The following is a 72089-nucleotide window of genomic DNA, read 5'->3' on the forward strand; positions in this document are numbered from 1 at the left end:
TACCATATGCTTCGAGTTGTTATAGCATTATATCCATCATTTAATTTTACTTTTAGGGTTTGTTTTCTTTGCAACTTAAGCCAAAATTCTCCCTGCTCAAGTCGAATCAATGGATTCTGAGCATGGAGGAAGCATCAATGATCCAAGCCAAGTGCAATGAACATTTGTTTTCACGTTGAAGCTTAGACATGCTCAGTTTCGACTTTCACTTGGCTGGAGGTTGAAGGTGAAGTCCTTGTGACTCATCTCCCTTCAATTTCTATTTATTTTAAATGCCCCAATATCGATTTTCCACTTGTCCCGTTTTGGTTGGCTATTGGATGTGACTTGGTAGACTGGACCTTATGTCGTTCGTTTGACTTGGTTCACGTGCTCCCTCAAATCTGAGCCATCTGATGCTTTTACATTTTTTAGTATGCTGATCTGAGGGTCATGATGAGTCACATGGTCAGTACATTTGAACATCTGGATTAGATCCAATGGACTTGTTCCATTGATGGTCTACCATTGACCATTGACCAGACTTCATTCAGCTTGGGCTTAGTGCGTGTGGGCCAAGGTTGGATTTACTCCTTGGACCTGCCACTTTATTTTGCACCCCTTGTTTTAGTTATTTTATTTTCTTTTTCTTTTTGTTTCCTTCATTTTATTTTTAATTTTCTTTTATTTATGATTTTATTTTTATTTTTATTTTTAACTTTAGTTTTGATTTATAATCAATTATAATTTTGCAAAATAATAATTAGCATTATTTTTGTAAGTTTAATTGACTTTCTTTTACATTTTAATTGATTTTAATTTTACAATTTATTCCATATTATTTTTGAAAATTAATTTTGATTTTCATGTATATTTTATTTGATTTCCTTTAACACTTTATTTTGCAATTTAACTTCCATGTTATTTTGTACTTTGAATGTGATTTTATTTTACATTTTAATTTTGATTTCAATTTGATATTAAAATTCCAAATTAATTTCTATTTGGCCTTGTGTTTTAATTCAATTTCATTTTTGTATCCTATCTTATTGTTTTCAATGTTAACTTCATCTAAACATATAACTTCTAATTCAGTTTATCCAATTGTTATTCATTTTTTTTTGTTTGAGCTTGAGCAATTGCTTGGTTGATCTTGTCTTCCATATTTCAAATCATTGATAGATGGTCCTTTGGTTGATTCAATCTTCTTCAATTCAAACATGCTGATAAATGATCATTTGATCATTTTTCACCTTTTGAATTGATGATAGGTTATCCCTTTGTGTGTCATATTTTGAGTCTTTTGACTTGTGGATAGATGATCCCTATGTGATTGCTTTAGCTCTCTTCTTCACTTTTCCCATCTTCATCTTTTTTTTTTCTTTTGCTTTGAGTCATTGTGTTACATGTTTAGGAGATTAACTTTGGTGTTAATTCTCTAACATGTTTGACACATAAATTGTTATTGATCAGTCTTAGATAGATATGACTTCTACATAAGCATACTTACGATTGCTTAATATAGCACTATATTGTCCTGATGCAATCAATGGACCATTAACCCTCATTATTAATCATTGCCTTGTTGACTTTATCTTATTTTCATTTAATTCTTGCAATTTACTTTTCTCATTCATCATCATTATCATCTATCTCATGCATTTTTATATGTCAGTTTATGTCCTCTTATTTTGTATTTTTATTTCTTGTTATATTATTAAAGAAAAGAACAAAAACATGATAAAATAAAAAGACCAAAAATATGTGATCCTTCTTTGTGACCTAATAAGTGAGACATAAAGGACTTGTAATGGACCATTGGACATTATGATTAACCTATGCTTGACTTGGAGTTTCATCATGGACTTGTAATCTTTTATTGCAAGAATGGCATTCATGGCATTACCCTAGGGAGCATGTATTGATTCCATTATCCACTTGTTTAGCTAGGCCATTTTTCACACACAAGGTTTACTCTTGGTCTACCTTACAATGAGACCTTTTATTTCTCGCGTTATCTCCCTTGTAACTTTCTTGTATCCCTCTGCCTGTTTTGATGTATTTTCGTTTCTTGCTTCCCTTTGCCTATTGTTGCTTGTTAGCCATTCTTAGGAGCTAGGATCGTTACCATATTTTCTTAAACAATAAACAAACCTTTTATCCAACGTCAAGTGACATTTTCTCAATAAAATTCAAAACACAATAAAATACAATTAGGATTGCGCGCCAAGAGCCTTAAGTTGTGAAGAAGGAGTGAGAATGGAGCTTTCCTATCCTTATTCTAAACATTTTGGACACATGAGACTTGGATTGGTTGTTTGAAATATTCGCCTCTACCCATAGTCTTTAGTGTAATTCTAATAAAAAACAATCTCTTTCCAAAACCCTAAAAAACAACATCAACTCATCAGACTCTTTTTTTATGCCTTAGGGCATCATCCCAAAAACTGTTTTTCAAGTTAAAAACAACCAACAAACAACCATTTTTTACTCCTAACTATAGAGCTCTAATTTCTCATTTCACAATGAGGATACGTAGGCACAAGGGCCCCAAATCTTGGCGAGCACACTAATAAAAAACCTCCTCATTTCCCATTTAGCAAGTAACCCTTAGATAATGACACCCATTCAATCATAGATAACCAAGATGGTTCCTCTCGAGTACGACGAATGTGAGGGGTGCTAATATCTTCCCCTCACATAACCAACTTCCGAACCCAAATTTGGTTGCAATACCATTTCCTTCTCCTTTTAGGGGTTTTAGCGATATTTTCCCTTTCTTATGGAATATATAAAGTTCAGCGGAAACTCTGTGCATTCTTTCGTGTAGCGATAATACTCTTTTCTTGGTCAAGGATTCTTTCGATAATATTTGCTTGATTAAGGTTATCCTTCAGAGCTTTGAGTTGGCTTTGGGTCTCCGTGTTAATTTCTTGAAGAGTAACCTAATTGGGATAAATGTGAATCCTATTTTTTTTTATTATGAAAAAGGATTTCTTTGCTGCAAGATTGAGTCTCTTCCTTTTAAGTGTCTAGGTCTTCATGTGCGGGGGTAACCCACATGCCGAGTCTACGTGTCAACCATTAGTATCCCTGATCTCTAGTCATTTAAAATTGTGTGGGCATCAATATGTGATTAAAGAGTAGTTTTATTGAACTCAATTCTCAATGTTATTCACACTTTCTTCTTTTCTTTCCTCAATACTTCTATTAGTGTGTCGAAGAGGATAATTATGATTCAGAAGAAGTTCCCTTGTGGCGGGGTCAAATGGTGCCCCAAAATTGCTTGGGTTAAATGGTGTGAGGTGTGTAATGTTGGACTTGTGACTTCATATACAAGAAGGGGTGTGAATTTTGTGTTTTAGAAAAATATGGTTTTGAAAAACATTTAGTATTACAATCATATTTGGAAAACATTTTTAGTGTATGCAGTGGAAAAATAAAAAAGAAAAATAAATTGCGGAAATGTAAAGAGTTAAGGGAAGAGAGGAACACCAAAAGTTATATAGGTTTAACAAAAAAAAAAGACTTTTTCATGTCTCAAAGAATTTATATTGAGAGTACCCAATAAACATTAGAGCTTTTAGTAGGTTAAACTCTCGTAACCCCCTTATACAGAGAAAAATAAAGTATATGGCTAACTTCCAACCAAAATGCAAACATGGGAGAGAAGTGGTGAGTCTTCCTTCCAAATGGAGGATCAAAGCGGTTAGTCTCCTTTTGATAAGAGCCAAATTGTGTATATAATCAACAATATTTTTTGGCCCTCTTCACTTGGTTTCATTGGAATTTATGGAAAACCTTAACTTTAGCGTATATAATTGGTTTTTAGTTTTATCGTGTAAATATCGTAGAGTTTGATCATATTCATTTCATTTTGTAGGTTTCCTTGAGTATTTGAACCATTGGGCACTTAATATGCAAAATAAAATTGTCAAGATTCATTTTTGATGGAAATCAAGAATTTCAATTTGGGCTCAATGCGGTCAAAGCGCGCTTAGAGGTGGCCATGCAGGAGGTTGCGCGCTCAGCGCAGTTTATGGCAGTTTGATACTTTTTTGTCATATAGTCACGCTGATGGGGCTTAGCGCGGTATTATTTTTCATTCTAATATTTATACTTTTGTACTTCATAATTTTAGGTCACAATACCCATTTTGAGAGAAAAACACACCAAAATTATCAAAGGAACTCAAAATCAATCCTTTGGAGCATCAATCTTTGATTTTTCGACATAGATGCTCGTGAACCTCTTCATCTCTCTTATGAAGAAAGCTACCATGATGTGTAGATAAACCTCCTTTTGTCAATATTAGATGTAATTAATCTAAATAGTATGTCTTTATTTTGATCCTTTGTATGTGAACTAGTTAATGATCAATATAGATGATTATCTTTGCTTTTATATATATTTGTGGTTTGAATCATTATTGAGAAATATCTTTCAATTCTTGACCTAAGTTTTCATCTATCAAAGACCAAAGTATAACATACATTTGGAGTTTGATATTCACTTGTATCAAGTTTTAATATTATTGTATTTGTTAATAGGCTAAGAGATAGTCGATTAAACAATACGGTAAAAAATCACAACACCGGCTATATGAAATAGGTTAATAAACTATAATCTTGACATGCTTTTTAAATCATTAAAGTCTGAATCTTTTACCGTTGTTACAAATTCTAGTGAATGTTTCTTTTCATAATAAAAAATCCTTTGAAACCTTACTTAAAACATTGTTAACTGTAGAACGACGATGATATCATACTAATCCCTGTGGAGACGATATAAAATACTTACCCATCAAAAGCTATTTCAGCACCTTTCCATAAGAATCTAGGAGTGGTTAGTCTTCAAGCTTCAAATAAAATTTGGAAACTTTTAACACGAGGATGAGCTCTCGAACCTAAACTTTGGTTTTATACTGGGATAACAAATAACTTGTGATATTTTACCACTAGGGTGATCTCGAATCAAAACAAGCTTTAATATCGGGCTAATCTTTAACTTAAACTTGGTTTTATCACGGACTAACTAAGAACCTATGATATTTTACCATGGGTTGATCTTGAACCTAAATAAGAGACTCTATCATACAAATCCCAAACCTAATCTTTTTATGGGTTTAACTTCAAACTCAAACAAATAATCCCAAAATGGATAAAATGTTCAACCAAGGTATAAACAAAAGTTCCTTGGTGAGCTTACAAAATTACCCTTCCAAAGTTACAATTTCCTCACTCGCAAAATGACTTTCTCGAAAAGCACTTCAACTAAATTCTAAGTGATAGAAAGTAAACAAAAGGAATTTTAGAGAGAGAGAGAGAGAGAGAGGCAAAGATAGTGATATATATATATATATATATATATATATATATATATATATATATATATATATATAGAGAGAGAGAGAGAGAGAGAGAGAGAGAGTGAGAAGTGAGAAGTGAAAACATTTTTATAGATGATTTTGAAAGTGGGAAAAAAACTCTATTTATAGAGTAGAGGCTGGCACAAAAAAGGAAAAACTTTTATCGCCTTTTGTGACTTATAAATCAATTGGAAACATCTACCAATCGATTGGTTATCTTCAAATCAATTGATTACTAAGTTAAAAAAGGAAAGGAAATATATTTAGCCGTTATAAATAATTAAGATGTTGTCCTAATCTCTTGGGGTGAATTTTTGAACTGATCCAATCGATTGGGTTAAGCTGCCAATCAATTGGCAAATACAAAAATTTGCCCATAGCTTTTCTAACAACTCCTAACTCATATGGAACGACTTCAAGTTATATTTGAAAATAATTTCTTGAGAAAAATAACTTTGAAAGCAAGTTTATTTGTGTGTGAATTAGCCCTGCAATTTTACGAGAATTCCCTTATACTTTACAATGTAATCACTCAGATTAATCGAGGTAGGCTTTCTTATACTTCAAGACTCGTCAAATGCTTCATCCTTAGAGACAATTGATTTATTTTACTTTTGGTATGAGGCTTGAGTTAAATTACATTTGGTTTCTATCACCATATATTCAAGTCTATCAAACCCTAATATCATGGTTTGCATCTTTAACCGTTTAACCGATTTATGCTTGACTTTAGTAGTTTTCACTATCCAGGGCATGATCATATTTAATAGTTGTCATCATCAAAATCATGTTATATGACCTGCAAAACAAGGTTCCCCGTGTAGGTCTAAGCATAATGGTGGCCTTGGGGTTAGGCTTATCTGCTTGGTTAATCTGGCCCTTTTCGGCTAAATGGAGATGAAGGATTATCTCGTGTACCTCTTGGCTTAGGTGTGATATTTTGTATGCCAGGTACAATGCTCAAATCTTGTCCATCTTCTATTGGAAGTATGACTTTTGGCCTTCTCTTGGCTTTTCCTCCAGGTAGAAAGGACTCTCTCTCTCTCTCTCTCTCTCTCTCTCTCTCTCTCTCTCTCTCTCTCTCTCTCTATCTATCTATCTATCTATCTATCTATCTATCTATCTATTTATCTATCTATCTATCTATCTATCTATCTCTCTATCTCTCTCTCGTTCCAAGCTTACTGACATGTATGATTGATTTGCAGAGAATGTGAGAACGGAAGTAGGTTTCGGGAGCCTATAATCGTTTTGGAAGGACACCTAGATTGGTGGCATTCCTTTGTGTGTTACATTTCCTAGGCTCTTTAGAATTTCATATCAGCAATATGTTTTTATTCGCTAGGTGGGAGTTCTAGTAAATGGTTTTCTCACTTGGGAATTAAAGTTGAAAATACCCCTATTTGATTATCGATATGAGATTATTTTTAGCTTGATGCTTATAACCCAGGCTCTCTCTCTCTCTCTCTCTCTCTCTCTCTCTCTCTATATATATATATATATATATATATATATATATATATATATATATATATATATTATATATATATATATATATATATATATATATATATATATATATATATATATATATATATATATATATATATATATATATCCCCAGAATCAAGATAGGTGGTCACAGTCTCTCACTAAGGGTGATGTTTTTTCTATTACTTCATCTTACCTAGGGCTTTTCTTGAGTGAGTTTCAAGGTGCTTCCTCTAGAAGCCTTGTGAACACGTATCTCCCTCTTATATAGGGTAGTTGGGAACCTTCAAAAGTGGTTGTATTCTCTTGGAAACTTCTTATTAATAGGATTCCCACTAGATATAACCTCTTTATCTGTAGAGTGCTAGTTGGTCCCGATGGTGTTTTTTATCCGATGTGTAAGGGCCTTTTAGATTTCGTGACCTATCTTTTGTGACCTGTGACTATACAGTTTCTGTTTGGTATAAGATTTTTAGATGGTTAAGGGGTGCTTCTTTCTTGCTAAGAACCTTACAAACATCTTCCTGTTTATGACTTCTTTGGGAGGTAACATAGGATAAGGGTGGGTTGTCTATGATCTTACATGTAATGATTTGGTCTCTTTGGAATTCCTGTAATGATATCATTTTTTTCTAGTTCCTCTATCATTGCGTAGGATGTAGTAAACATGTCTTCCTAGATTATAAATGGTGTCTTGGTAGGCTTGCATGTAACATCAATTGTCTTAGGAACCTTATCCTCTATCTGGACCGATAGAGGTGGAGATCCTCCAACCTAATCATGGAGAGTCCTTGGGGAGATTCACAGAGGAGCCTTTTCTGTTGATGGTGGATCTCTCGGCTAAGATCTAACCTCTCATCCTGTTAGAAATTGATTATATTTTAAATGGATGATTGATAGGATCGTGCTTATGAACAATTTCCTATTAGTATTTCAAGTACTCTCTAAATTGTCTCAGAGTTTTCACGTAGGAATACTTAAGATAATTTATCATATTTTGAGTTTGCAAAAGTCACATGAAAACTCGAATGTAGGGAAGAAATAAATTTAGAATTAAGAGGAGAGTTCAAGTTACATTGTTTTTTCTAAATACGAAACAAGATGCCATTATCACCTCTAAGCCCATGGTCCCAGTCCTAGTTCCGGAGCTAGAGCGGGTGTCTCCAGTGGCGACACCAACGAGGGGGAATATGAAGGTGACAAGTGACATAAGACTTGGGACCACCATACTCATCCATTTATAACTCTCTCCTCGTTATCTTTTTGATAAGTTAATAAGTGCAACTCTATATAAGGAGTATTAAAGTGAATTAAACTTTGCGGGACTATTTCCTACGCGTTGAATGCTTACTTACTCTTATGCATGGTGTCATGTTATTATTGGAATGAAATAATGGTTTTGTATTTAAATAATAATTTCATTAATTAATAATTACAAAAATCCCACATTTGATCTAATAATGACAAAATTAATTCTAGAAGTGAAAATAAAGAATGCTAATACAATTAAGTATCTTTCAATTTTAACTTAACCTTAGTAAAGACAACACAAAATATAACCTGAATTTCAGGTAGAAAAGCTTTGAACTTGTTATTCCTTATGGTTATACTGGTTTTACTTTACACACACTTTTTAAGGGTTATTCATCTGTATCTCTCTCCTAGCACTATTTATGGCCATTATCTTTTCCCATCTCGTGAGTTTATAGTGAGAGAAACTCCAAATCTCACTTTGAGATGGTACCATCTTTAAACTCACATAGGTGAAGTTCATACTGTATCTACTAAAAGAAACTCACCCCCTCCAAATGCAATCTTCAACATTGTTAAAAGGAATATAAGGTTAATGTTATCTCAATGTTAGATTGGATTGCTATCATTGTTGGAACTCTTAATCAAGGAGTTTCAATCCATACCTCTCGAGGTAGTCTTTACTAAATTTCTAGCTAGTGATTTAGTAAATGGATCAACTAAGTTATAGGTTGAACGTATATATGTGAGTGAAATTATATTATCCTTAATAAATTTTCTCATGAGGGAGTGTATAAGACCTATGTTCCTATACTTTCCATTTTACACTTCATTGTATGCTCTAGCTAAAGTGGCTTGACTGTAGCAATGTATCAACACCTTTGAAACATTGTCTTTAGCCAATGGAACATCCAACAAAAGGTCCCTATACCATATTTCTTCTTTACCAGTGGAAGCAAGAGCCATGAAATCTAATTCCATAGAGTGATAGATGTTTATTTCTTGCTCTTCCAAGAAATTGCACCCCAACTAGTGTAAATATCCACCTAGTTATAGATTTATTACCTCCAACACTCGATATCCAACTCGCACCGGTATATCCTTCTAATATGGAAGGTAACCTATCATAATGGATGCCAATATTTTTGGTTTTCAAAAGATAACCTAAAATCCTTGTGATGGCCTTCGAATGCTCACCATTTGGATAGCTAGTAAATCTACTCTTTTACTAAGTGTAAATGCCATGTCGGGTCTAGTACATTGGATCAAATACATTAGACAACCAATTTCACTTGCATATTCCAATTGAGCCATTTCTATTCCATCATTCTTTGAAGCTTGACACTAGGATCAAATTGAGTGTTCACTTCCTTGAAACGTAAATGTTTGAACTTATCAAGTACTTTCTCAACATAGTGTATTTCACTAAGTTCATAACCCCCAATGTTTTGCTTTAGTTTGATCCTTAAAATAGTATCAAGTAGTCCAATATCTATCATCTTGAATGTGGAAGTTAGAAATATATTTGTTTCTAAAATTCCATTCATTTTGTCGCTAATGATCAACATGTCATCAACACAGAGACAAAGGAATATGATAGTGTTCTCACGCATCTTTATGTACAAACACTTGTCACATGAATTAGGAACAAATTCATTTGAAAGTATGACAAAGTCAAACTTTTGATGACATTGTTTTGGTACTTGTTTTAATCCATACATGGATTTAACAAGATTGCACATCTTTTGTTCATTACTAGGAAGGACATAACCTTCTGGTTGTTCCATGTAAATCTCCTAATCGAGATCTCCATCTAGGAATTATGTTTTTACATTCATTTGATGAACTATAAGGTCATGCAAACAAGTTAATCAAAAAATCATCTAATTGTATCCGTCCTTGCTACTGGTGCATATGTGTCGAAATAATCAACACATTCCTTTTGTCTAAAACCCTTGATCACTAATCTAGCCTTGTATATGTTTAGCGTACCATCACTATGTTACTTCATTCTAAACACCCACTTGTATCCAATAGGTCTTGATCCTTTTGGTAGATCGACAAGCTCCCAAGTGTGGTTTGACATTAGTTAATCCATTTCGCCTTGGATAACATCCTTCCAAAAGGAGGAGTCCCTCAAAACTACCACTTCCTTATAAGTCTTATGATCATCTCCCACTTGAAGAATAGTAGGAATCTTACAAACAAAATTCTCACTATTTCCTTTTATTAGATAAAAATAAATAAGTCGAGAATCAATTTTGTTTGTTCCTAGATCCATATCCTTTCAGACTCTCTTGCTTATCCTAAGCTCGAGTTGTGTTTCAACAATTCGTGAAGAATTTTTTGGTTGTTTTTCAACAATCCGTGGAGAAACTTCCTCATGATCTTCTTCATTTGTGGAAATCTCATATTCTTTATCTTTCGTGATAAGGTTCTCAAGGAATTATGCATATCAATATTTAATAATTACATTAGACTCCAAACTCAAAAGCCTATATGCTTTAATATTAGGCGCATAGCCTTCAAAGGCACATTTGATCCCTCGAGGACCAAACTTAGTTCTTTTAGGATCCATGTTATAATAATAAGCTACAAAATTCCACACTCAAAAGTAACCTATATTTGGAGCTCTTCCTTTCTATATCTCATATGGAGAAATACTAGTTTTCCTCAAATGAATTATGTTCATTATATGACAATTAGATAGCAAAGCCTCACCCTATAAATTAAATAACAATTTAGAATGCATTATCATGTAACTTATCATTTCTTGATATGTCATATTCTTTCTTTCGGCTAGACCATTTTGTTGTAGTGTACGAGGTGCTGAACATTCATGTATAATACCGTATTATTCACAATATGCATCAAATTCAATAGAAAAATATTTACCGCCCTTATCACTCCTAAGGAATTTAATACTTCTACTTAATTAATTTTCTACTTCCGCTTTAAAAATGTTAAATACATTAAAGGAATCATATTTATGCTTTAAAAGGTACACATATGTGAATCTAGAGCACTCATCAATAAAACTAAGGAAATAACTATTTCCTCCCACAAGTTAACATGCCATTAAATTCACATAAATTTGAATGAACAAGATCAAGCAAGTTGATATTTCTTTCTACACTATGAAAATATTTCCTAATCATTTTCAATTTAACACATATTTCATATTTTTCAAAATTATTAACATCACATGAAGTTAAACCAGATTTAATTGATCTTTTCACAATGTTAATACCAATATGAGCTAATCTACTAGGACTGTTTGTGGTGCAACTTGGGTGTTTTTATGCTAAATGTCATCCGAAACACAAGAGAAAAAATGTGTGATTCAGTTTGATTCGGTTGACTTTTAGAAATAAAATCAAACCAAATCAAACAAATGCGGTTTGAGTTGGTTCGGTTTGTTCAGTTTTTTACAAGATTTTTATTGAGCCATACATACGCGTATAGAGGACAATATAACTTTGTGCTTAGTTATCCATACATTACCAAATAACAATAAAACTCATGATTTTTGAACAATAAATTCCCATTTAATATACAAAAATCATATTAAACACAAGCGGAATAAAAAAACATAAAATAGTAGCATAAAACAATATCAAAATCATTATAATCAAACATAAAAATAGAGGATATGAGAGATTAAAGTAAATGAAAAAAAAGAACAGAAGAGAGGAAAGATAGAGAAGAAGAGTCGTCATAAAAATGAAATTCAAAGAGAGAACAATAGCATAAAAATAATTAGATGGAAAAGAAATAACATAAGAGAGGTGAGATTAGAGAAGACGATGTGAGATGTACCTTGCGAGGAAGATTAGAAGAATGACCGCTACTGCTAGGAGGGATTTTAGAAGGCTGAAACTAAAACCCTAATTGTGAGGAAGAGAAAATTATTTGTGATCATAATGCTAAGTTACAACACGTGTAGGTTTTGGTTGAATGTAGGTTAAGTGAAGTTTGGGTTGTGACATTGTGTAGTTTGGTTTGGTTTGGTTAGGTTTGCAAAATAAAAACTGCAAACTGAATCGAACATTTTTCTATTGGAACGATTCAATTTTGAACACCCTTATAATATATTATACTATAAATAAACAAATCCAATCTTATAATTAGAAATAGAACAAAGCTTAGCCATTCTCTCAACGAAATAACTTTTTCCAAAAATACACCATTATGGGTCAATATTAAATTTCCCGATTCATGCATAGATTTAATACCCGGTTTTCCTAAATGATCCTCATTAAAAGGGTTCTTATTCATGCTGGGAACATAAAATACATTAATAAGAGTAAATTTCTTTCCATAAGTAAAGTTTAGTTCCACGGTCCTTGTTCTAAAGCCCCTCAAACATCCTTCATTTCTCATTTGAACCTCTTGTCAATCGCTGAATTCATAATGGGTTTTGAATGTCATTTTGTCATAGAAAACATAAACAGTAACACAAGTATCATACCACCATCATTTTACCTTTCCTTTGATCATCATATTTTCACTCACAGTAGAAAGTATGTTATCATCGGCTTGAACAACATTTGCCTTGTTTTGGGACATAATATGCTTGTAACCTCTAACATAATGACAGTGTTTGCTACACACATAACTACCACCTTTGGGCCCTTTGATCCTCCATAATTCTTGAACTTATTTTGATCCTTATTAAGACCAAGATAGTTCTTCATGTCGTCTTGTTCTTTCTTTCCTTATACTCTCATTGCATTGTCCTTAGAATATCCAACAACCTCACATTTCTCTCCATCTTTCAGTTCCTCCTAAATTCGAAGATGTTTATGGATTTTCTCCAGTAAGAAGTCCTTGGAATTGTGAAACAACTTCTTCATATAGCTTTTCCAGGAAGATGGCAATTTCGCAATGATTGCACAAACATGGAAAGCTCTAGGAATATTGATTTTCACAGCCCTCTATTTATTTACAAGAACTTGTAACTCGTGCACTTGTGAAAGTATAGGATTTGAATCCAACATTTTAAAATTAAAATACTTTGAAATTATAAAAAATTCCATACCTTCCTTCTTAGCACGGAATTTGAACTCGAATGCCTTACAAATTTCCCTTATCGATTGGTTGTTCGTGTAGAGATCATAGAGATGACCAGATAGCGTGTTCAAAATGTGTCCACGGAACAACAATTAATCCTCCTTTTATTTATTGCGTTTTGTCTTGAGTTTCCTCGGAATCATTGTCTTACATTTCTGGAATTGGCTCCAATGTAGGATCCAAGACATAGAAGATCTTCAAGCACTACTACAGAAAATCCACTTAACAACGGTTGGGAGAGAGATACCACCATGCCTCACAAACCATTTTAAAGTAAGGGGTGGTTATATGTATGATGCTTTACACCACCGTCGTGTGCTCGTGATTATAAGATATGTAGCGGGTTACCTATCACAACGGTTACTTTAAACAACGATTGGTATAAAAAACAATTGTGATATATACAGTGAGTTTATTATAAATTATATAGAATTCTTATTTCGCCAATGCTTACTAAACATATAACCTTTCAATCTGATCTAGAATATTATAATATGACAAATTAAATTATATTAGAAGAAGAAGTTCATGTTCAATGCTAGACAAGAGCTCTTCAACTCCTTATCTGTATTTTGTTCTTTAATGGTTAGAACTTTGTTTAATGTTACTAGTTCTTCAACCTCCTCTTCCTTCACCTCTAGTTAATTTTGAAAAATATTACTTACTTTGTTAACAAAGTTAGAGGTGGAGAAAGAGGCGGTTGATGAACTACAAGCATTAAATAAAGTTCTAACTGTTAAAGAATGAAATGCAGATAACGGGCCGAAGAATTCTTGTCTAGAATTAAACGTGTACTTGTTTTCTAATATAACTTTATCTATAATATTATATTTTCTAATGCAATCTGAAAAGTTATATATTCAGTAAGGGATTGAAAAAACACTCAAACCACATAATATATAATAAACTCATATTTTAAACAAACATTAAGAACAACATTCATCAACAACAAACCTTAAACAACATATAATATAACATTTTATTAATAAGAACAACAATAACATATATATCAACTCATAGAATGTTTCACAAACGTACATGTCTCCCATAATGACATCCATAATAAAAGGAGGATGAAGCTAGAGTGAGAGCTGCAAACTTGTGTTAATTTTGAATGGATGTCATTCTGGGTCTTTTATACAAGTTTGCAGCGCTCACTTTAGCTTCATCCTATTTATTGAAACAAGCATCCCTACCCACAAGCCAAAACAAGCATAAAGTTCAAACATTATGAAACAAACTATTGAAACATAAATAATAATATATCAACATAAGCAGATTTTGAAACAAAACAACATCAACAACAACGTTAACAACAACATCAACAACATACAACAATATTTATGAAATAAGCTATTGAAACATAAGCAAAATTTAAAACAAAACAACATCAACAACATAGAACAACATTTATCAACAACATACAACAACTTACACGAAAATAACATATAACCACAACATACAACATACAATAACAAAATGAAAATCACGTGAAAATCATATGAAACATAACAATAACATACACGGAAATGAGGGAATAAGGAAGAAGAAGAATACCTTTATGTATGAAGAACAAGATTAAGGCAATAATGTAGAATAAAAAAGCTAATGACGAAGAAGAAGAGAGAAAATGTGTGATAGGGTTTCGTTGTGAGAGCTACAACGATATTGTTATGAATCGAGAGTTAATTCAATTATATATGGGTAAACAATTTTACCACGGTCGTATTCAAAAATCGTGATGAAATGTAATGCCTTTCACAACGGTTGACATTACCAACCTTGGTGATAGGTATTTTAATTTTAATATGTATATCATATTATAAGGACAACATTCATTGTAACGAAAAAGTAGAAAATTGTTGGAGTTAGAATTCCAACCATGTCATTCCATGGATGTATAATCATGATTATTTGTTTTAAATGTAATACAATGTCTTTTCGAAAATATACAAAAAAATGCATCCATAAATGAGGTACCACCGCGGTTAACTGTCAAACCGTTGTAAGTTAGTGTTATCAAATGTATATTTTGTAGTAGTGAAGACAATCATGAGGAGGATCATCTCGTCTTGCTAGCGAGTATAGTTTGTCCCGTCAAAACAGTCTAACTTCACAAGGTCTTGGTTCATCACTTTGATGCTTGAAACAAAACCTTTATTGTCATTATTTGAGATATTATTAGACTGTTAGAAATTAGTTCTAAGTTAAATAGATCAAGGCTAGAATTGTGCATATGAGCACTTTCTCAATAGTATTTCAAGCACTCTTTAATTTGTCTTAGAGTCTACACGTGGAAATACTCAAGATAATTCAGTCTATTTTGAGTTTGCACAAGAAAGATGAAAACTCGAATATAGGGAAAGAATGAAATCTGAAATTAAGAGGAGAGTTCAAATTACATTGTTTTTTCTGAATTCGAAATAGTATATTTATAGACTAAATGGTGTGGTTTCACAAGATTGTGACATTTGATAAACACATCATTTCATCAACTATTATAACTTTTCTCACTAAGTGTTGCAATTATTCCAAAAATAATGAACTAGAGTAATGACCATTGCCACGTGTGGTGGCGTGCCGTCAGCCGGTCGTCGAATCGTCGTCGTACACTCCACGAGTAACCCGATTGCTCCAAGATGTCGTGCCTAAGTGCTCAAGTGTCATTTATAATCCGCCATTAGCGTCTCTCCACCCAGCCAACCCCTAGTCCATATTTTCTGTCTAGACTAATAGAAGTGGAATGGCTCAAATCTAACCGGACAGTGTCATTGAAAATATTCAAAGGAAACTTCTATGTTAATGGTGGCTCTCTCGACCAAGATCTAACCTCTCTTTCGTGGGGTAGATACTTTGATTCGTTTTATTATTCTAGATGTTGATCTTTGCCTTTGAATTTTGAGTTGATGGTAGTGTTTTTTTTATTTTGTTTTATTTTTTAATTTTCCGGTTATTTCTTAGAGACAATATTATGATGCTTCTCGCAACATAGCGAATTCCTTGTGTACTTCAGACCTCCGTTGGCCTTTGTTGCATGTTGTTCTCTCTTATGATTTTTTTACAAAACTTTGTATAATATTTTTTTTATAAATCAGAACTAATTTGAACGTGCAAGTGTTCACACCTATATTCCCGTACCAACCCTAATTATTGAACTTGCATTGAACGAACCTCAAAGTTCTTGTACCCTCTTTTTAAAATTGAAACTTCAACTGAACCCAGTCCCACACAATACTAAAACTAAATAGAGAATAAATGATCGTTCATATTATTGCTTGCCTATAACTCTCTCAATATTGACTTAGACTATCCACCATAGTTGACTGCAAATTTCGTTCCCACTTAGATTTTATGGAATAGACTGTGTTGTGTGCCCAACATATTCATAAATCCTAAAGTCAAGTCACAAAGTTGCTTATTTATGATAGTTCTTTTTTTTTAATCTAAAGTTCATAATTGACTCAAATGAGTTCAAACTTATACACATTTTCTTCATTACAAAGCTTGCAAGTTGCAAGTTGCAACGTACACATTTAGAGAAAAATCGAAATTTATATTAGTAAAGGAGATGTCAATTATATAAACCATGGGCCCTGGCATGTCATGCAGTTTAAAGTTGAAAACATTGTTGAGTTTAATATATAAAATTATTATTTAATACAATCAATTATAATTGTCTCTTAGTGTCAAAAAAATTATGATAGATTGTCTCACTCATCTGAACAAATCATAATCTAAATTATATAATAATAATAATATAATAATGAGTTTATTTAATATAATAATATAGTAATGCAAAAAAATTGACACTTGATACTATTTTTTTAAACGATTCAATGAAACTAATTAATATAGTTGTATTCATCCAGGCCCACCAGTCGACACAAAGCAACCTATCATCTTTCAAACCGGCACTTTCACATGTACTTATGCTTCAAATCATTTGTTTGACAAATCTAGCAAATTGATGTAAACTAATTGAAAGTTTGCATGTGTATTATGAACAATTTTTTTGGCATTCTAAGGTAGAGTTAAATAATAAATAAAACTATAATGTTTTTTATTAATATATTTAAACTTTTGTTTTTATTTAAATTCAGAGGAATATTATATACTACTATTAGTATGTTGTTATGTATTTTTTTTACTCTTACATGTACTCAAATATGAGAAAAATGTATTGACTAAAAAATAAGCAAAAATCAAACAAACTTCTGTTGAGTTGAGACTTTCTTTTTAGGTGGAGAAAAATAAAATATGTTAGGTCATTTGAGTTTTACTTATTTAAGTGGAAAGAGTCAATTAGTATTGATCCTTATAAATTCATATAAGTTTGGAGAATTTTATATCCGATACATATTGATTTATTATTATGTGTCAATTTCTCATCAGATTTACATCAGAGCTTGTGGTTTGGGGCAATTTTACTTGTTTGAATAATGGAGTCAAATACAAATACGAAGAATGTATTGTTAAATGATTTTAATTAACATTTGTGGAAGGATAAGATGAAAGACTTATTATATGTGAATAAATTGCATTTATAGGTATTTAGTTCCGGAAAACCGAATTCTATGTCTGATGAAGAATGAGAGTCTGAACATCTACAAGTATGTGGTTTTATTCAAAAATATGTAAGAGATAATGTTTATAACCATATTGCTAATGAGACACGTGCAAAAACTTTGCGGGTGAAGGTGTAGTCCATGTATGTCTTTAAATCAAGCCATAATAAATTGTTCTTGTTGAATAACTTTATAGGTTTGAAGTATAAGGATGTGACTTCTATTTCAGATCACTTCAGTGAATTTCAAGGGCTCATTGATTCGATGTTGGGAGTGAGTATCAAATTTGATGATGAACGTTTGGAACTATTTATATTGCTATATTTATCAGAGTCTTAGGAGACGTTTCGAGTTTCTATCACAAGTTATGCTCCTAGAGGTGTTGTTTCTTTGCAAACGACTAAGTGTGGTATTCTTAATGTGGAGGTGAGAAGGAATGAACATGGTTATTCATCTCAATCTAAGGTACTTGTCACTGAAAATAGGGGGGAAGTCAGAAAAAGGAATCAAATGATGGTAAAGAGAATAACATAAGCTAGTCCAAAACATGACACATACAAAATTATTTTTATTAGTGAAAAATGGACAACAAAGGCAAGAAAGGTAAGTCTAAACAAAGAGATCGTGAAGATCACAATGATGATCGTGTTACCACTGCTACTAGCGATGACCGTGTTATTCTCCATGATCATGAGTCTGATAATCTTGTATTAGACGAAAGCATGTGAATAATTGACAACGGTGTTATATTATAAGTTACACCAAGGAATGAGTTCTTCATATCTTATACTTCTGGTGACTTTGGAGTGTTGAAGATGGGTAATGATGGTGCATCTAAGGCGATTGTTGTTTGTCATGTTTGTTTGCAAACCAACATGGGAATGCAATTATTTCTTAAAGGTGTCAAACATGCTTCATATATCGGCTTTAATTTGATCTTTGTGCATATGCTCGATGATTGTGGTTATGAGAATCACTTTGGTTATGGAAAATGAAAATATAACAAAGGTAACTTGGTTTTGGCTAGATGGGAGAAGCTTTCTAAATTGTATTATACAAAAACTTTGATTGTAATGGACAGTGTGAATGCTATCAACATGGAAGCATCTTTGTGACACTGAAGACTTAGTCATATTAGAAAATGGGAAGAATGTTTTGGTAAAAAAAGATGTTCTTACAGGATTAAAGAATGCATATTTGAAGAAGTGTTCTCATTGCATGTCGGGTAAATAGGCTAGAGTATCTTTCAAGAGACACCCTCTCTCAAGGAAGTCAAAGTTTCTTCAATTAGTATATTTTGATGTTTGTGGTCCATTAAAGGTAAGATTTTTTACTGGTGTACTTTATTTTGTTACCTTTATTGATGAATGTTCCAGAAAATTATGGGTTTATGCCTTGAATACAAAAGACTAAGTGTTGGACAAGTTCAAAGAATTCTATGCTTTATTTGAGAGGCGGACATGCATGAAGCTCAAATGTGTTTGTCCTAACATTGGTGGTGAGTATTGTGGATAATTTACTTCCTACTGCAAGCAGTATGGTATTGCACATGAAAAAAATCCTTCTAAAACTTCTCAATTGAATGGTTTGGTAGAGAAGATGAATCGAATGTTAATTGAGAAAGTTAGATGTATGCTCTCTGAAGCTAAGTTTCCTAATTATTATTGACGTGAGAAAATTTACACGAAGGTGCATGTTATTAATCTGACTCCTACTATTGCTTTAAACAGTGAAGTTCCAGACAAATTTTGGATTGAAAAGAATGTCAAGTATGATTATTTGAGAGTCTTTGGTTGTAAGAAGTTTGTACATATGTGTCATATCCCTAAATTTTCCATACTTTTTTATTCAATTCGCCAAACTTATGGTCTTTTTTATTTGATCATGCATTCATCGACATTTGCATATGGTGACAAATTTAGGCCAAAGATTCAGGAATAATAGATTTAATCGGTTTAAGTGGATTTTCGAGGTGAATATTATTTGACAATTATTCGGGTTTATTTCATGTATTACTTGTGGTGGGGATCATCTCTTTATTGGAGATTCATAGTTATTTCGAAGGTTTGTTTGGATTCAAAGAAAAGGGAAAAGTTTGAATAAAAGAAAGATTTCATTCATTTATTGGAAATATCACTTCTCAAAAAGTACTAAAAGTCATGGATTGAGCCACTCAAAATTTAAGCCAAAAATGGTAGAAAAATCAAGGCAAATGCATGAAAATTCAAGTTAATTACTAGTGACTCTTTGCCTTACATCCTAACTTGGTCCTTTGCTAAACTCCAACACCATTGGTCTTTAACTACCCTTAACTACCTATTTCTCCACAAGCCATCAATTTACCTAATTACCCTTAACTACCATAACTTCCAAACTAACACAAAACTTCCAAACAAATACAAATTTCAACTTCCATTTTTTTCACTCAATCATAGCCACTTTTAACAATTAAACCTATGGTTGAAATTGGTGATCCGCAACTAATAATTAAATTAACTTCTAACAATTGATAACTCAATTACTTGGATCATAATCCAAGGGTGATCATTCACCTACCAATTCTATATAAATATGTTATTTCTCATAATTTTGATTTTTTTAGCTAAGATCACTAACCTAACTTAGAAAATTCACAATTAACCATTATTTTTCCATCATTTTTCTTCTATTCTCTCTCAATTTCTCTCTCAATATTCATCTTCTCCCTCACCCTCACTAAAGTTCATCTTCATCATCATTTAGAACTTCACATTGAAATTCTAAAATGGTGGAACTTGACAATCAACAATTTCTATATTATCATCAAGAACTATCAATCAACAATTTCTATATTATCAATCAACAATTTCTATATTATCATCAACAATTATCAATCAACAATTCAAGCATTATCATAAAAAATCATCCATCAACAATTTCTACAACAATCATCATCTAAAGTTTATCAAGATTTATCAACAATCATCATCCAAGATTCATCAATTCAAGTTTATTCATCAATATTCTACATTCATGATTCATCTTATATATTCATTAATCATCAAGAATAATTATCAAAGCTTGGAAATTAATTGGATTAGTGGAGCTTATTCTTGAAGTATTCCAGATTTTTTTCGGCGTTCAATTTTTCAACGCTAACCGGAGCAAATCTCCGCTCCGTCAGTAATCATTTATCTCTTCCACACCCTTGCCATGAATTATTGGATGTTTGTTGGTTGATCAAATTGAGCTATTGTTTTGAAATTGCTTATTAGATTAATCACTTATTTTTGCATAAGACACCTAAACTTAAAAATAGTGATTTTTAATTCTTAACTATTAATAACATGTGAATATACCATTTGAATTGATTTTTCGTGTTGATCGTGAATATATAATTAGGTTTCATTCCAATGCATATTTTATCCGAAATGATGCATTTTTTAATCAAAATTTTCGCTCACTTTTGATGTTTTTCGTGATAATTTGTAGATTGTTTCGCAATTTGCAGTATATATTTGTTTTTTTTTTGTAAAATTCTAATTCCAACAACATATTAACTCGTCTAATTCGATTCTGTTGGTCGTTATGGAAAACTTATTCAAAATTACTATTTTCTTTTTTTCTACTGCTATGTATCACTACTATCATACATTACTGCCATGTTTATCTTTTGCTTTTTTTTCTTTAAACTTACTGCTATTATTTTTTCTTTTTTTACACATGTATAACAAAACATATGTTTTTTTTCTCATTATTAATATATATTGATAAATCAAATTATGACAATCCTTATTGAATTCTTATAACAAAAAATACTTTTATCAAATTCACCGATATTTCTTTTTTGAAACAACTTCAAACTCATCCATTAGAAGTAAGTAATTTTACTAAACTTCTAAAATAACTATTCACAACTCCAAATTGTTTAGTCAAGATACTATTATTAGATTAAAGTGGTTTAGTGTGTTGTATATGCATGTGTGTTGTAATTGCAATGCTTATATTGAAACAATGTGACTATTCCATACATATAGACATACATATATAGTTTGTATGGTCCCTACTGTCATGTTCATTTAGTACCTATATACATACATATATTGAACTTGTGCTTTTAGTGATATTATATACATATATAATTCATATACTGTCACTCTTATACATGCTTCATTCTTTTTTTATTATTATTATTATTATTATTATTATTATTATTATTATTATTATTATTATTATTATTATTATTATTATTATTATTATTACATTTTTGTATTATTATTTAATATTCTTTTTAATATCAATTTTTCCTTTCACTTATCCACATGTCACAATTGGATTTATAGCATTATTTAGAAACATATTTATTTTGCTCTTCTAGTTGATTGTGCTAGTTTTATCATTATAAACAAACTAAAAAACATCTAATAAACATTTTAGAAAAAGAGATAAAAAAAGATTTTATTTTATTTTATTTCTTAATTAGTGTTAATCTAGTTTTTTTTTAATAAAAGTAGGATATTAATTCTCTTGATTAATTAGGATTAAATTTTAATTAAGTTTAATTGATAATTTCTTTTTAATTCCATTTCATGTTTACTTAGACATTAGAATTGACATGATAAAATTTTAAATTTTAATGCCTTGTTTATTTTCCATAATTCCATGTGCTTAATATATTTTTAACATGATCTTTGCCACTTGATTTGTTGATCAAGTTCACCCTTGATCAATTAATTATACTTGATATTGGACTTTGTTTTGACCTTGTCTTGAACAGTTTACCGATTCCCTTAGGACTCATATTCAATTGGGTGATCATAAGTCCCTTGGTCACTTAATTGAATGAGGACCTTTACACTTGCACTCTACTAGATCTCAAGTCAAACAAGACATCATACAAGACTGTGAAGACCGTGAACATCAAGCACGACAAAAAGATTCATCTTCAACACTTGTCAGTTACAATTAAAATAGTACGCTACGAGCCTTAAGTTATAAGGAATGATGAGACGAAGTTTCTCCTATCCTTGTCTAGAGTGACTTTGCATACGGGGCGTAGGCTCTAGCTATTCAAAGCACTCGCCCTTGTTCATAGACTCTAGTGCAATTTGAATCATGCAATTGACAAGTCTTCTTCAGGCATACCTCAATCTTTTAACACCCGAATAGGGGAGCATCTTTTGCCATCAGCAACTTGTGATTGTACACCATCTTCCAATCATTTCTTTTCCTTGTAAGGTGTTAAACCTTGGTTGTTCAATTTATCCATTTGCCTTGTAAGATGTTAAACCTTGGCACATTCTTTACCTTGAAAGGTGTTAAACCTTGGCACATTCTTTGCCTTGTAAGGTGTTAAACCTTGGCATTATTCTTAGCCTTCTAAGGTGTTAAACCTTGGCTATTCAATTCAATTATTTTCCTTGATATTCGTGGACTCTGGCATATATACTCTATTTTCCTTGTGAGGCGTTAAACATTGGCTATTCAATTTGATCTTTTCCTTGAGAGTCATGGACTCTGGCGTATAACTCTATTTGCCTTGTGAGGTGTTAAACCTTGGCTATTCGATTTGATCTTTTCCCTGAGAGTCATAGACTCTGGCATCTAACTTTCTTTGCCTTGTAAGGTGTTAAGCCTTGGCTATTCATATTTTTACCTTGAGAGTCATGGACTCTGGCGTTTGTCTCTTGTACCTTATGAGGTGTTAAACCTTGGTTATTCAATTCAATTCTCATCCTTGAGAGTCATAGACTCTGGCATATCTTGCTTTTTTCCCTGTGAGAACCTTGGTTATTCAATTCAAGTCTCAGCCCTGAGAGTCATGGACTCTGGCACTTGATTCTATTCACCCTGTAAGGTGATAAACCTTGGAAATTCGACTCCTTGACATCATTAGTTTTAAACTCTAGTATTGATACCTTACCTTGAAGGTGATACACCTTGGCATTCCTTTTTCATCCTTGAAGGGTATTGAACCTTGGCCAATCAATCTCGTTCCCTTTTGTTTCAGCCGTAGTATGTTAAACTACGATTGCTCTGATTTTCTCATTGCACGATGAGAATATGTAGGCACGAGGGTTCAAATCCTCTGCGAGCATACTTATTTATTACTCTTGCCTTAGGGCATTCTCCCATTCATCTCCATGATGCATTCATATTCTACCTTCATTCACTCCATGTGATATACCTTAATCTTTGAGCCAAATACAATATACCTTTGAGCTTCATCTTGTACCTCTTTGTGAACCAAGAGTAGATTTATTTGTCTTATCAGATCTTGTAGCTAGGATAAACATCTCCTTACTTACTTTGTAGTTGTATTCAGGAAACTTTTCTTTTCGGTCATTCCAATACAGTGACACCATGTCTTAGACCCCTTACTTGTTGGTTCATACCAGATTTACTCTTGGGTTCATATTTCACCCCTTATCGGAGTTCAAAACACTTATCTTTTGGTTCAGACCACACATTGATCACACTTCTTTTCATCTCCCGCCACTAGTTCTTTGACCTACGGAGCTCTGAATTCCTCATTGCATTATGAGGATACGTAGGCATGAGGGCCATAATCCTCATCGGGCACTTTATCTATTTATTTCCTTTTCCCTTTCTTCTTTTGCGAGTAATCTTTAGATGTAACACCTATTCAAGCGAGAACATTCAAAACGGTTCCCATGGAGTACCATGGATGTTAAGGGTGTTAATACATTCCCCTTGTGTAACCAACTTCCTTACCCAACATATCTCTTTCCCCTGGGTTTTATCGATGATTTCCCTTTCCTTCGGGAATAAATAAAGTTCGATGGCGACTCCGTTGTATGTTCGAGCGTGCGATGCATTCGGGTATATTTTCGCTAGCTTCAGCCGGAGACTGTGTTGGGGAAGCTTTGTTGCTTGGAACATTACCTAGTCGCTAAAAGGAGTCGAGCGTAGTTTTGATTGCTTCTCCGTTTGCTTGGGTGTTTACCTTTATTGTTTTACTCGCTTTATTTATCATATTTTTATTGCTTTAGATATTTTTTATACTGGATATTGTCTTATATACTCCCTGTTGGGTTAGGGATAAATTACATGAGAGAAAATCTCTATACCCGAGCTTGAGTACATACACAAGATAGTAATGTGACTAGAGTCAAGTTTTACCTCTGTGGAGTTATTTTGTGATCATGGTTGACACGAGATGTCACACCTAGAGTAGATCCTTTTAGGAGCATCATTGTTCGACGAGTCATTCGTCTAAGGCAATGGTATCTTGAAATGGGTCATTGACTCTAGGAACCTCTTAGGTTGCCTTTGAAGACTAGAACCTACCTGTGAGGGGGATATGGTATTTTTTGCAGGAAACCATAGCCTCTACATACCTTTATTCTCATGGACGTCGGACCTTTGATCCTGCATCAGGCAGTATACATAGATTATCCGAATTATTCTGTGTTGTTGACATACTCTATTGCATATCATTTTTGCATTGCGGTATATATGCCATAGTTTTGACACTGAGTTATTATGCCATCGATGCTTTGAATCTATAGATGTTGCATAATTATCTGTATTTCATCCCCAACATGTGCATTCATGCATTTGCATCTCATGCATATCAACCAGAAAAAGCTCACCTTGTCCTATCTCCAGTTAGAAAGACGACGACTCTTCGATACAAGTACTTCACAAGAGCTAACAAATCGAGAATTATGGAAGATCTGGAACAAGAGAATGCTACCTATAGGGAAACCTTGGCTCAGTTCCAAGGCAAAGTGGACACCTTCCAAGGTAACATGAACACCATAATGGAGTACCTTCAAGCTCAGAAGGCTATTACCTCTACCTCTGCTGCCAATCCTTCTTCTGTTGTAGTTACTTATGTTATTGATGTCACCACTTATGTTGATGTTTATGTGGACACTGTGATTCAACCTGTAGTGAGCCATTTGATCTGTCAGTTGGGTCCTAGTAGGCATGCTGCTGCCTATCCTTGGGGGTTGACTCTGAACTTTACTCCCTAAGCTGCTAATGGGAACTCTTTTATGCCATATCAATTGTTTGTTGTACATCACGCCAATGGGAATTCGATCGTCCATCTTGGGGGCATAACCACTCACTCTCCTCAAATGGTTAATGCTGACAACCGTGAGATCAACCCAGAACATGCTCTTCAAACTTCTGCACCAATAATTGTTGAAACTCCTAATGATAATGAAGATGGATACAGAGGTCCTACTCTTCACTTTCGTCTTCCTCCTCGAGTTGCTTAGCCCACTATTCAGAATTTGAATCAGGGTGTTCAAATACCTCCTCCTTATCCTGGGGAATCTTCTGCTGTTGCACCTCCGTTTGTGTATCTTGGGGCACCCTACGCTCCATATCAGGGTCAGTATGGTCAGAATGTTAGTCAGATAGTAAATCAGAGATTGATGTATTCTCAAGGGTATCCTCAATTTTCTTCTCCTCTAGTTATTGCTCAGGCAGCTCCTTAGAGCGTTCAACTTCCCAATCATCAAGTTAATCCCCAGCCTGCTGTCATACCCTAATTTTCAACCCTAAGATGCCACCATCATTTGTATCACTTGCATGACATCTAGCATCTTTGCACTACTAACCTATTGAAAATACAAAAGGATTTTCTACTTTGTTTGTCTTAAGTTAGGGTTTTGCACCAAGAGCTTTCAAAGATTGATCAATCAAGACTTGGCACGAGTTTTAACATTTCAAACTCCTCATCTTCCCAATTAATCAAGTGACTTCCGTCAATAAGAATCAATTTCAAGATCATTCCATCTCAAATTTATCAAGGCCAGAGTTCATCTGATACCCTCAACTAGGGTTTGACCCAAAGTCAACTGGTTGACTTTTTATCCAAGGCATGATCCCAAAGCTTGAAGCACGGTTCAAATACTTCAAATACATCATAAGTGATCCATTCACATCATCCAATATGCCTAAGAGATCCCATTCATTAAAGATTGCAAGAATTGGATTCATCCGATACAAAGTCAACTGAGGCAAAGTCAAAGTTTGACTTTTGACATTTTTGTCAACCATGGACTTCTCAACTCAAGGATCATGAAAATATGGTTTACGGATGCATTTGATCAAGATTAAACAATAAATTTGAGGTTACTTGCAAAAAGGGCAAGATTTGGTTTTGTAAATTTTTCTAAGTTATGAAAAAATGTTCAAGTACCTATCTTTCCAAGGTCATAACTTGTGATCCAGGCCACCATTTTATTTTATCCAATGATCATATTAAAGGTCTTACTTCATACTCCAAATTTGTCCTTGATGATTGATTCCCAAAAAATGCAAGGATTTCAAATTATGAAGCCATGAAGTTGGTACCATAAAATTAAAACACTTCGAAAAAATTTCAACCAAATTTGCCTTCAAAAAGTGGCTTACTTGATCATCACTTTTCAGCATGATAAACATTTATTCAAGGAAAACTTCCAACATGAAAGTTGTATAGCATGGTCTTAGCTTTCCAAAAAGTCAAAGATCATGAAATTATCATATTTGAGCTAGGAGTTTCGAAGAGTTGAAATTGGCTCTCCAAATCTGAATTTTGGGTCATTTTCATGACAAATTCATCATGTAACCTTGAGCCAAAGCTACATGATCTTGCTTTACAGGCTATATTGCTTCTAAATCTCACCTTAATCATAAGATTACATAAACCTTTGATGCATTACACAAGGGATTGAGTCATTGACCAAGTCTTGATGCCATATTTGGAAGGTTTTGCAAAAAAACTTCATATCCATTTTGATAAAGGCCAAATTTTCCAACCACTCTTGCATTGAGCTTCTAACTTGTTTCTTCTGATCACACTTAACCTCTAAACCAGAAGCAACATCCTAAAAGTACCTCTAAACTCCTCCTTTCACTCCACCTTTTCATCATGATCCATTATGATTTTTTGTGCAAAATGAAACCAAGTCACCAAACTAGCATTCCATTTGAACCAAGATTGATTTCTGCAAGTTACATGAATCATATGGAGCCTCTATAAATAGAGAGACAAGCCTCATAACTCAATACACCAGAATTGGCACAAAAACTCCATTGTATCAAATTCTCCAAACCTCAAACTTCCAAAGTCCATTGTGCTTGTGTTTTCTCCAAACCAACACTCCAAACAACTTCTAAACATCCATTAGAAGTTGTCCAAACACTTCAACAACTTCTGTAACAGCCCTACCATCATCTTCCAAATCAAATTTTTTCATAACTTGCAACTTGATTTGGAAAGGAAGAACCAAGCACTCTCAGCTCAAGCCAGGCATTCAAACACCTTCCTAGAGGTGTAAGGAAGTTGTTCAGATCATAAAATCACATCTAGAACACCCCTACTCCAAAGGACGATTTTCATTTTTGAGGTATGTATTCATTTCTGCAATTTATGATTTAAGACACCATTTTGCATCATTCTTGTTACCATTACACTTGCCAAGATGCCAGGAACAAAACCCCTATGATCATTGGTCTTAATCGGTGATGTTTGGAACTTAATTTTAAATTTAATTTTTAGGGTTGATATTCATTTTGTTTGATTTATGGATATTTATCAAAAATAAATGAAATTTGTGAGTACCATTAGATTCCTTGCGAAATTCTAAGCAATTTTGGTCTTTACAACTTTTGATTTTGTTAAGAATTGAGAGAGTTAGAGTTTAACAATATGTGAAAATGGTGGAAACTATGGACTACGGGATGAATGAGGAAGATGAAGTTTGGAGCCATTTTTTAAATTTTAAAAGTCACTTTAATATATATTTTAATTGATGTAACTAAACACATGAATTGGCATTGCGCCCCAGTGGTAAAACACTGGTTTGTTAAGTTACTGGGTGGTGTAATGATTTTTTTTGTTTTCACTTGTTAAATGTTCATTTTTCTTCATAACTTCAAATATCCATAACTTCATGATCCCTTAACATTTTTAACCCATTCTTTTTGCCATGTGTTCATAAGAATGTCTATTTTATGATGACACCAAAAAAATCCCAAAAATATTATTTATTTCACCACTTTTGATTGGATGGAGAACATGTGTTTTAAGTGTTTTTTTAAGGCTCCTAATTTATTCTTTCGGCTTATGTCTTATTTGTTCTTGATGTTGAAAGTTTATATGATTAAAACACACTCTTTTAAATGTTAATTGTTATCCTTAACATATTTGAACTTGATTATTTTCATACAATGTATCGATTGATTCACCTTGAAAACATGTTGAATGAATGGTTAGGAGGTGATTAGGTTTCCACTTAAGTTTGGTCTTATCATGAACTTTGATTCAAGTCTAATGTTTATTTTGTGAAGACTTATAATGTGATGCATGTTTGACCTAAATTGATTCATGTTGTGTTTACCATGTACCAATGAATGCTTTTACCATGTCAAGTATGATTTTGTCTTCACCATCAATATGTTGTGTCTTGTGATGCTGTGTGAAACTTCGTCATGTCTTGTTTATGCTTATCTCAATGCCTAAAAAACCATGTTTAATATTGTCATCCATACCTTATGATTGCCATTGTATTTAGACATATTTTATGCCTTAATGTTAATGCACGTTCAACCTTGTTATTATTCATATCCAAGGGAAATGAATCATGACATTTTTGTCATTTTGCATGTGTGTGTTCATCTGCATTCTATACAACTTTGCTTCCCCTTAATCCAAAAACTTCTAGATACAATCTTAGGTTTCCCTCAATTTAAACCTTAGGATTCTATCTCTCTCTCCTTCTTATAACCACTTTCATAATAAAATTTGACTTAGGTCATTGTTTCCCCTTTTATTTCTTAATCAAATGCTTCAAAACACTTATGCATATTCAAAGATCTTTTCATAAGACCTAAAAAACACAAACTTAATTCAAACCCTTTTGCCCCTTTGGCTTTTCATTGTTTAAAACCTTTTCATAAAAGGATTAGACATGAGTCATCCCTAGTTGATATTTAAATCTCCTACCCCATAACATTGTTGAGATTGATATTGATTTTTTTCCATTTGGAAGAGGTATGTGGCATACTTGTTGATTCTATATCCAAGTGAGAGTCCTTCTTTCAATTTGATGAAAAGATCTATCTTCCACATGTTTGTGGTGGTTTAAATGTGAGTTTTCTCCTTAAGATGACAATTTGTCTCTTTCTCATAAAACAAACCTCACCAAATCCCTTCTTACTTTTGAACCCGAACTACGAGGTTTTGATCCTTCACGGGTATGTAGGCATAAGACTCAACGTCTTTCCAAATCATCAAATAATAAAAAATGTTCTTTTTCTCATCTCCCCAATCAAATAGCAAACAATTTTAAACCAAATACATATATCTAAAAGGTTCTTGTAGAGTACTACAGATGATTAGGGTGTTGATACCTTCCCTTTTCATAACACACCCCCGTACCTTTAGAATCTCCCCTCTTTTTGCTTAGCTTAAGTTTAATATTCTAGCTTTGCATATACATATTGGGTTATTTTTGAATCGTTTCCCCTTCCCTTGGATAAATTAAAGTTCGGTGGTGATATTTTGATTCATGAGTCAAGTCTAATCAATAGCTTGGTCTTCGATTCTTCACCACGACACCTGTGAATCAGATTACTCTCGGTTTAGATCAGAATAGACAAGCAGACTATCGGTTACTAGATGAAAGGATTAGATCCATTGAAGGTTTCTCTGCTTATGGTATGGATGCTAAGGACTTGTGCCTAGTTCCTAATGTGGTGCTTCCACCTAAGTTCAAAGCACCAGACCTACCAAAATACAAGGGTTTAAGTTGTCCAAGAAGTCATGTCATCATGTATTGTAGGAATATTGCATCCTACATTGATAATGATGAACTTCTCATCCATTTCTTCCAAGACAGTTTATCTGGGGCATCCTTAGATTGGTATATGGGTCTGGAACGCAGTAAAATTAGATCTTGGAAGGACTTTTCTGAAGCTTTTCTCAAGCAATACAAATATAACCTGTACATGGCTCCCACCAGGTTACAACTGCAAAATCAAGCCTGCAAGAGTAGCGAAACATTCAAAGAATATGCTCAGAGGCGGCATGAGATGGCTTCTAGAGTTAAATTTGCACTGACAGATGTTGAATTGTTTAATATCTTCATGAGCACACTCCAAGGTTTGTACTATGAAAAGATGGTTGGTAGCGCGTCTTCCAACTTTGTCGACATAATGACCATTGGAGAACATATCGAGAATGGGCTAAAAACAGGGAAGATTGCTAGTATTGACATACATACAGTGGTCAAGAAATCTCAGGGTGTTGCTAAGAAGAAAGAGGTTGAGGCAAGCGTAGTGACAACAAATGTCCACCCTCAAGTTCAAGCACCTATGGATCTTGTGCCATACTACCCTTATCCATACATTGCCGCTGCTCAGTATCAGCAACCTGCATACCAACCACAGTATCAGCAGCCTCCACAGGCTTCAATTTCTCAGAATCAGCAAGATAGCAGAAACCAGAGTTAAGGTCAAGGAAGACGTTATGATAAGAAGCATCCTCAGCATGACCAGATCCCTGTATCGTATACTCAGTTGCTACCGTATCTTGTTCAGCAAGGGGCGATTGTGCCAAAAGAAATACCACAAGTTGTTTATCCTTATGGTCCGAAGTATAATCCTAACGCTTGTTGTGCGTTTCACACCGGCTATATAGGGCACTCAAGTGAAGATTGTGGGTTGTTCAAGACCAGAGTACAAAAGTTAATTGATCAGAAGGTTTTGTCATTCCCTGAAGCAAAACCTAATGTCATAAACAACCAGTTGCCAAACAACTATGGACAGATTGTGAATGCAGTTAGTGGTGAAGATTACTCAAACTCAGTTGCTTCTTCAGAGGAGTATCAAGGCTAGCAATATCATATTGATTGAATCATGTCTCATTTGTAATATTTTCTTGTTTGTCAATTGTTGTTCATTTGTAAACTTGTCTGATTTTTATATGATAATAATAATGAAATAAACGTGCATGTTTTGCTTAAATCCATTTGTGTTCACTCATATTTTATTTTATCAGTATCAAACTATTTGTCAAACTAAAGTCAAAAGAGAATGATGCAATTAAAATACATAAGATCATTTCCTGTATGATTTTGAATAAGACCGTGCTGATGATGTAAGGCATTGTTCAATCCCTTAACACCGGAGATGTAAGGAAGATAATGCTTAGTCAACCCCATTGGGAATTGAAGTAGAAGTTTCTTTCTTTACACATAAAACCCTCATGTTAAACCAGGGGTAGGGTAATCTTCAGTTAGTTTGAACTTGAATTCAAATTTCAGAAGGAGAATATCCCATAAAGTATCATACCCCTCTCAAGAGGATGGAATTACAAATTCAAAATGGTTATCCCTTATCCATAAAAGGAGTGAGATAGTCATAACCCGTGCAACAAATCGAGAAAGCAGCGTCACAGGATTTGCTAAGAAAAAGAGATGAAAAAAAATCAAAAGTAAATGAAAAGCCCCCTAAGTCAAAAGTTTGAAAACAAGATTGACTTAGGAAAACGTTAGGGCATCCCGGTGGACTGCAGACCCAAAGAATCAGCCTAGGCAAAAATAAGGGTAAGCAAAAACAAAAGAACAAGAGGACCAATATCAAAATCCTCAGCAAGAACAAATCTCCGTGACTGCAAACAAAAGCAAAAGGGGAGTGGCTATCGCTTCAAAATCTCATTGGGTTCTTTAACCATCATCACTATTACTCCAAAATCCATTTTCTGAAAGATGGACGCTTGTTTTGAGCTAACTGAATGTAGGACTGGAGAACATCACGGAGAACGGGAGGGTTAGAATAGGTTTTGAGTCTTATATCTCTTCTTTCTAAAACCATGAACCAGACCACATTACAGCCATCAAAAGACCTAATTGAAGCAGAGTTTATTTCGAAAGCATACTATGGTAAGATCGCATCAAGCTGACTCCTAAAGATTTGCTCGTCATTTGTATTGATACTGATATGGCATTCTAATCAGTGATTCGTTCACTATATGTCATAATCTTAGTGAACACACCTGAGTTTTAAAACTTGCATGAGCATGACATTACAATTATCATTTCAAAATAAGCATCATACATGCGAACATTCACTTGACATCAAGGAAGCTTACATAATGGGAAGGTTGAACAGTTTCCTTATGATGTCCCGTGACTCAGATCTCTGCAAGAGTCAGTCAATCTGGGGAAACCATATCGAGATTCTATAAATCTCTCTGAATCAGCCGGACAGGAGCAAAATTATTTCAAGACACATATTGGGGTTAGCCACCCCAGGAGCACGAGAAGCACTACAACAAACAAGACCTTAGACAGCGCTTTTTTTAGTCACATAAAAAGTCCATTTTTCAAGTGAACCATTTAAATTTTGGTGGGAAAAAAGGTGATTTTCAAAAGTACATGCAATTTTCATGCCAAACCATTTCCAATCACTTCAAAACAGGTTTTGTGACTTGCTTCAACTGGTTTTCTACTGTTCCATTGGTTCAATTGGAAAAAGGGCATTTTGGCCAAATGACATAACATGAGCATTCACTAATCCAATCCATTGTTGCTAATCTTGATTAAGGAAGTGGATTAACAGGGACTATAAAGTGTTAATTGTAACAGAATTCACATTAACACAATCACAATCTCAGATCCAAAAACAGAAAATCTCCAAATTCTCTCAAATTTGTTCAAACTTTTTTCACTTTTCCATCGAATTTCACCATTGCCTTTGCTTTGTTCGTGCTTGATTCATCATCTGCAGGTATCATTGAAGTTCTGTTGAGGCAAAGAGTGAAGACATCTTGAAGAAATCGCAACTGTTACATAGAGCATCATCCATGGCAATTTGAATTTGGAGCAAGATTGAGCATAATTGAGCTAAAGACTTGACTTCATTCATCTCCTAAAGCATCAAAGAGCATCTGTTTCAAGCTTACACATCCAAAAAACTCCAAATCGAGATCTGCACTTCACACAAGGTTGGAATTCAAAACTCTCAATTCATGAAATTAGGTTATGGCTTATGTAGATCTCCTATTGTAGAGCATGCTGCACTTTGTAGAATTGAATTTCATTGAATATTGATTGAGATATTATGAATTAAAGTTTGATGTTCCAATTTTCTTTTGATCGATCTGGACTTGTTAGTTTGAATTAGGTAAAATCATGTTGAGATTATTGATGTGCATGATGAGACGAGTTCAATGATGTATAGTTTGCAAATTTTCATGAACATTTGTTCTTGAGTGATTTCTGGATGAAGAACATGATGAAGGTGCGAAGAACATTTTCCAGACTAGTGTTAGATCTTTGTTTCCGCGTTTGCATGAGGTTTAGCTGTTATTGTGCCATGAGACCAATCACGTTGTGACACGCGCTTAAGTGAAACGCAGCGTTTCACTTAAGCTGCTCCATAATTACGCTATTGCCATTTTCAGTCATTATTTCATTTAATTCCTTTTTTATTTCAATTTTTATTTCATTTTGTATGTCAATCTTAGAAAAATCATAAGTCATCCAATACTTGTCCAAATAATGTGGGATTTTTTGTGAAATGTTCCTCATGATCTCTAGTTTTTTATGGTGATTTTTCCAGAATTTATGCACGTGTGGATTTCTGTTTTGCCTAGGGTTTGTTCATGTGTATCCAATTTGTACCTTCCATGCCATTTTGCTTGTGAAATATTGATGCTTAATTGGATGAGGCTGAAATTTTTTGTGATTATTCTAGACACCTTTAGGAGCATTTTGATATATGGTTTGTGATTTTTGAGTTTCTGGATTGAGAGATATGATTTTTTGAATAGAGGTGTGACAATTTGTGTCACACCATTCCTGTCCAATTTGATGATTTTTGTTACCATGCCATATGAACATGATTTGAGCTGGATTTTTGCATGAGGATACTTATGAATGTTGAGAATGAATGGGAATTTTCCTGGAATTTTTGAATGCATTTCCTATTTGTGTGATAATTTCTCCCCTGTTTGACCAAATGTGGACTTCTTGTGGGACATGATTTTATTTGACTTGTGAAATTCTGGTGGTTTATTGGATGGACTTGAAATTTGGCATGTGTATTATAGACATCTTGAAGTTTGCCATGGCTTTGATTTCATTCATTCACTACAACAAACAAGACCTTAGACAGCGCTTTTTTTAGCCTTAGACAGCGCTTTAAAGCGCTGTCTAAACCTCCGCTGCTAAAGGTTTAGACAGCGCTTTTTTAAATCTTAAAAGCGCTGTCTAAGCCCCCCCCCCCTTAGACAGCGCTTTGGCCAAAAGCGCTTTATAAGACCCTCTTATTTTAAATTTTTTAGGTATACCTTAGACAGCGCTTTTGAAAAGCGCTGTCTAAGCCCCACCCCCTTAGACAGCGCTTTGGCCAAAAGCGCTTTCTAAGACCCTCCTATTTTAATTTTTTTAGGTATACCTTAGACAGCGCTTTTCAAAAAGCGCTGTCTAAGCCCCCCCCTTAGACAGCGCTTTTGCCTAAAGCGCTTTCTAATCCCCCCATTAGACAGCGCTTTTTACAAAAGCGCTGTCTAAGGTATACGAAAATTTTTGAAGCTTTTGTTTTAAACCACATTTTTTCCAGGTTTATAAACAAGAATTTCTACCTGTTTTCAACCAGATTTTGACAGACAATTATCACATTTTATATATGCCATTTTGGCCTTTTTTCTACCAATTTTTGGCTAACAAATATATATATATACCAATTCAAACCAATTTTGCCTTAAATGTATCAAAATATATACAAATTTATGTACACATTTACAAGTCATAACATATACTACAAACCATATCAATTTTAGTCTAGGCCTATAAGACTTCAGGATTATTGCAATACTAGTACTAGCACAATTGATTCAAACAATCACAAAGAAAATTAACATGAAAAAGTTTGTACAAACACATACAATAAGCAAGTTTATCTCACAATTTGAAACAATGAAAGATAGGTAGAGAAATCAAAGGGAAACTCACACTGCACCACCTCCCGCTGGACCGATTGCTTTGAATATTGACATTATAGTCATAGCAATGCCATTAGCTGCCCCTCTTTGATGTTGTTCCTGTTTTCCATTTACGCCACAATTTCCTCAAAATATAATATCAACTTTCAAAAAGAAATAAAAGCTTAGAATTAAAGAAAAAAAATTACCACGGCTCTATTTTGCATAATAAATAAACCAGTGATTATCGTCATCTGAAATTGAGAAAAAAATACTATTAGATAAGCTTGTAATACATACAGATGTTTGTTTGAAACGTGATCACTCATGATCGGTTAAATAAACAAAAAGATAAACTTACACTTAGAACATTCTTCAGAAGAGAAGCAATATTAATAACTAGGTATAGCGTAATGCCAGAAAGCATTGCTATGGAGGGGTAACTTTGCAACAGAGGTATTGATAAAACCTACATAAGGTAACAAGACATTTTTAGAACAAGAACCAATGTAATGCTGAGTTGCATTAGTTTCTACGAATGGAAAAAAACTTACTGCGGAGATGCGAGCAAATTTTATAGGTCCGAAAGCTCTTTCCAATGAAGGGTAGAGGAAAAGCTGGGAGACAATAAGACCAATACCTGATCATTGACCATTTGAGAAGAGGTCAGTTATTAAGCAGAATATCTTGAAAAATGAAATGCACAAAGCAATGTACCTGATATGTGACAAGGAAGGCTAGAAAATATGTTAATCCCAACACTAATAAATCTCTAGTGACACATATCAAAGACGTACCTGATATTGCGAGAACATCGCCTACATTATCAGTTGTAAAGTTCAAACCACCAAACCTTCCAGGACTAACAGCCCATAATGAGAAAACCTATCATGAAGTAGAATGGTGTTTACTTATATATCCTATTAGATTTAATATCTTTTAAGCAACATTATAAAGTTCAAATAAGTCACCAAAAGTAGGAATGGTACCTCTTGATAAGCAACATTATAAAGTGAGAAAATGTTGTACACAATAATAGATGACATTAATGGCCAGTTCAGAAAGAGGTTTTCATCTTTTTGGATTATTTTGTCGTCGTCATTACTTATGTTTCCAGTTTCTAAAGCTTCAGCATCATCAATAGACTCATTGCTTAGAGGGTGGTTGTGAAGTGTTTCCTACAGTGATGCAGGAATTTTGTGATCAAATGCTTATACATGTTTAACAAACTATGAAGTTGCTTACTCATACCGGAAGCCAGATGCATGCAATTGCTACCACAAATGCAAAAGCTGATACTGACAAGGAAGGCAAGAAATATGGAAACCTGCATGGTTTATGTTTTGACAATTAAAATAATCACATCAACAATAAGGATCGAAGGAAAAGCTGAATTGTTAGAACTTTATGATACTAAAAATCAAGTAAAATCCACTTACTTATCCCAAAATGAGTCTTTTGGAAATAGATGAGGGTATTTCACTGCTGGCTGCAATGTAAATTTCACACAGTATTAGCGAAACGAATAAAAGTGTCTTCAATTAAAATAGCTATGAAGCATCAAGTACCTGAGCCAAATAACCTCCCAATGCTGGTCCAATTACTAAGCCTATACCCCAAGCTGCACTGAGCTGAAACCATATCACGTTATGAATTATTATTGTTGAATGCAGAAAATATATCAACGACGTGCTACACCTAGTACTATTGAGCTTGATGTGTGGATAGAAGTTATTGAAGGTAACGTGTGTGTCAGTGTCGTGTTAGTGTCGAACATAGGTTATAGAAGTTTACTGTTGAGAGTCCAAGACCTTGCTTTTCTTCTCTAAATATTTCGGTACTATAAGCCTGTTATCAGAAAACGATGTGACAAAAAAATCAACTGATATCCAAATACAGAAATGACAAACTAATGATTGTTCCCTGATGTTGAAGGACGAAACATTAGGTTATATTTGTGTTGTTTGGTACCTTCATTGGTCCTAGCAAACCATTTAAACATCCAAGAAAAAATCGGGTAGTAACCGCCATCGAAAAACTTGTGCTAAGGCCAAACAGTGTGTTGAAAATAATACTGAAATCAAGTATTTATCATCATCAATGCTGTAATGGAAAATTTTTCAGGCTCTGATTGGATAAGAGCTTAGTATTTAGACTTATGCAACATGAAATCTTCCCACTTAAAAATTATTGACCATTACTGACCAATTCAAAATTACCGAACCAATTAGCATTCTGCCACAAAACAATATTGGAACAACTAAACCAAAAAATCCAGGACATAAACCTATCAGCAACGTATCGAGATCCCTACACAAACAAACAACACATTACCTTTCCAAAAATTGGATACTCGGCTTTGAATCTTGTACAGGCAAATTGTTCTGCATCCTCACTACTCCCAGGCTCTTGGTTTAAGAACTGATTGCATGGAAAAGCCAATATCTCAAGTCCTAAAATCAACCAACAAAAACATTCTCAAATGAATCAGTTTCAAGAATTTCTTTAAGCCCTTTACTCAAGTAAGTTCAAAATGATTATGTCACAGCAAAGACACAAACTTTAGTGTTCAACACCAACATGCAAAAAAAAAAAACTCTTCAAACCCTTAAAAATCATACCTTTATCTTTGTATCTGCTATAAAGGTCAGTTAACTGGGTATAATTGGAATTCGTAAATCCACTGTAATTAAAACCCAATAAAAAATCATTTTAATCAGCTAAACCCAGTAAAAAAGATTGAATTTTGATTGTAATGACATGGAGAAAATAGAATTAGAGAAAGTGGGGTTGAACCATTTTGAAGCGACGTTAACTATAAGAAGAACTTTCCCTTTGTATGAGCTGAGGTTCACGTCTTTTCCCTTGGCGTCCTGAGGCAACCATGAAAAGCAAAACTGTAAGAGATTTTGTTGATGATAATGAAAAAATGGGTTTTTATATAGAGATTTAGGGTTTGAGAAAAAAGTGGTTACCTTAACTGTGAATTCAGATATGGATTTTTCAGAGACCGATTGTGAAGCACCCATTTGTTTGTTTAGCGTTTGGATGAGAATTTTTAGTTACTATTTTGTTCTGTTTTCTTAATTTAGGAGAAAGACTGTGTCTATCCTATATTGAAACCGATTCTTCAAACACTTTCTGGTATTGAAACCGAATGATTACAGGATTCTCGTTCTGGTATTGAAACCGATTCTTCAAAACCCTAACCGCTGGTATTCTCGTTCGCTGTTAGGGTTCGCTGGAGGGGTTTAATCGCAGGAGGGAAAACAAAAAGAACTGAGAACGAAAATAGAAGTCTGAAATTTAATTTTAATTAGACCTTAGACAGCGCTTTTGTGGAAAGCGCTTTCTAAGATATGCCTTAGACAGCGCTTTCCAAAAGCGCTTTCTAAACCCCCACCTTAATTGAAAGACTTTAAAAGCGCTGTCTAAGGGGGGGTCTTAGACAGCGCTTTCTAAAAGCGTTGTCTAAGACCCCCCCTTAGACAGCGCTTTCATTATTTTTTTAGAACATTTTCCGTGTTTTATTTTTATTTTAACCTTAGACAGCGCTTTCTTTTAAAAGCGCTGTCTAAGATGCGCTGTTAAAAAACCTTTTTGGCGTAGTGAAGCCAATAACTCCCAAGAATGGTTAATCAAGAAAATGCAACTTCAGGACGTTGGGGCAAGCTAGTTTGAGATACTCAGATGATGAGACTACTCCATAACTGGTAACTGGGGCAGTATGCAGATACCCAGCAGACGGGGCAGAGGTAGGCTACATAGGTACAAGCTCTCTCAATGTTTCAAATCAAATCCAGAAGGTGACAATAATTGTTGATCTTGAAGTAGGTTTCGGGGAATCGCGTCTGTATGACTATTATCCTAGCCCAAAATTACCATCGCCCTCTATATAAGCATTTGGTAACCATTGCATAAATCATCATCATGAATAAATTACGTTGTTTCACTCATGCATATCACTCATATAGCATAACATGAAACCGTGCAAATGAGAAAAGCCAAAAATCCAATTTTATTGACTCACCCAAAGCTCAATCTTTTCTTGGAAAATCACAAAACTCTCATTACATTACATACATTCTCAACAAAAAAAATTCCGAATACTTTGGTATTAAATCCTCTTCTACCTCGAATACTTAAAAAGCTCTCGCAATTCGCGCATTCAGGTCCAAGATGATTAAATAGGGGCACCTGTCATATCCCAAAATTTTTCCTACTTTTTTTATTCAATTCGCCTAGCTTATGGTTTTGTTTATTTGAATACTTTTTTTATTTGATTATGCATTCATCGACATTTGCATATGTAACAAATTTAGGCTAATAGTTCGGTAATAATGGATTTAATCGGTTTAAGTGGATTTTCGAGGTGGATATTATTTGGCAATTATTCGGGTTTATTTCCTGTATTTATGTGGTGGGGATCATCTCTTTATTTGAGATTCATAGTTATTTCGAAGGTTTGCTTGGTTTCAAAGAAAAGGGAAAAGTTGGAATAAAAGGAAGATTTCATTCATATATTGGAAAATATCACTTCTCAAAAGTACTAAAAGTCATGGATTAAGCCACTCAAAATTCAAGCCAAAAATGGTAGAAAAATCAAGGCAAATGCATGAAAATTCAAGTTAATTACTAGTGACTATTTGCCTTACATCCTAACTTGGTCCTTTGCTAAACTCCAACACCATTGGTCTTTAACTACCCTTAACTGCCTATTTCTCCATAAGCCATCAATTTACCTAATTACCCTTAACTACCATAACTTCCAAACTAACACAAAACTTCCAAACAAATACAAATATTAACTTCCATTTTTTCACTCAATTCTAGTCACTCTTAACAATTAATCCTATGGTTGACATTGGTGATCCGCAACTAATAATTAAATTAACTTCTAACCATTGATAAATCAATTACTTGGATCATAATCCAAGGGTGATGATTCACCTACCAATTCTATATAAATATGTTATTTCTCATAATTTTGATTTTTTTAGCTAAGATCACTAACCTAACTTTGAAAATTCACAATTAACCATTATTTTTCCATCATTTTTCTTCTATTCTCTCTCAATTTCTCTCTCAATATTCATCTTCTCCCTCACCCTCACTAAAGTTCATCTTCATCACCATTTAGAACTTCACATTGAAGTTCTAAAATGGTAGAACTTGGTCATCAACAATTTCTATATTATCATCAACAATTATCAATCAACAATTCAAGCATTATCATCAAAAATCATCCATCAATAATTTCTACAACAATCATCATCTAAAGTTTATCAAGATTTATCAACAATCATCATCCAAGATTCATCAATTCAAGCTTATTCATCAATATTTTACATTCATAATTCATCTTCTACAATCATTCATCTTAGAGAATAATTATCAAAGCTTGAAAGTTAATTTGATTAGTGGAGCTTATTCTTGAAGTAATCCGGGTTTCTTTTCGACGCTCCATTTTTCAACGCTAATCAGAGCATATCTCCGCTCTGTCGGTAATCATTTATCTCTTCCACACCCTTGCCATAAATTATTGGATGTTTGTTGGTTGATCAAATTTAGCTACTGTTTTGAAATTGCTTATTAGATTAATCACTTCTTTTTGCATAAGACACGTAAACTTAAAAATAATGATTTTAAATTTTTAACTATTAATAACATATGAATATACTATTTTAATTGATTTTTTGTGCTGATCATGAATATATAATTATTTTTTCATTTCAATGCATATTTTATCTGAAATGATGCATTCTTTAATCAAAAAATTTGCTCACTTTTGGTGATTTTTGGGATAATTCGTAAATTATTTCGCAATTTCCAATATATATTTGATTTTTTTATAAAATTTTAATTCTAACGATATATTTGTAGGAGAATTGTCATCCAAGGCGCAGCGGAATTTAAAAATTTCTCCATTTAGTGATCCTTACGAATGGGCATGATCAATGATAGAATCGTTACCTCTTGTGGCGATTCAAACCTTTGGTGCAGATCTCTGATAATGATCAAAACCTTTGATACAGATACACGGAGCGATTACGAACGTTGAACGATGACAACGTCTCTACTCAGTCCACACGAACGGATTCCTTCAATCGCAGTGCTAGCTGTTATGAATGAAGACTTTGAGTGAGAGAAAGAGGGAAACAAAATTCCAAGTCTCTACTTGAATTTCTGTCTGAGTGGATTGGAGTGACAATGCTTCTACCCAAGGGGTTCTATTTATAGAACCACTTGTGTGGGCTTCAAGCTAAAAAGCCCACTTAAGTGTATTTTGGCTCATATCTTATAATATGCCCAAAACCACTTAAGTATTTGGTACCTTACCATATTTTGTCTCCCACTTAAGTGCACCGTACCTTACGGTGTTCCTTAGTTACTCTATCTCTCATCAATCCGTCCTTTGTGTGTGACCCTATAGGTTTTCGCGACGTTGGCAATTATATTAAATCACGCATTTAACATAATAAACAGTGAGCGGTATCTAGCAACACATCACTGCTACCCAAGTCACGAAAATGTCATGTGATCTGACAAAACCTCCTGTGATTATAATTATGTGTATAATTACCCCTTTGCCCTTATGTCTATATTGAACACAAGGTATAGACCGTGTCACCCTTGTCCAGTTCAATATTGGGTCCATAGACATTTATCCTGTTACGCAGGATTGACAAATTCCATCTAGGACACTCATGTCCCTCAGCATGCTTCGTGGAGTACCCATCAACTGTCTTTATGGTTATCCAGTTACGGACAACGTTGGATCAGCAATAAAGCACTCGACTCTACATCTAGGATCCATAGTGGTTTCAGGTCGAAGAGTGGTATACACTATTATCACCATGAGAATAACTTATGACACTTTGCATAACTTTCTATATAGTATTCTCATAGCGGGTCAATCCGGTATAAATATTACTCCTAATATTCATACCTATGTTTAAGACTTGATAACTCTTTATCCATTATCCATGAGATGTGATCATCAGTCTACAAACATAATAGTCTTAATGCTTTAATGTTATCCCACTTCACATTAAAGCTCGACTACGGATACTTTAAGAACAGTGTCCTTATGTTTAATGTGTTCTCATGATTAAGTCACACTTAATACATTAAACGGACTATCTATTCCAGGGACTTTATTAATCAACCATAATAAAGAAAATGCATTTAAATAATTCGATACAAGTACCAAAAGTATTGGCCTCTAGGGCTTACACCAACAATATTAACTCGTCTAATTCGATTCTATTCGTCGTTACAGGAAACTTATTCAAAGTTGCTATTTTTTTTCTTACCACAATGTATCACTACTATCATACATTACTGCCATGTATTTCTATCTTTTGCTTTTTTTTTCTTTAAACTTACTGTTATTATGTTTTCTTTTTTGCCACATGTATAACAAAACCTATGTTTTTTCCTCATAATTAATATATAATAATAAATCAAATTATGACAATCCTTATTGAATTCTTATAACAAAAAATACTTTTATCAAACTCACCGATATTTCTTTTTTGAAACAACTTCAAACTCATCCATTAGAAGTAAGTAATTTGACTAAACTTCTAAAATAACTATTCACATCTCTAAATTGTTTAGTCAAGATACTATTATTAGATTAAAGTGGTTTAGTGTGTTGTATATGCATGTGTGTTGTAATTGCAATGCTTATATTGAAACAATGTGATTATTCCATACATATAGACATGCATATATAATTTGTATGGTCCCTACTGTCATGTTCATCTAGTTCCTATATACATACATATATTGAAGTTGTGCTTTTAGGGATATTATATACATATATTGTCACTCTTATACATTCTTCATTCTTTATTTTTATTATTATTATTATTATTATTATTATTATTATTATTAATTTTTTTTTTATTTTTTTTTTTTATTATTTCATATTCTTTTAATATCAATTTTTCCTTTCACTTATGCACATGTCACAATTGGATTTATAGCAATATTTGGACACATATTTATTTTGTTCTTCTAGTTGATTGTGCTAATTTTATCATTATAAACAAACTAAAAAAATTATAATAAACATTTTAGAAAAAGAGATAAAAAAAAGATTAGATTTTATTTTTTTTCTTAATTAGTGTTAATCTAGTTTTTTTTGGTAATAAATATAAAATATTAGTTCTCTTGATTAATTAGGATTAACTTTTAATTAAATTTAATTGATAATTTCTTTTTAATTCCATTTCATGTTTACTTAGACATTAGAATTGACATGATTAAATTTTAATTTTTAAAGTCTTGTTTACTTTCCATAATTCCATGTGCTTAATATATTTTTAACATGATCTTTGCCACTTGATTTGTTGATCAAGTTCACCCTTGATCAATTAATTATACTTGATATTGGACTTTGTTTTGACTTGTCTTGAACAATTTACCGATTCCCTTAGGACTCATATTCAATTGGGTGATCATAAGTCCCTTGATCACTTAATTGAATGATGACCTTTACACTTGTGCTCTACTAGATCTCAAGCCAAACAAGACATCATACAAGACTGTGAAGACTGTGAACATCAAGCACGACAAAAAGATTCATCTTCAACACTTGTCAGTTACAATTAAAATAGTACGTTACGAGCCTTAAGTTATAAGGAATGATGAGACGGAGTTTCTCCTATCCTTGTCTAGAGTGACTTTGTGTACGGGGCATAGGCCATAGCTATTCAAAGCATTCACCCTTGTTCATAGACTCTAGTGCAATTTGAATCATGCAATTGACAAGTCTTCTTCAGGAAAACCTCAATCTTTCAACACCTCAATAGGGGAGCATCTTTTTCCATCATCAACTTGTGATTGTACACCCTTTTCCAATCATTTCTTTACCTTGTAAGGTGTTAACCCTTGGCATAATCTTCGCTTTGTAAGGTGTTAAACCTTGGCTATTTAATTCAGCATTTGCCTTGTAAGGTGTTAAACCTTCGCACATTCTTTGACTTGTAAGGTGTTAAACCTTGGCACATTCTTTGCCTTGTAAGGTGTTAAACCTTGGCATTGTTCTTAGCCTTGTAAGGTGTTAAACCTTGACTATTCAATTCAATTTTTCGCCTTGAAATTCGTGGACTCTGACATATGTACTCTCTTTGCCTTGTGAGGTGTTAAACTTTGGATATTCAATTTGATCTTTGCCTTGAGAGTCATGGACTCTGGCGTATAACTCTCTTTGTCTTGTGAGGTATTAAACCTTGGCTATTCGATTTGATCTTTTCCCTGAGATTCATAGACTATAGAATCTAGCTTTCTTTGCCTTGTAAGGTGTTAAACCTTGGTTATTCATATCTTTACCTTGAGAGTCATGGACTCTGGCGTTTGTCTCTTTTACCTTATGAGGTGTTAAACCTTGGTTATTCAATTCAATTCTCATCCTTGAGAGTCATAGACTCTGGCATATCTTGCTCATTGCCCTGTGAGAACCTTGGTTATTCAATTCAAGTCTTATCCTTGAGAGTCATGGACTCTGGAACTTGATTCTATTCACTCTGTAAGGTGATAAACCTTGGCAATTCGATTCCTTGACATCATTAGTTTTAAACTCTGGTATTGATACCTTACCTTGAAGGTGATAAACCTTGGCACTCTTTTTTCAGCCTTGAAGGGTATTGAACCTTGGCCAATCAATCTCGTTCCCTTTTGTTTCAGCCGTAGTAGGCTGAACTACGATTGCTCTGATTTTCTCATTGCACGATGAGAATACGTAGGCATGAGGGTTCGAATCCTCTACGAGCATACTTATTTATTACTCCTTCCTTAGGTAATTCTCCCATTCATCTCCATGATGCATTTATATTCTACCTTCATTCACTCCATGTGATATACCCTACTCTTTGAGTCAAATACAATATACCTTCGAGCTCCATCTTGTACCTCTTTGTGAACCGAGAGCAAATTTGTTTGTCTTGTCAGACCTTGTATCTAGGACAAACATCTCTTTACTTACTTTGCAGCCGTACTCAGACAACTTTTCTTTTCGGTCATTCCAATACAGTGACACCATGTCTTAGACCCCTCACTTGTTGGTTCATACCAGTTTTACTCTTGGGTTCATATTTCACCCCTTGCGAGAGTTCAAAATACTTATACTTTGGTTCAGACTACACATTGATCACACTTCTTTTTATCTCCCACCACTAGTTCTTTGAACTACGGAGCTCTGAATTCCTCATTACACTATGAGGATACGTAGGCATTAAGACCCTAATCCTCACTGAGCACTTTATCTATTTCTTTCCTTTTCCCTTTATTCTTTTGCGAGTAATCTTTAGATATAATACCTATTCAAGCGAGAAAATTCAAAATGGTTCCCATGGAGTACCATGGATGTTAGGGGTGCTAATACCTTTCTCTTGCATAACCGACTTCCTTACCCAGCACATCTCTTTCCCCCGGGTTTTATCGATGTTTTCCCTTTCCTTCGGGAATAAATAACGTTTGATGGCGACTCTGTTGTATGTTCGAGCGCGCGATGCGTTCGAGTATATTTCCGCTAGATTCAATATTCAATAGGATGAAAAATCCAAGTTGGATGCAAAGTCAAAATAATGTATCTTCATCTGTTATGGGAAAGATGAGTTTGGTTATAAGATGTGTGATCCTATTGGGTAGAAGTTTATCAGAAGTTGTGATGTGATGTTCATAGAAGACCAAAATATTGAAGACATTGGTAAGGTTGAGAAGACTACACACAAGAAATATATCAATTTGTCTAATATTGATCCAGTTCAGTTACTTGTGCATAATATGGTTACTATTGATGGTGATAATTAGAACGGTAGCCACATGATTATGTTGATGATCAACAACTTAGCGATGAGGTAAATATTCCAACTAATGATGATGAAGGGGGAAATTATATGTCACATGATGATAATCTTGGTGAAGCTCCAAAATAATCTCAAGTTCAACTTAGGAGGTCTAACAGGAAGAGACAACTTTCTACAAGTTATAATAATGATGAATATGTGGCCTTAATTGATGAGGGTGAACCTGAGTTTTTTCAAGAGACCTTGGAAAGTGATTAAAATCAAAAGTGGTTAGATGTAATGCATGATGAGATGAAATTATTGCTTGATAATGACACTTATGATTTAGTGAAGTTGCGTGAAGGAAAAATGGCATTGGAAAATAGGTAAATTTATAGATTAAACATGAGAGAATAAAGCTTGATTAGTGGTGAAAGGTTTCCTTCAAAGAAATGGTGTTGATTTTAATTATATTTTCTTACCTATTGTAAAGATGTTATCAATCACAACTGTGTTGACTTTGGTTGCTACTCTTGATTTAGAGGTTGAATAAATGGATGTTAAAATGACTTTCCTTCACGGTGATTTGGAGGAAGATATTTACATGAAACAACCTATTGATTTTCAATTTAAAGCAAAAATATATCATCTGTGTAGATGAGAAAGAGTCTACATGGGTTAAAGCAAGCTCCCATGTCAGTACAAGAAGTTTGATTTTGTTATGTGTGATCAAGGATACTAGAAGACTACCTCATATCATAACGTATTTGTTAAAACAAATTATTACAATGACTTCATTATTCTATTGTTATATGTTGATGATATGCTTATTCTAGGGGAAAATATTTCTAACATTGACAGGTTAGAGAAGCATTTGGAAGAGCAATTTTCCATGAAAGACATGGGAGCATCTAAACAGTTTCTTGGCATTAGAGTCATGCTTGACTGAAAAGGAGAAGAAACTTTGGATGTCACAAGAAAATTATATTGAAAAAGTGATGCAAATATTCCAAATGAAAAATTATAAGGAGGTAAGCACTCCTCTTGCTACTTATTTCAAATTGAGTTCTAATCAAAGTCCTTCAAGTGAAGATGAAACGTTTGATATGAAACATGTTTCTTATGTGTCTGTTGTGGGTAATTTGATGTAAGAAATGGTGTGTACAAGACCATATATAGCAGAAGTTATTGGTACAATCAGTAATTTTTTGTCAAATCCAAGTAGAGAGGATTATAATGTTATAAAATGGATTTTAAGGTATCTTGTCGGTACTACTTGTATTAGACTTTACTTTGAAGGAGATAAGCCTACTTTAGAGGGGTACTCAGACTCTAATATGGGTAGATACATTTATTCTAGAAAGTCAACTTCGGGCTACATGATTAAATTTGCAGAGGTGTTGTGGCTTGGCGGTCCAGATTGCAGAAGTGTGTAGCATTGTCTACTATAAAGGCATAGTTCATTGACATTACTAAAGCATGCAAAGAGTTTCTATGGTGGCATAAATTTTTGTAGGAGCTTGGGCTTGTTCAAAACAAATATGTGTTATTTGTCGATAGTCAAAGTGTTATTCAACTTGGAAAGAACTTGACTTTTCATAATAGGTCCAAACACATTGATATGAGATATCATTGGATACATGCTGTTTTGGATGCTAAGTTGTTGGAGTCAGGTAAAGTTCATATGGATGATAATGGTTCTGATGTGATGACTAAAGCGTTACCAAGATGTTTTAAACTTGTTGTGATATCTCTTGTTTGACAATTTCCTTCAAAACGAAGTCCGAGCTGAGAGATATTAGCTTTCCACTGAAGCTGCATATTTGAGTATTTTCAGCTTCTTGTTTCTTATTTGTAAGCTAGTTTTCTTTGTGATTTTATTGTTGTTAGCATTAATTTGTGGATGACTTTTAAACTCTCTTGTATCCTTATTTGATTATAGTAAAACTATTTCATTGGTCTGGACGACACATGATTTTTTACTCTCACATCGATGATTTTCTATGTTAAAATATCGGTGTTCTCTAGTACATTTATTTAATCTATTTATTGTCATATTTTTTTTGTTGATCCTCAAATATTCTTACATAATATTTATTATTGTGCGTTAGTTTTCCATTAACTTCATCATTATTTAATCATATTATTTTCAAAACATTATTTAATGAAACAAGTTCCCTGAAGAAAGGAAATTTAGAAGAAGCAATTATCATTGAGATTAAGTTAAGAAAATTAAATTAAATTATTTATTTATCTTAATTTATGTATACTTATTTGTTTTTATTTATAAATAATTTAAGATAAAATATTACATAGATTTAATACAATTTGAAAAATTATATTAAAGAGAGCTTAGAAAAGTTAAAATAATTATATTAGATAGAAAAAGTGAATAGAAAAATAAAAATTATGAATATTACTGTTTACTGTATTTATAAATAGAATGTATTTATAAATAGAAGTATAGTATTTTTTATCATAACATTCTAAATTTCTAATGTATTTTAACCTCGCGCTTTTAAGACAGGTCTTAAGAAATTTAATGTAGTACATTTTTCTTGTAAAGAATATACATTAATTTTTTTTTTCAAAAGATAAGTGTTATTTTTTGTGTGCAAGAAGATAATTTTTCTTTTTTGAAATTTTTAAATCACAGCTTAACAAGAAGACACTTTTAACAATTCAAATCTGTCTATTAGGCTTTTCATGTGCAAACTATAACTTTAAAATGCATTCTGAAAGCAATAAGTAGCTTCCAAATTCTACACAAGCTATGCCCTACGTGATGTTAAATCGTAGAAGAGGATCACAAAAGAAAGCTCAGCACACCACCAAAACCCACCTAAACGATATTAAAAATCATGATATTTTTTTTAGTTTTTATAGTTCATTTCAAAATCTTTTCATATGACCTAAAAAAATAGATTTTTCCAAAAAAAGCTCTTAGATTTGTCTATTTAATAATTAAAAACCAGATGTGGTAGGACTAAGAGTCTAACATAAACTAAACCATAGACGTATCTATCAGAAAGGTTAATCTATTTCTAGCTATATAGAAATCTTTGGTCATTTGTGAAGGATGAATAGCCACTAAAAGACAATGGTGGTTTGCATTATATTTGAACAATGAATCAAATTCAAATATAGACGACGAGTTTTTATTTTTATTTTGTAAGAGTATGGGAATCAAATCATTTCAAGTAAGTTTGCTAACGAAACTAATGAAACAAGCAAGTAGACACCAGCACTATCACGAAAAATCTCTTTTCCTACTTCTAGAAATATGATTAATTTCAGTTTTATATGCGCAGAAAAGAATGATGTCATAAAATGTGTATTATTTTTATCTAGATCAAGATTCCACAGTAAGAAAAGACTTAATGATGATGGGTCCTATCACAAACAACTGTATTTTTATTATTTTTAGAACTAAATGGTGTGCTCCACATTTTCTCTTGATTATATGAAAAATCGAGATAATATAGTCAATCTTATTATCACGGCTTTATCTAATAATTGAGAGGAAAATTATTTTTTTTATAATATTTTTGTTTTAACTTGTATTATAATTTTATTTTTCATTTTTGAAACAGAAATATTGTATAATTTGCCGATTTATGAAATAGAAATATTGTACAAAAAATATTTATTGTTTACACCAATTGCAAAGCCAAAATGACACACACTTTATACTTTTACAACAAAAATAAAACAAATGATTAACCAACAAAAATAAAGACTAAAATGCAAATTCTTGAACGATTGTCCAAATGCTTTCTTATGTGATTCGTAACCAGATATTAAACGACTATAGAACAACATTTGAAACCAAATAGGATAATCAACAACAACAATATTAAATCTTTAAACCATTGATCTCAACAACAACAACAACATTATAACTTCAATCTCAACAACTTCAATCTCAACAACAACAACAACATTCAAACTTCAAAATCAACAACATGAGTCAATTACTACAACTAACTTAAATAGTTTATAATCATATATGAATGTCAATAATAATAACACTTACTTTAGGTGTTTTTAACTTTTTGACTTTTACTTCTAAAACTATAAAACATATGATATCCTTCGACATCTCTACATGTTCGGAAAAAAATATTAGTAAAAAGAATACAAATGTAAAATGAATAAATATATATTACTAAGTCATATAAAATATTTACTTACTACTTTTCTCATATTCTCTCTTGATGATCATAACGAATAACATGCACATCATATAAATTATTTTGTTCAGATAAGAGACGTACATGTGTTGTGAAATAAGGTGTCTCAAAAGTTAAATATTGATTTTCATCATTATCAGGAATATGTTTTCCTTGTAGAACAAATGATCATCTAGTATTATAAGGATCAGTGACATAAAAAACTTATTTTTCTTGGGATTCCATGATGAATGGTTTGTTCATATAAGCTGCATTTCGAAGATCAACCTATGTGAATCCTAATTCATCGATTTCTATATCAGTGTTACTGTCAATCCACTTGCACTTAAATAAAAACACTTTAAAAGTAACATAATCAATCTCCAAAATCTCCTAAATGACCTCAAAGTACGCTTTAGATGCCAGTACATGATTCTTATCTTTGGAGCTAGAGACGTACATGGATTCAGCTTCAACCATAACCTCACTATTTTGCATTATACTACAATTATCATTTGATTTTGTATAGAATGAAAATTTAGTCATGTCGTATGCGCTCCAAGTTATTACATTAAATTTAGGCATATATGACATTTCATTTAATTGTCTCTGATGTACTACTCTCTTTCAAAACACTTTCATTAAACGAATTTATAAAAGTTTTGTTATGCTCTCTCAACATCAACTTTTCAATCATCCGGGAGAATTTTTCCTTGATAGGAATTTTGTGAACGGAAAAGTAAGGTTGAACTTCATCATCGTTATTCAATATATACAAATGTGCTTAAAGAACTACATCTTGATCCATTATCTTAACATTTAAACTTATGTACCTCTACCTCTATATCCTCCATCATGATGAGACTCAGAAACTCCTATAGAGTTTTCTTCTAACAAATAGTTTGTACAAAACTCAATAGCTTCTTATGTAATGTACGATTCAACGATTAAAGTTTCTATACGGTGATGATTCTTTGTACACCCTTTAAAGATCTTCATGTATTGCTCTATCGGATACATCCACCTTAAATAAATTAGACCATAAAATCTAATCACTCTTACTAGATGAACAATTAAGCGAATCATAATGTAAAAAAAATGATGGGGAAAATAGATCTCTAATTAACACAAGATAATTGCAGCCTCATGTTCCAACTCATCTAAATTTTCAGGATCAGTGACTTTACTACATATATCGTCGAAGAATTAGCACAATATGGTTATAGTTACCCTTACATTTTTTGGTAAAATGCCACGGATAACCACCAGTAGAAGTTATGGCATTAAGACATGACAATCATGAGATTTTAAGTTAACTAATTAGAGATATTTCATTGCCACAAGTTTATTCACATTTGATGAGTACCATTGGGAAACTTTGATACTGTGCAAACAATCGCAAAATCTTTCTTTTTCCTGTTTTAGACAAAGTGTGACTTGCTGGGGGGAAATATTTTTAAGTTCCTATTTCTTTTGGGGCTATCTCTTATCATATACCCATTACCACTATATCTAGACGAGACTAATTACTATCTTTTTTCTTGCCTTTAATGTTGAGAAGTGTTCCAATTAAACCATCACATGCAATTTTTCACCACATACATCACATAAAGACAATATTTTTCATCGAGGCTAGACCAATATGGAAGTTCAAAGAACGCCGACCTCTTTTCCAAATGTTTTTCTCCACATGAATTTTTTATTTCTTTCCAAATACAATATCAATGTGTTGTAGTCTTTTATAAACTTCATTCTTGGTTAAGGGATTTGGTGTGATATAAAACTCCAGCTCTCCGTTAAAAGCTTTCTGTAATCTACAGTATGAATGATTATGTCTTATAAATTTTTGATGCCCAAGGTAAACAATCTTTTTTCCATTTTGTAGTTGGTAGGAGCGTGTATCATATACCCATATAGGACACACTTTATGTCCCTTGACGTTGTACCCATACAAATCACTGTATGCACAACAGTCATTGATTGTGCAAAAAAACATAGCACATGCCTTAAAGTTGTCACTCGTATATGCATCATCAGCATCAACGCCTTCTTCCCAAAAAACTCTTAAAACTTAAATCAATGGAGTTAAATAAATATCTATGTCGTTCCCTAGTTGTTTTGGACCCAAAATCGTCATTGATAACATCATATAGTTGCACTTCATGCACAATCACGGACGTAGGTTGTATATTATGAGAAGAAAAGGACATGAAATATGATTATTACTCATATTACCAAACAAATTCATTCCATCGGTGGTAAGTCCAAGCCTAAGGTTCTTTGGCTCAAGGACAAAATCTGGAAACAACTAATCAATTTTCTTCCATTGCAATGAATCATCTATATGGAGATTTTTTCCATCACATACTCTTTCATCTGCATATCATCTAGTATTCTTTGTGTCATTTACATTAACAAGCAATCTCTCGAACCTTTTCATTATCGGTAGGTACCACATCACATTGGCAGGAACACCTCTTCTAGTTACACCATAATCATCTTCAGCACCATTATCCTTCATCTTGTAGAGTGACTCCCCACACCTCAGGCACTCCTTCAAGTTTTCATATTTTTTTCTGTATAATATACAATCATTACAATATCTTCTTGCCCTCATGACTATGGTTCGACAATGTATTACCTTCTGAAATCATTTATTGCAACAATTCAAGCAATTAAGTAAAACTTATATTCGTCCACCCACTTTTTACCGTAAGATTAAATAGTCTTAACACAAATGAAAATCTTGTAAAAAATTTACATCCCAGAAATAACGACTCTTCCATGTCACTTTGTAAAATATCTTCCACATGGGATTTCTTAAAAGAATCTACTCATATATCATGGATCATATCTTATAGAGTATCATCCATATATTCATCAACTTTAACTCTATGTGTCGCATGTCTTTTCTTTTATCACTTTATCGTGTCATACCTATTTCGTGTAATTTTGAATAATTCTATCACAACCTAAATGATTAAATATACTTTTTTTTGGATATTTTGCGTATTTCAAATTTTTTTACAAGGACAATAAAAAATATCATTATTGTTAGGAAGGTTTTCTCCGTGAGTTTAAGAAATTGAACCAATCCATTCCCATACTTTTTACTTAACCTATTGGCTTTCATCCAAATATGATCCATAATCACATAGAGCTTCTGAAAATAAAATAAAAATTCTACTCAACCGACAACAAGTAAAATTCATTCTCAATAAAACAACAACAATAACATTAAACAATAATAACTACAAATACCTTAAAAACAACACAACATTTTACCCTAAGTCTCAAAAACCATAACAAGAACAACAACAACATTATTGGTACAATCATGGATAAAGTTTTACATGCCAAAAACATGATGGAAGAGTCAAAGAAATGTGTAGGTTTGAGGTTCGAGTTTCCTTATCCGAGTTTACTTCCTCCTTTGAGAAGATGAAGAATGGTGTTTAAGTTCCTTGGATAGAGAAGATGAAGAATGATGTTTCTTTCGTTCACTAGGGCGTAAAATGTTTATGAGAAATAATGAAAAGTGAATGAGACTTAACATTCTAATGTCAGAATAAAATATCATTTAAAGTTTATATCTCAGTTGGAAGACAAAACCGAGGGAAAACAATTGAGGTAAAAGTTGGGTTCAATTTAATTAAATAAAATATTAATCGATATTTCATGTCGATTTTCAAGAAAATCTAGGGAAAAGATTATTTATAAAATAAGGGCGCCATTTTGGTTCTAAATAAAGCACGAAATTGCAGAATATGGGAATCGAAGCTCAAGTCTTGAGTTACATTTTCTGTCGTTTTTTAAAAAACTGAGGGATAAGATATAATTTTATTTAAAATAATTAAAATGACACATTTCAAGTCATTTGACCTAGGTTTTTAATTGGCTGAGGTGAAATCTTTGTCATGAAATGTATTATTCCTAGTATTGTGGTGTTGTCTCTCTTTCACACACATGTTTTTCTTTTTTCTATGTTTGTAAAGATAAACATTACTAATTGTCATACCCAAAAATTTGCCCATTAATCTTGCAAGACATTTTTCAAGGCACTCCAACTCATTTTTCAAGACGTTGATCTTAAAAGAACAAAGACCCAGCACACAGGTGGCCAAATCCAGCAAATGACTTAAAATGGCTTGCTCGCTAGGCGAGCAAAATCCTTCGCCTAGCGAACTCTTCGCTGCACCACTCGCCTAGCGAAGCTTGCGAATACCAGAAATTTTGGGCTTCATTCTGAGCCCATCAGGTCACAAAAAAACTATTATAAATACCAAGACCTCATTCAGAAAAGGGGAGACAGAGGACAGACGGACAGAAACCCTAGCAAGGAAACACAAACATAGACAGCAAACCCTGGAGGCTAACCAAGAAAATTCAGAGCAACCCTAAAGGAAACCCTGAAGGAAATTCATCTGCACAAAGGTTACCTCCGCCCAACTCAACCCGACACCAACCCTAAGAGTGATCTGCCAATTCAATGTTGCAATTCAATTGCAAACAGGTTTGCACTACCACTACCGCTTCATGCTCCCAATTTACATGTGATATTATGGTTGAATTTATAAATATATCTTAGGTTTTGCATGTGGATTTAAGTATGCATGGATGTCTTGAATGTTTAACCATGTAATTTCTGTAAGGGATGCCATAGGGTTTGGAGCTTGCTGAAATCGTACTGTTATTAGACTCAAAACCCGCAGCCGTTCGCTAGCACATCGCTAAGCGAACATGTAGCGAGCGTTCGCCAAGCCTTCGCTAGGCGAGGCAGTAGCGAACATGACAATCGCTGTTTTTTTTTGGTTCTGTTCTGTGCTTATCTGACATGTTCTATCATAGCTGTGTATTATTTGCCTGACATTATTACTGCTGCGATTCCTTTGTTCGGTGTAACTATTGACCGCACCCCATTTGGTATTCTGACCTGTTTGCTGAATTTTGTGAGGGCTCACATACTCCCGGAGAAGGTAGCTTGCTAGGTATTCCACTTTATTTGTGGGATACCCTTGTGGAGATTCATCCTAATTACCTAACTGATTATAAATTGTTGCCTTTGAATATATGATCTTGGCCCTCTCTTTGTTGCCTTACGGTATTACGGTCATGTCCCGCGAATGTGGGGATACACTTAGCAAAGACCCTTCGGTTAAATCATCATGTCCCTATAAGATAAATCATAGTCCCTCGGATGTCGCCTGCGGATATATGATTTTGTCCCTCGATGACCCTTCGTTGTAGCCTACGAGTTAATGATGATTGTCCCTTCGAATGCTAAGGTATCCTTACAAATGTTGCCTCCAATGACCAATCGATGACCCTACGATGTCCCTTTACATCCAAAGGATAAGACTACTTATTTCTCAATAGTAAGGACAGTCTTACCCTCCTAAGGATAGGAAATACCTATAAAAACCTTGGTTAGGTACAACTCTTAAATGCTGACTCACAACTTACAATACTTTTCACACCTCACACTTTGCAAAACATCTATTAGAAAATCACCACTTGGTATACATTCATACTAGAATCATTACCAAGTTATATTTTTCTAAACAACTTTCAAAATTAAACGAGGTAAATACTTTGTATACATTCGTACAAGAATCATTACAAAGTTAAACTCTTTTTTTTCAAAACATTTTCTAAACAGCTCTCACACACTTTTTCAGACAAGAAAAACATAAGTGATTAAGCAATTAAGAGCCCATGGATAACCATGGATACAAAGGGTGCTAACACCTTCCCTTTGTATAATGTACCTCCCGAACCCAAAATCTAATCAAGGTTTTTCCTGTTCTTTTCCGCCTTTCCTTATTGGATAAAAGAAAAGTCGGTGGCGACTCTTGCTATCCGCGACATTTGCTTTCCAAAGCAAAAACACACAAAGTCAGTTCACCGTATGACAGAACTGGCGACTCTGCTGGGGAGAAACTTAAAAAGAGAGGTTGCCTTAAAAAAAAAAGATCACTTATTTGAATTGTCTGATTTACTTTTAAGGGATTGCTTGGGTATTTTATGCTTGAGTGAAAGATCCTACACCCGGATCTAGTGTACCTTAGGTAAGTAGCAAGAGATCATCGCGACTATCCGGCGTATACTGGAATGGTTAAAATGATGGCTACGGTTAATGTGACACTTTGGATGTCCTGATGTTCCTCATGTTTACTTGAGGAGAAATTTGGCGTCTGCGTGGTGTCATCAAAGCATTAACCAGACCTTTAGAACCCTAATTGACTCATCTTGGCCATTAGAAAGTAGTGAGATAACTGACTTCGGTTCCGACTGGGGTTGGTTGAGACTCGATACTACACTCTTTGAGATTGGACTTTAGGGAAGCTTTGGTCAACCACTTGGTGTTGCACTGAAGTGGACTTAAGGGAAGGTCAATGATTGGAGATCCTTTTAGAACCCGGTTACTATTCTAGGACAGGTTGAACCAACCAAACTTCAGTGGGGAGGGTACTTACCTATGGAACTCATGCAAGCCTTAAAACTTAGGAATGATTGTTGTGTGACTTGCTTGTGCTTGTTATTTACTTAACATCATAACATCATAACATCATAACATCATAACATCATGGCATTGTACTAACCGTTTCAAGGACTTAGGGATTTAACTTTGCTCTGTTTTATAAGGCTATGGCTTCCAGGAAGACTATCCGGATCAATTTCGTAGCGACCTCTCCTCAACTCAAGGATTTAGTGTCAGAACTTCCCGATCATGCTCAGTTCATCAAGAAACATGGTTCTCTCCTCAATTTGGTTACCACTGGTTTCAAAGAAGATATGATGAGAGTTCTATTCCAGTTCTTCGATCCTAAACATCATTGCTTCACTTTCCCAGATTATCAGTTGGTACCCACATTAGAAGAATTCTCCAGGATGCTTGGGATACCTATCCTTGATCAAACACCTTTTAGTGGGTTAGAAAAGAGTCCGAAATCCGAAAAAGTTGTCGCAGCTTTACACATGACAAAGTCCGACATTGAAACCAATTGGGTAACAAGAAGTGGAATTAAGGGTTTACTTGCCAAATTTCTGATAAATAAGGCCCGAGAATTCTTAAAGGTTATGGATGTCCATGCTTTCGAAGATGTCCTAGCATTACTAATCTATGGTTTGGTGTTATTTCCTAATCCAGACCAATTCATAGACATGAATGCTATTAAGATATTTCTCACTCATAACCCTGTGCCTACCTTGCTTGGAGACATTTTGCATTCCCTTCACACTCGTACTATGAAGAGGCAAGGGACTCTCATGTGCTGCATACCTTTATTATCTAGGTGGTTTATTTCGCACCTTCCTCGATCAGTCTTGAAGAATGAGCAAAATTTGAAATGGTCTCAAAGGATAATGTCGCTCTACCATTCAGACATCCGTTGGTGTCCTCATCTCGAAGAAAATGTTATCCTCATCGACCGTTGTGGAGAATTCTCTAACGTACCACTCCTGGGGATGAGGGGAGGTATTACTTATAATCCTGCTTTAGCCCTACGTCAGTTCGGTTGTGCTCGAAGAGATGGTCCACATGAGATAATTATCCAAGGCACTGTGTTTGACTACGACAACGATTCCCAAGGTCTCCGTCAAAGATTTGTACGAGCTTGGGGCATGGTGAAAAGAAGCACTTTAGGACAGAAAAACTCTATTCCTATGGAACCTTATCTCAGATGGGTACGCGCAAGAGCTCGTGAACTTGTCATGCCATATCTTGCGGTCGGACCGCTGATTGTTGAACCAGGAGTTGAAGGAGGTACTCCTCAGATCATTCCTTATCCAGATATGCCTACCAATGTTGAAGAATTGAAGAAATCCTGGATCCAGTTGAGAGAGGAAAGGGATACTTTTGAAACTCAGTTCGGTGCAGAAAGGAAGAAGGTGTTAGAGCTCACCAGCCAGCTTAATGAGGAACGAAGACTCAATGCATATCTTCGCCCAAAAAGAAGCCGTCCCTGGGAGACTTGAGCTTTCATTGTATTTTATTATTTTGTTGTAATAAACGTTGAATAAAAAAATTATTAATAAAAGTTCCTTTCTCGGTGGTTTACGCAAAGTTAAATTCCAAAAGTCCTTGAAAATATTTCATACATTGCATAGCATAACATAACATTGCATAACAGGTATTCTAAAAGATCAATATTCTCACGGTCTTCCTTCTAAACAGAAAGATGGCTCTCGAACAAACTGTCAAAGATCTCCAGGCTCAAAATGCTCAATTCCAGGAGATGATCATGAACTTATCTAAGGGGCAGGATGAGCTGAGGGCTCTCTTGCTCGAGAAGAAGAAAGACAAGAAAGCTGTGAGTTACATTAACCCGGGAAGAAGGCTTAAAGGACAGGCCGCAGGAGCCAAGATTAGAATTCCGAAGGATCAAGAAGAGGAGACAGAGAATGATTCGGAAGAGGAGAATGTTGATCCCTTCAACCCTGAGGACGACGATGAAGATTATGAAAATGAACAATACTCTCCAAAAGATGATAAATATAAGTTGCTGGAAGAACGCATGCTAGCTATGGAGGGTCAGAAGGCGCCCGGTCTGGATTTCGAAGGCTTAGGTCTGGTCTCTGATGTGGTCATTCCCCGCAAATTCAAGGTCCCCGCTTTCACTAAGTATGATGGTGCGTCTTGTCCTCAGATGCATCTGAGAGCTTATGTGAGAAAGATTCAGCCGTATACCACTGATAGGAAACTATGGATCCATTTCTTCCAAGAGAGTCTGTCTGGCACACAGTTAGAGTGGTATTATCAGCTCGAGAGCTCTAACATCCGCACCTGGACTGATTTAGCGACAGCTTTCTACAAGCACTACCAGTATAATTCTGAACTAGCGCCTACTCGGCTACAGTTGCAGAATATGACTATGGGATCTAAAGAAGGCTTCAAAGAATATGCTCAAAAATGGAGAGATTTGGCTGGCCGAGTCAAACCCCCTATGACTGATCGAGAATTAGTGGACATGTTCATGGGTACACTGACTGGCCCATTCTACAGCCATCTATTGGGAAGTTCCTCATCGGGTTTCACTGAACTTATATTGACGGGTGAACGTGTTGAAAGCGGCATTCGAAGTGGAAAGATATAGGTGGCTACCTCTGCAAGCACCAAAAAGTCCTACCAGGGGAGGAACGAGTCAAATGCCGTGTACGGTCAAAGGGGTCATAACAAGAAAAATCGTGACCATACTATTGGAGCAGTTACGATTGCAGCACCGCCATCTCAAAACTTCCAACACAGACAAGACAGACCAAGAAGGCAGTTTACCAAGATCAATATGACTTTAGCACAAGCACTGCAGGGTATGCTAAAAGCAAATTTGATTACCCTCAGAGATCCTCCTGCAAATCCCAACACTACTTCTCCTCGTTATAATCCCAATGCCAGGTGTGCATATCACTCTGATAGCCCCGGGCATGATACAAACGATTGTTGGTTGTCGAAGAATAAGATTCAGGATATGATCGACGCTGGAGAAACTGAATTTGATCCTCCAGAGACTCCTAATATCATCACTGCTCCTATGCCTAATCATGACAAGACTATTAATGCTGTGGATGACAATTCTCACATTTCTAATGTAGCTGACTTAGCATCTCCTCTCTTGACCATCAAGAAGAAGTTGTTGCAAGCTGGTTTATTTCCAGGTTGTGCTGAAAATTGCGATCTCTGTATACCCCGACCCAATGATTGCTTGAAGTTGAGGAGTGGTATTCAACGACTGATGGATGATCGCACAATTCTCTTCGAAAAGATTCCTAAGGTGGAAAACCCTGTTGAAGAAATATCTGTGATTGCTAGGTCCAAAGTTCCGGTGAAGATTACCGCTACTAGAGTGCCTGTGAAGATTACTGCTGAGCCCAAGGTAGCTCCCCTAATTATTACTGCACCTGGCCCAATATTGTATTCCTCAAGCAAAGCCATTCCATGGAATTATGGAGGTGATGTTTACATCCACGGCATAAAGCAAGTTGATAATTCTGCTAATCCTAATGACATTGTTGGGACTAGTAAAATTACTCGAAGTGGAAGGATCTTCTCTCCAGAAATCTCACCTCCCGCCCCTGAAACTCGAGGAAAGGAACCAGTAACCAATCCTTCTCAGTCAAGGACACCGGTCGAAGTTACTACCGAAGATGTTGCCAAACGGGAAATGGAAGAAATGCTGAAAATCATCCGCAAGAGTGATTTTGATGTGGTAGAACAGTTGGGGCATACTCCGTCTAAAATTTCGATGTTATCCTTGTTGTTATCTTCTGAATCTCATGCCAATGCATTGATAAAATTCCTGAAGACCGCTCATGTACCTCAGGAGACATCTGTCGATCAGTTCGAAAACTATGTTGCTAACCTGACTGTTGACAATGGCCTAGGCTTTTCCGATGCTGACCTGACACCAGCAGGAAAGAATCATAACAAAGCTCTGCACATCTCCATTGAGTGTAAGGGGATCACCTTGGCTCATGTGTTGATCGATAATGGCTCTTCTTTGAATGTACTACCGAAAGCTGTACTCGATAAGCTTGACTATAAAAGCATTGAACTGAAGCCTAGTGACGTTGTGGTGCGTGCTTACGATGGTGCGAAGAGTGTTGTCCATGGTGAAGTGGTTCTCCCTATCAAGATAGGACCTCAGGTTTTCAACACTATCTTTCACGTAATGAACATTCGTCCTGCCTATTCCTGCTTGCTGGGACGCCCTTGGATTCATGGGGCAAGTGATGTAGCTTCGTCTCTCCATCAAAAGCTGAGGTATCCAATAGAGGGTAAGATCGTCACTGTGTGTGCGGAAGAAGAGTATATTGTCAGTAGTGTGCATACCTTCAGATACGTCGAGATGGATGGTGAATTATTTGAGACTCCTTCTCAGTCATTTGAAGTAGTTCCTCCGACTAGTCCTGTCCTTAAGCCAACTTCCCGTGTGCCCAAGGTTATTCGTGCTCCTCCTGCTATGATTTCTCTGAAAGATGCTCAAGCCGTGGTTGAAGATGGTGGTCGTACTGGCTGGGGTCAACTGATCAATATACCGTACAAGTCTGATAGATATGGCCTGGGGTTTAGCTCTGAAAACATAGTCAAAGATCAGATTAATGCTGTAGAAGAGGCTGATAGCGATTGTGACCTGGATAGCTGGATTTTCCCAACAATTGGTGACGGACTCAATAATTGGAAGGCTGAAGACACTATCCCGATTTCCTTTAGTCAGGAGTAATTGTTATTGTCTATTTTAGTGTTGCAAATTTTTTAATTTTTACGATTGAACTTCTTAAAGCATTGTGTCTATGCTCGGGGCACAATAGCTAATTTGTTAAGGGTTTTGTCATTTTCATAAGCATATTCACATTCAATGAATCAATGGACTTTTTGCATTCAAATATTGCGCTCTTTATCTTTCCTGTCATCTTTTAAAAAAGCTATGTATTCTTACACACACTCACGTAACAAATTGCAGATCCATATCCACTCTGGATCCTGTTGATAATAATTCTGCTACTGTTCATTATGACTTTGAAAATCCGATCTACCAAGCTGAGGATGGAAGTGAGGAAGATTGTGAAGTACCTGGAGAGCTTGCCAGACTGTTACTGCAAGAGGAAAAGACTATACAGCCACATGAGGAATCAATTGAGACTGTAAATCTGGGTACCGAAGTAGACAAGAAAGAAGTCAAAATAGGAGCAGGCTTGGAAAACAGCGTCAAAGAAAGATTGATTCAAATGTTACATGACTGTATAGAGATTTTTGCTTGGTCTTATGAAGACATGCCAGGACTGGATACTGATATAGTAGTGCATCGTTTGCTAATGAAGGAAGATTGTCATCCTGTTAAGCAAAAGGTTCGTCGCATGCGTCCTGAAATGTCCGAGAAAATCAAAGCCAAGGTTATGAAACAATTTGATGCAGGTTTTCTGGCTGTTACTTCTTATCCTCAATGGGTTGCTAATGTGGTACCAGTGCCAAAGAAGGATGGTAAGGTGCGAATGTGTGTAGATTACAGAGATTTGAATAAAGCGAGTCCCAAGGATGACTTTCCACTTCCGCACATTGATATTTTGGTAGATAACACCGCTCAACACAAGGTATTCTCATTCATGGATGGATTCTCGGGTTATAACCAGATTAAGATGGCACCTGAGGACATGGAGAAAACTACATTTGTGACGCAATGGGGCACTTTCTGTTATAAAGTAATGCCATTCGGTTTAAAGAATGCAGGGGCAACGTACCAGCGTGCTATGGTGGTTTTGTTCCATGATATGATCCATCATGAAATAGAGGTATATGTGGATGACATGATAGCCAGATCTCATACTGAAGAAGAACATCTCGATCATTTATACAAACTGTTTGAGAGGTTGAAGAAATACAAGTTGAGATTGAACCCGAACAAATGCGCCTTTGGAGTAAGATCCGGTAAACTCTTGGGCTTTTTTGTCAGTAGTAAAGGAATTGAGGTTGACCCGGCTAAGGTGAGAGTTATTCAAGAAATGCCAGTTCCTCGTACAGATAAAGAAGTCAGAGGTTTCTTGGGACGTTTGAATTACATTGCCCGATTTATCTCCCATTTGACTGCTACCTGCAAACCCATCTTCAAATTAATGAGAAAGAATCAAGAGATGATATGGAATGATGAATGTCAAGAAGCTTTTGACAAAATCAAGAAGTATCTCCAAGAACCTCCGATTTTGATGCCCCCAGTTGAAGGAAGACCTCTAATCATGTATTTGACCGTGTTAGAAAGTTCAATGGGGTGTGTGTTGGGGCAACATGACGAGTCTGGTCGAAAAGAGCACGCCATATACTACCTTAGCAAAAAGTTTACCGACTGTGAAACAAGATACTCACTGCTTGAGAAAACTTGTTGTGCTTTGGCTTGGGCTGCTCGCCGACTAAGACAGTATATGTTGAATCATACCACTTTATTGATTTCTAAGATGGATCCTATCAAATATATATTTGAGAAACCTGCCCTCTCCGGAAGAATAGCAAGGTGGCAGATGATTTTAACAGAGTATGATATCCAATACACTACTCAGAAAGCAATCAAAGGAAGCGTGTTAGCCGATCATTTGGCTCATCAAGCAGTTGATGATTACCAATCTATGAATTTTGAGTTCCCAGATGAGGATGTCATGCTTGTTATTGATTATGAAGAACCTGGACCGGATGAAGGACCCGAACTGGGATCCCGACGGACTATGGTTTTTGATGGATCTTCTAATGCATTGGGCAATGGTGTTGGTGTTGTAATCATTTCCCCCAAGGGTTGCCATACGCCTTTCACTGCTAGACTATGTTTTGATTGTACCAATAATATGGCTGAGTATGAAGCATGTATTTTGGGACTCAGAGCTGCTATAGACCTAAGAATCAAGTTTTTGAGTGTGTACGGAGACTCAGCATTAGTAATCAGTCAGATCAAAGGAGAATGGGACACTAAACATCCGAATCTCATCCCTTATCGAGAGCGGGTGATGACATTAATCCCATGCTTTGAAGAGATTACATTCGAACATATTCCACGAGAAGAGAATCAGTTGGCAGACACATTGGCTACCATGTCATCTATGTTCAGGGTCAGGTGGGATGATGAAGCTCCCATGATCACCATTGAACGATTAGATGAACCAGCATATTGTTATGAACTTAATGCTGATGAAGTAGAAGAGAAACCTTGGTTCCACGAAGTAAAAAGATATTTAGAAACTCAGGAATACCCTGAAGGGGCATCCATCAACGACAGAAAATTTCTGAGGAAGTTTTCCGCTAAATTCTTTTTGAGTAATGGGGTATTATACAAACGTAATCATGATTCGACTTTGCTTCGCTGTGTGGATAAAAGGGAAGCAGAAAAGATTATGGAAGACATACACGACGGTATTTTTGGGACTCATTCTAATGGACATACGATGGCCAAGAAGATTCTGAGATCAGGGTATTATTGGTCTACCATGGAAGCTGATTGCCACCATCACTCCAGAACTTGTCACAAATGCCAGATCTATGCGGACAAAGTACATGTACCTCCTACTCCATTGAATGTGTTGACAACACCTTGGCCCTTTGCAATGTGGGGCATTGATATGATTGGAGAGATTAAACCTACTGCTTCTAATGGACATCGTTTCATTCTGGTTGCTATTGATTACTTTACGAAGTGGGTAGAGGCAGCCTCATTTGCTTCTGTCACCAAGAATGTGGTGGCGCGGTTCATCAAGAATAGTCTTATTTGTCGGTATGGCATCCCTGAAAGAGTTATCACTGATAATGGTACTAATTTGAACAACAAGATGATTACTGAACTCTGCACGCAGTTCAAAATAAGACACCATAACTCTTCTCCGTACCAGCCAAAGATGAATGGCACCGTGGAAGCTGCTAATAAGAATATTAAGAAGATCATACAAAAAATGACAGTAACATACAAAGACTGGCATGAGATGTTACCCTTTGCCCTTCATGGTTATCGCACTTCAGTGCGCACTTCGACAGGGGCAACTCCTTTCTCTTTGGTCTACGGAATGGAAGCTATTTTACCAGTGGAAGTTCAGATTCCCTCTCTAAGAATTATGAAAGAAGCAGGTTTAGACGAGGATGAATGGGTTCAGACTCGACTCGATCAGATAAATTTGATTGATGAAAAGAGACTCGCGGCTGTTTGTCATGGGCAGATATATCAGAAGCGCATGACCCAGGCATTTAATAAAAGAGTCAAGAGACAGGTGTATCAAATTGGCGACTTGGTGATCAAGCGTATCATTCTACCACAAGGTGATCCCAGAGGCAAATGGACTCCCACATACGAAGGGCCATTTGTAGTTAAGAAGGTATTCTCTGGTGGAGCCATGATACTTGCTACAATGGATGGCGAAGACTTCCCACATCCCGTGAACGCAGACATAGTTAAAAGATACTACGCATAAAAGAGACCCGCTAGGTCGACGTATCTAGGCAAAAGTAATGGCATCCCGGCAAACCAAAAGGGTTCGAGCAAAAATTAGGGATAAACATATAAAAAGGTACACCCGGCAAGTCGAAAACCTGAAAAGGCGGCTTGGGCAAAAAAGGGTATCCTGGTGGACTGAAAACCTGAAAAGGTGGTCCAGGCAAAAATTAGGGATAAAAGCGTATGACTATGTCCCGTTCTCATTCAGCTTCACCCAAATCAAAGGGACTGAACAAGCCAATCACTTTTATCCGACAGCAGGAGATGAGAGGCTTGAAGACATAATGATAGTAGTGGAATTAAAATCGATGGGACTTTTTCTGCATAGCTTTGTCTTTGTTTTCTTGACAACTTCCTCTTACTAGGATTTCTGTCTCCCTGTACACAAATTGCCTGTTTATAGGCCCTCTGTCAAAATCGATACAATTTTATTTCCAAAAAGATGCTTTTGTTTTACTTTCTCTGTTTTGTCTGCATAAACGTCCATTGATTTGATTCGAATGAGTATATGCGTTTGAACATGATTGATGTTTACCGAAAATACATGCATAAAATAGCAATAGCAGTTACTAAAAGACTTTAGGGTCGAGGATAAGGTCTAACCATGCTTTCCAACAAGTCCGGTTACAAATCCTTTCCCCAGCAAAAACCAATTATTCCCCAGAAGAAATGGGCATCACCAAACAGACTGGTCATCTCTTCTATCCCCAGCCAGGCTCTGTTGAATATTTCTATCATCAGACAGAAATCAAGTATTCCCAGCTAAGAAAGGGTCATCAATACAAATATCTCCAACCAGGATATGGGGATTTATTTTCCCCTGGCAAAATTTTCAGACGCATAATTCATTTCATGCATCATTTCACATCATATACATGCATACAATGTTCGCATTTATTTTCAAAAGCATAAAACATCTCATGCATCATGACATGGCATAAAGCTAACTTTATTTTTCAGGTTAATTATCCTCTTGATACAGTCAAAATAAAGATCCATTCAGACAGACATCTTTATCGATTACATTCAAGATTCAAATACATCTTTCAGATATAATCCATATGAACATTCATTCGGATAAGCACTCTGATATCCTCCTAATGGTGGCATCTTTAAGCCCATCCCAGACATTTATTGCAAATACAACATATACAAATGTTATCAGATATAGCCTAACGTACGGTTCATTCTGATTCAGCCCAACATATGATTCCTTCAACTAGTCCAATACGGTCTAGCGTACAACCCATTTGGATGTTCATTTCCTCAGATACTACCCAGTGTACGGTACATTCCGAGGTGTAGTCTAGCGTACGACTACTTTTTGTCAGATACAGCCTAACATACGGCTCATTCTGCAACTCAGATACGATCTAACGTACGATCCATTCTGATCTTCATTCCTCAGATACTACCTAGCGTACGGTACATCCCGAGGTGTAGTCTAGCGTACAACTACTTTTTCTCCAGATGCAGCCTAATAGACGGTTCATTCTGCAACTCAGATACGATCTAACGTACGATCCATTCTGACCCTTTTCTCAGATACAGCATAATAGACGGCTCATTCTGCAACTCAGATACGATCTAGCGTACAATCCATTCTGATCTTTCATCCCCAGCGAAGTCACCCGCCTAATGGATAACTCATTCTGCTACTCAGATACGATCTAGCGTACGATCCATTCTGATCTTTACCTCTCCAGAGGCAGCCTAATAGATGGTTCATTCTGCAATTCAGATACGATCTAGCGTATGGTCCATTCTGATCCTTTATCCCCAGCAGCGTATGATCCATTCTGATCTTTCATCATCAAACTTCCCGGATGGCATCTCTAAGCCCATCTCCATCAAGACTAACTTCTAATTAGCAAGCGCAAATTTTTGGGGCATTCTAAGTGTTCAATAATCTTCCACCTCCAGACCACGAATGACGTACATACCATTCTAACTCTCTCGGTTCAAGAATATTGAACAGGGGCAGCTGTCATACCCAAAAATTTGCCCGTTAATCTTGCAAGACATTTTTCAAGGCACTCCAACTCATTTTTCAAGACGTTGATCTTAAAAGAACAAAGACCCAGCACACAGGTGGCCAAATCCAGCAAATGACTTAAAATAGCTTGCTCGCTAGGCGAGCAAAATCCTTCGCCTAGCGAACTCTTCGCTGCACCACTCGCCTAACGAAGCTTGCGAATACCAGAAATTTTGGGCTTCATTCTGAGCCCATCAGGTCACAAAAAAACTATTATAAATACCAAGACCTCATTCAGAAAAGGGGAGACAGAGGACAGACGGACAGAAACCCTAGCAAGGAAACACAAACATAGACAGCAAACCCTGGAGGCTAACCAAGAGAATTCAGAGCAACCCTAAAGGAAACCCTGAAGGAAATTCATCTGCACAAAGGTTACCTCCGCCCAACTCAACCCGACACCAACCCTAAGAGTGATCTGCCAATTCAACGTTGCAATTCAATTGCAAACAGGTTTGCACTACCACTACCGCTTCATGCTCCCAATTTACATGTGATATTATGGTTGAATTTATAAATATATCTTAGGTTTTGCATGTGGATTTAAGTATGCATGGATGTCTTGAATGTTTAACCATGTAATTTCTGTAAGGGATGCCATAGGGTTTGGAGCTTGCTGAAATCGTACTGTTATTAGACTCAAAACCCGCAGCCGTTCGCTAGCACATCGCTAAGCGAACATGTAGCGAGCGTTCGCCAAGCCTTCGCTAGGCGAGGCAGTAGCGAACATGACAGTCGCTGTTTTTTTTTGGTTCTGTTCTGTGCTTATCTGACATGTTCTATCATAGCTGTGTATTATTTGCCTGGCATTATTACTGCTGTGATTCCTTTGTTCGGTGCAACTATTGACCGCACCCCATTTGGTATTCTGACCTGTTTGCTGAATTTTGTGAGGGCTCACATACTCCCGGAGAAGGTAGCTTGCTAGGTATTCCACTTTATTTGTGGGATACCCTTGTGGAGATTCATCCTAATTACGTAACTGATTATAAATTGTTGCCTATGAATATATGATCTTGGCCCTCTCTTTGTTGCCTTACGGTATTACGGTCATGTCCCGCGAATGTGGGGATACACTTAGCAAAGACCCTTCGGTTAAATCATCATGTCCCTATAAGATAAATCATAGTCCCTCGGATGTCGCCTGCGAATATATGATTTTGTCCCTCGATGACCCTTCGTTGTAGCCTACGAGTTAATGATGATTGTTCCTTCGAATGCTAAGGTATCCTTACAAATGTTGCCTCCAATGACCAATCGATGACCCTACGATGTCCCTTTACATCCAAAGGATAAGACTACTTATTTCTCAATAGTAAGGACAGTCTTACCCTCCTAAGGATAGAAAATACCTATAAAAACCTTGGTTAGGTACAACTCTTAAATGCTGACTCACAACTTACAATACTTTTCACACCTCACACTTTGCAAAACATCTATTAGAAAATCACCACTTGGTATACATTCATACTAGAATCATTACCAAGTTATATTTTTCTAAACAGCTTTCAAAATTAAACGAGATAAATACTTTGTATACATTCGTACAAGAATCATTACAAAGTTAAACTCTTTTTTTTCAAAACATTTTCTAAACAGCTCTCACACACTTTTTCAGACAAGAAAAACATAAGTGATTAAGCAATTAAGAGCCCATGGATAACCATGGATACAAAGGGTGCTAACACCTTCCCTTTGTATAATGTACCTCCCGAACCCAAAATCTAATCAAGGTTTTTCCTGTTCTTTTCCGCCTTTCCTTATTGGATAAAAGAAAAATCGGTGGCGACTCTTGCTATCCGCGACATTTGCTTTCCAAAGCAAAAATACACAAAGTCAGTTCACCTTATGACACTAATTTATTAGTTTTTTTAAATGATATATATATATATATATATATATATATATATATATATATATATATATATATATATATATATATATATATATATATATATATATATATATATATATATATATATATATATATATATATATATATATATATATAAAAATTAAACAAAAGATACAAGAGTGTTTTAAGGAGTACATAAAATATCGACAATAGAGAACCAATTACAAGAAAAAATAACAATAGAAAGAATGATATGATAGATGAGAAAAACCTTAATAACTGTTGAGATTAATCATGCTAATCGCTATAGTTTAAGCTAATACAGTTGTTTATTAGTTAGTTAAGTTTACTCTATTGTGATTGGTAGTTATGAGATAAGGTTGCAATATATAAAGCAATACATTGCCACATGTAAACCATTCTATTGAGCATAACAGTATCTTGATTTCATCTTCTTTCTTCTTCTTATGCTATTTTCCATATTAGTTCATAATATGCTTCTGTTATGGTTCTCCATTGATGAAGCTTGATTAATCATAATATGGTATCATTCGCCAATCTGATCCTCTTTCCGCTGCTATCCAACCGAATTTCTTTCCAACATCATTTCTTCTTTCTTTTTAATTCTTTCGACTTTCATGGCTCCCTCTCGAGCTTCATCCTCATCAACTGATCCTACTTTGGATCAAACCTCACCCTATTTCGTTCATCCCAGTGATGGCCCTGGTTCTGTAACAGTTCTTCCCAAACTCACTGGCTCCAATTATCATTCATGGGCTCGAAGCATGAAGAGAGCTCTTGGTGGAAAAATGAAGATTGAATTCATTGATGGATCTCTCCCTGTTCCATCAGATTCTTTCGATCCATCTTTGCGTGCTTGGAACCGATGCAACATGCTTGTACATTCTTGGATCATGAATTCTGTTTCAGATTCAATCTCACAGTCCATAGTTTTCATGGAAAACGCGCTTGATGTGTGGAACGATTTGAAAGAAAGGTTTTCCCAGGGCGATCTCATACGAATCTCTGAGTTGCAACAAGAAATTTACAACTTGAAGCAAGAAACCAAATCAGTTAATGATTTTTTCTCTGATCTTAAAATTCTTTGGGAAGATTTGGATCTTTATTTACCTTTAACAACCTGTACTTGTCGCATAAAGTGTACATGTGAGGCTATGTGCAGTGCAAGATCCCATCACCAACTACTACAGATCATCAGGTTTTTGACTGGTTTAAATGAACAGTTTGCTGTAGTGAAGTCCCAAATCTTGTTAATGGATCCTTTGCCAACTATGAACAAGATATTTTCCATGGTGATTCAACATGAGCGCCAACTCCAGCTTCCTATTCCACATGATGAAGCTCAAACATTGATCAATGTTGCTGATTCCAAGAGGTTTGGAGCAAGAAACAATGCTTTCAAACATGGTGTTCGCATTTGCACATTTTGTGGCAAGACTAACCATACTGTTGAAAATTGCTTCAAGAAACATGGTGTTCCACCTCATATGCAGAAACAGTTTCAAACTTCAACTAACAATGTGGCAACAGATGGAAATAATGATGGATCTTCATCTCATAGTGTTGACATTCAAAGTGACAATTCACCTATGACTCAAGGCCAATTCAGTGCCTTAATGGATCTACTTCAGAAATCTAGTCTTGGACAATCTTCAGGACATGCTTCTTCCAACCAAGTTGTTGTTGGTCATCCATCAATAGGTAACACATATCATTGCATGCATAGTAGTAGTAATGGCTCTTGGATCATTGATTCAGGAGCTACTGATCACATATGTAGCTCTGTCAAATGGTTTCATTCATATAAGAAAATTATTCCTATCACTGTTAGATTACCAAATGGACAATGCCTTGTAGCTAATCACTCTGGCACAATTCATTTTTCTCCTGATTTCTTTGTGCATAATGTGCTTTTCCTCCCTAAATTTTCTCTGAATTTATTATCTGTTTCAAAGTTGTGTGAATCCTCTAATTACAATGTCAATTTCCTTAAATCACAATGTGTCATACATGACAAACTCACCCTGAAGATGACTGGTTTTGCTGAGCAGAAAGATGGATTGTACTATCTAACACTGAGAGATAATGATTCACCTGCTACACACACACCTAATTTACCCTCTGCTTTAGCAGCCAATGTCATTTTACCTGATAAAGCCTTATGGCACTTTAGATTAGGACACTTATCTCAAAACAGATTATTGTACCTACATTCTCAATTCCCTTTTATCAAAGTTAATCATAAAGATGTCTGTGATGTTTGTAGCTATGCTAGACAAAGAAAACTCCCTTATACTATTAGTAATAATAGAGTTGTTCATCCTTATGACTTGGTTCATTTTGATATTTGGGGACCCCTTGCAGTCCAATCTTTACATGGCCATTCATATTTTTTAACTTCCGTTGATGATTGTAGCAGATATACATGGATAACATTAATGAAAACCAAATCTGAAGCTAGACAACATGTTATTAATTTTGTCAATCTCATAGAAAACCAACATAGGCTCCATGTCAAAATCATCAGAACAGATAATGGCCCTGAGTTGAATATCCCTGATTTTTTTTCATCTAAGGGAATCATCCATCAAACCAGC

At 34.9% G+C, this 72089-nt stretch overlaps 2 protein-coding genes across 2 annotated transcripts; both read right to left on the reverse strand.

Moving 5' to 3' along the window:
* Positions 1–32681: 32681 nt before the first annotated feature.
* On the reverse strand, positions 32682–37893 carry LOC127102796 (probable peptide/nitrate transporter At3g43790). The gene is made up of 13 exons (XM_051040128.1): positions 37865–37893; positions 37631–37733; positions 37454–37507; positions 37228–37290; positions 37099–37148; positions 36911–36986; positions 36649–36837; positions 36457–36544; positions 36214–36299; positions 36021–36128; positions 35869–35913; positions 35693–35779; positions 32682–32714 (listed from the first exon to the last, which is right to left on the reverse strand). Exons 1-13 carry the CDS (start codon positions 37891–37893, stop codon positions 32682–32684), a joined length of 1011 nt encoding a protein of 336 aa, XP_050896085.1.
* Positions 37894–37919: 26 nt separating this feature from the next.
* LOC127101536 (probable glutathione peroxidase 5) lies at positions 37920–38780 on the reverse strand. The gene is made up of 4 exons (XM_051038977.1): positions 38635–38780; positions 38456–38532; positions 38281–38342; positions 37920–38112 (listed from the first exon to the last, which is right to left on the reverse strand). Exons 1-4 carry the CDS (start codon positions 38686–38688, stop codon positions 37970–37972), a joined length of 336 nt encoding a protein of 111 aa, XP_050894934.1. The 5' UTR covers positions 38689–38780; the 3' UTR covers positions 37920–37969.
* Positions 38781–72089: the final 33309 nt, after the last annotated feature.

This window comes from Lathyrus oleraceus, chromosome 7, assembly GCF_024323335.1.
Source record: "Lathyrus oleraceus cultivar Zhongwan6 chromosome 7, CAAS_Psat_ZW6_1.0, whole genome shotgun sequence".
Lineage (NCBI taxonomy): Eukaryota > Viridiplantae > Streptophyta > Magnoliopsida > Fabales > Fabaceae > Lathyrus > Lathyrus oleraceus.

Coding starts and splice junctions, on each gene's coding strand:
- LOC127101536 (XM_051038977.1), bottom strand. CDS start 38,688: ATGGGTGCTTCACAATCGGTCTCTGAAAAATCCATATCTGAATTCACA. Junction 38,533..38,634: donor TATCTGAATTCACAGTTAAG/GTAACCACTTTT, acceptor TGGTTGCCTCAG/GACGCCAAGGGAAAAGACGT. Junction 38,113..38,280: donor TAGCAGATACAAAGATAAAG/GTATGATTTTTA, acceptor GGTTGATTTTAG/GACTTGAGATATTGGCTTTT.
- LOC127102796 (XM_051040128.1), bottom strand. CDS start 37,893: ATGCTAATTGGTTCGGTAATTTTGAATTG. Junction 37,508..37,630: donor GTTTGCTAGGACCAATGAAG/GTACCAAACAAC, acceptor TTCTGATAACAG/GCTTATAGTACCGAAATATT. Junction 37,291..37,453: donor AAGGTCTTGGACTCTCAACA/GTAAACTTCTAT, acceptor ATATGGTTTCAG/CTCAGTGCAGCTTGGGGTAT.